This window comes from Phoca vitulina, unplaced genomic scaffold (assembly GCF_004348235.1).
Source record: "Phoca vitulina isolate PV1807 unplaced genomic scaffold, GSC_HSeal_1.0 scaffold22, whole genome shotgun sequence".
NCBI classification, from domain to species: Eukaryota; Metazoa; Chordata; class Mammalia; order Carnivora; family Phocidae; genus Phoca; species Phoca vitulina.
Genome location: NW_022589725.1, coordinates 6813565 through 6885653, shown reverse-complemented (window position 1 = coordinate 6885653; position 72089 = coordinate 6813565).

Here is a 72089-nt window from a genome sequence, read left to right as displayed (position 1 = left end):
GACTGGGGAGAGCTAAGGTGCTTGGGGGCAGTCGTCAGTGCCCACATCTGTGCTGGGAAGAGCTGGGGCAAGTTACAGTGAGCGATTTTTCCAGCTGCATCTTTGCTGGCCCATGAGAATACGCAAGGCAGCACAGCCTAGAAGAGGAGGCACGGCCTCTTTGCCAGCCCAGTTTCGAGCTGAGCCTGAAGCTAATGCTCTGGGCGCACAGCTACTGACCTTGATGGCCACAGCTTCCCTGAGTCAGGGACCCTCAAATGCTTCAATCGACACTCCACACTTCAGGCTGTTTACTTATCTGATGGAGCTGTTCTTTTGGAAAGCTGGGTTAGTCCTGTAATGCAAAGTGACAGAGAAAATAAAAACACCCTGCTGAGAAAAAGCCACAATGTTAATGTGAAATACAAACTTTCTGTTCATCTGAATCTTAGTTTATTTTAAAACAGAACTGTAACAGCTCGGATCCTGGGGACCGGGAGGGGCTGTGGCTACAGCTACCCGGCTCTCAGATCCTTCCCTGACTTGCCTTTTGGTCTTAACTCTTTGCACTTTTCCCAGGAGTCAAAGTGGTGTGATGTGGGTTTGCCCTCCCTGAATATGACTCCAAGACCAAGGAAGAGCGAATTCTGGAGTTTACAGTAGATGCGGCTGAAACTAATATCACTTCGTTCTGCCCCCTAACACTGCCGTCTCTCTGACTGAATAAAAGCTTGGCCCCAGGTCCCCAGGAGCTTTGTTCTGGAGGAATCTGGCTTTTGTGTTTCTTCTGAGCCAAGTTTGGGGTCTGATCCCAAACTCTTACAGCTGGCACTCAGCAACATCTGGTTGGCATCTTCTCTACCCCATTTCCTGGTGTTTGCCTGAATTTTTTGGAATTAGCTCAGTTTTCTTAATTTTTTTTTTTTGTTTGTTTCTGAATGTTTTCTGAACAGTATTATCCATATAAGAATGTTAGCCATATAAAAGCCCTGGGGAGAATCTTGCTATGTAGTCTGCTTCCTGTCCTCACTCCACCTCCAAACTGGAAAAACAGGAGCCCATGGTGGAAAATGAAGAGAAGCAGTCCAAGTTTAGAAGAAAAGCAGGAAATTATCCCAGAGGAGAGGCTTTCAATGAGGCAAAGGGAGGCAAAGGATGTCAAATTGCACCTAAGAAGACAGATCAGAAAAGTGGCCACTGGGTGAAGGGTTGGTGGTGTCCTTATGTCGGGCCATGATGGTCAAAACCAGAATGCAATAAATCAGGAGGGACAGAGGAGTGAAGAAAAAGGGAAAATTGCTTCTTCCAGAGATTTCTCTTGAGTACCAGCTCTCCACTTGGGGTGCACATGAGAATCCCCTGGAGAGCATTTAAAAAAATACTGATGCCTGGGCTCCATCCCAGAGGTTCCGATGTAACTGGTTTTTTGAGGGGATTGTTTGGCTTATTTTATTCTATTTTTAAGATGAAAACCAATAGAATTGTTTGTAACCCGACCATAAGTAGTCAGTAGAGAGGGAAGAGATTAAAAGTACAAGGCAGGTGGTGGATGGATGATGTCATGAGATTGCCCAAGCTGGGATCAGAGCCCAGGTGGATCAGAGCCCAGGTGGTTGACCTTCAACCTGGGCAGGTGAGCTCAGAGCACAGGGTGGCTTCCTTTGCCAATGTGTGTTCTTGCTTGATGGTTTCCAGTCCCTGACAGGGGATGCTGGGTTATCTTCTGAGATTTTTTTTTTTTTTTTTTTTACCAAAACAGAGTGTCTGATGAGGTTTTGGCTTGGCTTACTGACACTACTGTCCCTGAGGAGACATAATAAATGATAGGGGGAAACTCCTTCCTTGTGCTTAAGTCTAATCATAAATGCATTTGCAGTAGAGGAGGAAATGATAGAAACTGGGGGTGGGGAAAGGATGGACAATCAAAACTTACTAAGAGTGAATAATGACTTGGGAAGGGAAGAGTGGCCATATTTAGACCCCTACCTGAGCCCCTCTATGACAGCTTCTGAACTGCAGGGACAAGTCATTCCAAATCCACTTGGCTTCATCTGAAGGTGTTTCACTCGAGGGAGCCCAAGTTCAAGCTGGTGGTTTGTCACCATGAGTCAGTCTTCATGTGTTGTGCTAGAAAGAAGGAGATGAATTCAGACTAGAACAAACCCATGAGCCAGGGAGACTGAGACTCAGGCAAGTGCTGACATCCCAGGTGAAAAGGTGTGAAGACATCATGGCAAGGCAGGCAGACAAGGTCAGGAGGAAGAACAAGGCTGCTGGTGAGGAGGTGGCTGAGCAACGGGGTGGGGGCATCCCAGATGATGCTTACAGGTGCTTTTCCTGGGCTCTGTCATTTCCTTGGCTATGGCCTGTGGCCTGGACCCTAAAAGGACTGGTAGGAATACCTATCACCAAGCTCTATAATTCTTGGTTCACATTTATCAAACTTGGTAGAAGGTGTATTTAAAAAAAAAATTGTTTTTGTATAAAGATCAGATGTCCGACACACACACACACACACACACACACACAAATCAAGTGATCTAAGTATACAATAAAAAGGCAGAATATCTCTCCATCTCTCTTACCCTGTAAATCCTGCTCTCCAGAGGCAACCATCATTAATATTTTCTGGGTATGAATTCTTAAATGGGCACTTTTTAAATACCATTTTTAAGGGTAAAACTAGATAATTGTATAATACTGTGATAAATAAAAAGAAGAGGAAGTGTTGTAAATCTCCAGCACGGCTGCACAGGGAACGCTCTCTGACAGGCTCAAGTTTTTGAATGATGTCTACCAATGGTGAGGAAAATAGGCTCATTTTATCGGAGTGATTTTCGAGGAACGGTGTATAAAAGGAAAGAATGTAGGCAGACAAAGACGGTCACATTCTGTAAAGGTGTATAAAGAGGGATTATCAAATTTTGCTGTAGTATCTTTACTGGCTCCGAGGCACCACTGGAGAATGGATGGCTGAAGAGGGTATTTGTGCACGTTTAGACAGCGATGTTATGCTCCCCGGGAGTCAGTACGCACTTGCTAAAATAAATCAGGAATTAGGTTAAACCACCATTCACTCTTTTAAAAATAAGGTCTTTAGGTTGGTAATTCAAGGAGAAAGAAAAGAGATCGTGTGCCTGAAGTTAATCAGGGACCTAAAATGTGATTTCCTGATATCCCTGGGGGCAAAGCAGAGGTACATGTTCCTGATAGTGTTGAAATTGGGCCGGTTTTTAGCTAACGATAGCCAAAGGATGCTATAAACTAATCAACCTGAACTGAAAAATGGAAGGAGCTGTATCGTCACTCCTGTCTTATTTTATGTTTTATTTTCACTGCCTTTCGTGAAAACGTATATATAGTATCTTGGTACATGGCAGGTGTACACTAAGTATTTGCAGGAGATGAGATGTGAGAATGAATGCATGAACAAATGAATGAACGATTGCATGCATCTGAGAGGGACAAATAACTCATGATCTGAAGACAGTAGGAAGGAGCCTCCGGCCCCTTGGCCTCTGGGTGCATTTCAGTCGTTCAGTCTCCTCCTTTGCCCTCCTCAAGCACACAAATGAGATTTCCCTTCGCTATGTTTTAGAGGTCTTTACATCGGAATCTGGACTTTCATAGTTGGTTCAGCTTGTCCTTCAAAGGAACATCAGAATTGTGAGCATGCTACTCTGGTCTGGCTCACCACCCCAACCTTCATTTCGGGGGACAAAGAAGGAATGTCTCCTTCTCCCCTTTTCCCAGCCCTACATTATCCTCCCACATATTTCTCCCCTTCAATGACAAATAGGCCTTTTATGTTTATGTGTTTATGTATTTATTGGTTTATATTTAAATACTTTATTTATTTGACAGAGGGAGAGAGAGAGAGCACAAGAGGTGAGAAGCAGAGGGAGAGAGAGAGAAGGAGGCTCCTTGCTCAGCTAGATCCCAGGACCCTTGAATCATGACCTGAGCCAAAGGCAGACGCTTAAGCGACTGGAGCCACCCAGGCGCCCCCAAATAGGCCTTTTAATGAGAGCTTTTAAGATCCAATCTCTTAGCGACTTTCGCATAGACAATACAGAATAATTAACCACAGTCCCCATGCTGTACATGACATCCCCAGGACTGACTGACTTTATAACTGGAAATTTGTACCTTTGGACCACCTAACCCCTTTTTGCTCACCCCAACCCCACCTCTGGCAACTACCAATCTATCAATTATATCTCAGTTAAGAAAAGCAGGAATTTGCACTTTGTGCCCTGGTGGACCCGGAGGGAAACTCCCTCCCCAGGAGGCCAAGTCGGGACTGGCTCTCGAGGTCATCGTGTTGTTGAGAGCACGGTCTCTATCTGACTCATCCCATGCCCTTACATTCTTGTTCCTTAAAGGGTGGTCCAAATCGCCTGGGGGTGTGTTGGAAATGCAGAATTTCAGGCTCAGCCCTCGACCTGCTGAATCTGATTCTGCAGTTTAACAAGATCGCCGGTGATTCATGGGCACATGAATGTTTGGAAGCACCGCTCCGTGTCCCCCAAGACAGGATGGGGAGGAAGCAGTCAGCTAACATTTGCTGTGTGACTAGGCAGGGAGTAAGGGGAAGGGAGAGGAGGGGAGAGAAGGGGAGGGGAAGGAATGGAGAGAAGATGAAATCATACGAATCAATAGGATGTGAAAACAGACTGAATTTGGGGCAAGTATGACATAGAATATCGGACCTAAGTGCATGTGGTAACACAGAGCAATTGCTACTCATTTTTCCCACTTTAATAAGAAAAATAAATATCACGTACCCTAGGAGGAATCACTTGCCTATTCACATTACACTTCCTGTCTTGGAAGAATGTTTCTAAGGAGGTTAAATATGCCCATGCTTCTTTGGGTCAATATTTTAGAAAATCTCATATAAGGGAATTTCTCCCTGGATGAGGAGAAAGTTGGGGAAACCACTGAATGGCCCCATTCCTGCAGTTGGCATGGCTTCAGTAATGTACCAATGGTGTCAGGGAGCTCAAAGTCTAGTGTGGGGAGAGACAAGCCTATAAACACTCCTACATGAACAGCATAATCCATGTACTCCATCATGTGCTATTATACCCAAGTGCTCAGAACTTCACAGGAGCTCATGGAAAGGAAACTGGTCTTCGCTGGGAGTGGGGAAGGGGTCAGAGGGGCTACCCCAGAGGGTACGGTGTTTGAGATGAACCTTGAAGACTAGAATTGCGTTCACCAGATATTCTAGAACAAGATGGTCATGTGCACTGAGGTGGTAAAGAGGAAGGCATGTGCTGGGGATGGAGGTAGGGTGGTGTGGCTGACATGCAGGATGTGGGGGAGTGGGAGGCCAGGGGACAGGAGGTTGGTGAGGTAGGAGGGGCCAGATCAAAAGGGCTTTGAACACCAGTCTAAGCAAGGGAAGGTGTGAGTCAATATTTTCACTTTAGAAAGATAATCTGAAAGGCAGTGTGGGTGATAAACAGATAGGGGTGGGGTGGGAGGAGAGAGGTAGGGGACAAAAGCCAGAGCAAGAGATCATCCTGGACTGAGGGGACCAGTGAACAGGGCAACTGCGTGGTTAAACCAAGACCAGATGGTCCTGAGAGAGGGACTTCAGGTTGTGATTGCCATGGAGGCAGAAGGACTCAGGAGCGTTTCAGAGAAATTCAGGAAAGACGTGGATGTTGTTGTACCGTGACTGCTTTATTTATGGACGAATCATCCGTAGCAGTCACAAACCTGGCTACTGAGATTTCAAGGCTGGCTGTGGGAAGGACAAGAACATTTACAAGTCCAGGAGCTGTTTTCTATCATTATCATGTTTTGATTTACTTTTTTAAGTAACTCTTGCCATTTTGTGAAGCTCTGGAGAAAACCCCAAGTGTCTTTTACAACCAGGATAGATGTTTCCCCAGTTAGTAACTCACAGTTGTGAAGAATCTAAAGTGAACTTCCAGTCACCCTCTTCCTATGGGTCCATGGAGCTCCTCTAAAGGCACATCAGTATGGTGCAGGGCATGGAAAAAGAAATATGGGTAAGAAGGTGGGAAGGGGGGTTTCTCAACTACTTTAAAGAGTTGACAAGAGCCCAAAAGTCTACTCTGCTAAATCCAAATATTTAAACTCGGAAACAAATGTCACTTGACTTTCTGGGAAGCCTGGGCCTGGGCTGGGGTGGGGGTGGGACACTGTTGTAAACTCTTCTATTTGAATGTCTCTGACCTTTTCACCACCCAGACTTCTTACAGCCAAGAATGGCCCCTCTTCATCCTCCCCATATTCTAGAGTTTCTTAACTGAGGCTCTGTGGTTCTCTAGAGTCTTGGAATATCCTGACATCAAATGCAGACTTGATGTGTACACATGTAACTTTTTGATGTTTTCCTGACATGGAGTCTATAGCATTACATGAGATTTTCAAAAGATTCATGACCTAGAAGAGGGAAAGAATCGTAGCTCTGCACATCCCCACCCTGAGTGGGGACACCATCTCCCTTTCTGCGAGCGTGAATCCCCAAACACTCTCCCCAGTTGCCATCACTGTCCTGAACCCCCAACTGCTGTCTCTATTGCTTGTCTGGCTGCGTAGAAGACACACAGCAATGAGTACACCCCAAACCTGACCTTATTCTCTTCTCTTCAAACTTGTGCCCCTTCCTTCGTGTGTGACAAAATGCCTCATACTACTTTCTTACCACCTGCAGCCAACCTGTCCTAACTCCTGATAATATAACCTCTGTGTTTGAAAATTTCCTTTCCCTTTTAGTTTTCTGTTACTTAGAGAACAGAATCCAAACTTATAAACAGGCTGTAGGAGCCCTTGAATGAGTGATCCTGCCTCATCTCCCAACATCAAGTGGGTCCCTCTTCCTGGAATACGCTTTCTCCATTTGGGTGCCTGACAATCATGACTGCAAGACTCAACTCAACTCAACCATGTCTTCTCTCCAATGTCTTCCTAATTACCAAGCTACCTCCTTTGATGTATATACAATGTCTTTGGAAGAGCACTTAATCCATTTCTCCACTTCTGGGCCCATCTCCCCAGTTGGGCCTTGTGTTTCTTGAGGACAGTTCCAGTGATTAATCTACAGCTGAGTCTATAGTGCTTAGAGCAAGAGGGCTCGGCACTCTGTGGGTGTCAAACAAGCAGGTGCTTTGAATTGTATGAATTCAACATTCTACATAATCATCCTTTACACCCATCTGACTGATAGAAGATGAGGCTCCTGAGCCGAAGACCCAACAGGATCTTTGTTTGGAAAGCAGCGTTTACTTGAGTAGAATCTTGTGTAGAATATTTTTCAACAAGAGTTCTTCTTGGGTCAAATATCACCAATAAGTAGGGGTCATCTTGGATTTACGTATTGATTATCTCTTATTAGAAACTGGTAGTTATCTAGCAGAGTCACCGTAATTTATTAAGCTAGTACTAGGCACCAGTGTCTGCTGAATACTGTAGGTACAGTCATAAACAGAATAATTATGTGCCCTGCCCTTATGAGTTTACATTATAGTTGTGGCTCTCTTGTCTTTATTTTACCATTTGCTTCCGGGTTTTAATCATAAGATTTCATTTCTGCCTGAACAAAAATATTTAGCTTTTTTTTTTTTTTTGAGGCATGTCCTACATCTATACCTACATCTAGGTGTCCATTTATAGTTAAAATCAGAGTGGTCTTAAATTATCATAATAGGAACAATTATGATGATTGTGAAGAGCTGTTCAGTAGTAAACTTCCTACCATCTCTGAGGTTCAGTCTTATTTAAAGGACAATAAGGATTAAATGAGATAATGCATATAGAGTGGAACATCGTAAGCAACTGATAAATATTTGTGATTAATATTACCATTATAATTATTAGGTATTTTCATGTAGTTCCTTCTACTCTAAACCAGACTGCACTCAAAAATAATACTAAATGACACAAAATGCAGAGTTGCCCAGGGTCATGAGTGACAAATGTCCACTCCAAAACACAACTAATTAAAATGGCTGTAATTTCCAGAGTTCCCTCATGCCTCCTGTTCCTTTGCTATGTTAATGAGTTGTAATAACCCTTTAAAAGAAAACCTTTTAACATATTTTCTGTTTATCTTAAATATTTCCTTCCTTTGTCCTCAAGGTTGGGCAGTAATTAGACAAAAAAAAAAAAAATTCTATTTTCCTTTCTTTCTCAGATCCCTCTCAAGTTGAGCAGACCCTGGCTCCTTGCCCACCCACCTTTATTCCAGATGTTACCCTGGCGAACCTCTCAGGCTGTAACCAGGCAACCACTGGGAAGAGGGCCCTCCTGGCTCAGGGCCTAGAAACAGAAGAAAAATAAATAGGAGGATGTCTTGAGTCTTCTACTTACTTTGGTTTTCCAATCTCATTTCCCTCAAACTTTTATTATTTTTGTAATGGAAACTGGGGGTTGGTATCTGAGCTGTCTGCTCACACACCAAATGTCCGGTCTGTTCTGGAGCAGGGTTAGATCTGGGCTCTGGTTGGACTTGATCCTATTGGTCCTGATCTGGGACTATGACAGCCAAGGAAAACATTCCTACACATCGTCTCACCATACTGGAAAGGAAAGCATTGACCATGTGGCTTTGTAGTGATGAAATTTGGGGCCCAGCAGAGAAAGGGCTCTCAGGCAACCCAATAACTTTGTACAGATAAGCTAGGCATCCAAAATAGAATTTCTCTGCCTAGTTTTAAATCCAAAAACATCTCTTCCAAGAACAGCACTCTTGCCCTCTGTGCCTCCTGCCTGGACTATGAGTTAGTTCGCTCTGTGGCCTCCCTTTCTGTGCATGGCTTGGAACCCCAAGTCTCCCTTCCTGATTCTGCTGGAGAGATCATTTTAGATACAAAAGTAATGATACGATGACCTTATTTAAACCTATCCAGGGGCTCTCCAGAGTCTACAGCCTCATTTCTTGAAGTCTGGAACCCTGTCTTTGAGGATTCATTCATTCATTCATTCATTCATTCAACATTTATTTTCCAAATACCTATCTTATGCCAGGCATTGCCACTCCTCCAGGTTCTTTGGATGTACCTTGTAAACAAGACAGAGATGGACTCTTGCCCTCATGGCACTTACATTCATGTGGTGGAGGGAGACAATACATTAGCAGGTAAAAAACATGATATGTCAGATGGTGTGGAGTGCCATGAAAAATAAAGCAAGGCTAGCAGACAGGGGTGCAAGAGTGGAGGCAGTCTGTGAGAGGTTCACTGAAAAACTGACAGCTGGGAAGAGATAAGTAATTGGTGGCAGATCCAGCCAAGATGGAGATATCAGGAGGGAGGACATTCCAGGCAGAAGGAAGAGCAGGTGCAAAGGCCCTGAGGCATTCCTGAGGTATTTGAGTTATAACAAGGTGGCCAATGTGGTTGGAGTGGAATGAGGTAGGGAGAGAGTAACAAGAGATGAGTTCAGAGAGATAGCCATAAGGGGGGCCATATTTTCCATATTCTTTAGAACATTATATGGACTGTGTTTTTCACAGGAGGTGAGACAAGAGTTCATAAGAGGGTTTTGAGCAGAGTAGTGACATGATCTGATTTACTCTTAGGAGGGTCATTCAGGCTCTTTTAGATTTCTTTTTCTTTTTTCTTTTTTCTGAAAGGCAAGGCCAAAGCAGGGAGATTTGCTGGGAGACTCTTGCAACAATCTGGTAAGAAATCTTGGGGGTGGCATGGAGTCAGGGCAGCAGTGGTTTTGCTCATGCCTCTTGTTTGATGATTCTTGCCAAACAGACATCCACTTTCTGGTTGAATTCCTCTAGCCACAGAGAACTCACTTTCTACTCAGACTACCTGGACTGCTCTGAGGATGCTTAGAGTTTTAGCTATTCCTTTTAATGAGCTGTAGTCTATCTTCTATAGGTTCATCATTTTGGTCCTATCCCTTGAGTTCCTTAAAGCCAAACCTTGCTCCTTTCCTTTGTGACCGTGTCTTCTTAGGCCTCCTCTTCTCCAGAATCAATACCCCAGCTCTTGATTCCTTCATCATGTGCATTGCTTCAGCCGTGCCTCCCCATCCTAGGTACCTTCCTATGAAGGTTCTTTAGTTGGGAGAGCTATATCTTCACCATCCTGGCAATCCGGGGCCACAAGGAAGCAAAGACTGTGAACTGAGTCTTTGCCCTCCTGCAACATTTCACCACTGATATTTCCATGCCTTAGCTGATCTTTATCTATCTACCTATCATCTATCTATCTATCTATCTATCTATCTATCTATCTATCTATCTATCTATCTTACCGTGTAGACTAATTCATTTCCATCATCTTCCTTTGGGGGCCTGATAAGAGTTAACTTCTAAACAAACTCACACCACTTTGCAGATGACAGCAAACACCTAGTATAAAATTATCCTTATAAAACATATCTTTCCATAATGTGGTCCAAAGCATAGAGAATATTTTTACTAAATCTAGCATTTCCTGCCATTAACTTTTTACTTCTGCAATCTCCAGATAGTGTTATGAGATAGTTTTGTGTTCTAAAAAGCTACATAAACACTCTCACCTCATAATCCATTGTAATGGCATTAGTTAGACACCACAGGCCTTTCTGTCTTTTCTGCCTTTGCTCCTAAGTGTAACAACAGTAAAGTGTTATACCTTTCAGAGCTGGTTGAGATAATGTCTCTTAAGAATGAGCTGTGAGAGGTAGAGAGCATTACACTGATGCTCTGAGAACAAAATGAGTGTATAAAGCTTGGCAAAATTCCTATTCCAGTTGGTAGACAACAAGCCATCACATGTGCATTTCTGTTGGAATTATTTTGTTAAAATAAAAGCATATCCCAAAATAATGGTAGAAGAGGTGAATTTGGGAGTAGCAAAGACAAAAACAATTTCTTTTCTATAAATTGTCATGGAGGAGTTGGAGCATGTGCCGGACAAAGAGGGACAAATGCTTTTTAGATCTATAGTCATTTATCAATTATCAAATGCCTGTCAAAACAATGGACTGGGCTCTGTACTTGGCTGTAAGGATAACCATATGAGTTGAGTCCTTGGTGGACTTTAAGTGGGGATGAAAGAAATGTGTTCAAATATTTGCAATGTTAAAAGGAGATGCAAAGCAAAGATGTGGTATAAAGAAGGCAGTGATTAACACCCTGAAAATTGTTTAGCAGTTCTCTAAGGATACAAGTATAAAACATACCAGAGAGCTCTAATGATACAGAAGCAGCATGAGCTTAGCATAAAACAGGCCTGATTCTGGAATCTGCCCCTTGGCAGAAACTTCTATGTCCCACTCAAGATCCATTTTCTCTTCTTCCTTAGAAACAAACAAACAAACAAACAGATCCCAATTTTACTTAGGATGACAGTGCCCAACTAGAAGTAGACATTTTCCAATTGCCTTACATCTTGTGTGGTCATGTGACTAATCACTGCCTAAAGAGAACAAGCCAAAAGATGATGTGGTGGCTTCTTAAAGAGAGCTAACACAGCTGGAAAGTGCCTCCCTGTGCTTTGTTCCTGTTGTCTGGAATGCAGATGGTGATAGCTAAAGCCCCAGCAGCCATTTTGGGGACTAGAAGCTGCATGCTAAGATAGTAGAGGCTAAAGATAGAAGTTGTCTGGGGTCTCTGATGAGTCTGGGTAGTAGTACACCTGTCCTGGATTGCCTACCTATGAACTCCTTTACTGAAAGAGACATGATCTTTAATCTTGCATATAGTGTCTTTACTTCCAGTCCTTGTCACTAGCAGTGAACAAACCTAACTCACATATTCTACTTAATGTTAAATGGAACATGGAAACTAACACATAGAAGGCATCCAGTAAGCATATTTTGTCTTTGATCTACCCACCACACCTCCTTATAGGAAAACTCTTAATTTGGAACCTAAGAAAACTTAGCGACAGTGATTAAGGAGATATCATTTTAAGGTAAGAGAGACGACATTCAAAAGGGAGCTCTCAGGAGGACAATTACCTTTTTGTGTGTGTGAAACATTTGTTTCAAGTAAGAACTGAAGAATGAAATTTTGAGCAGTTTAGAGAAGATGTGAAGCACTCCATATTGCTTCTTCCTGGTCTAGTCACTTGTGGTGCCACTGAGGTCACATGGAAAGGTTTTATAAGGGTCCCAATCAGTACATTTTTAAGACTTAACCAGGCTTGGGTAATGGGTAATAGAAGTGGCCTGACTTGGGGGCTTGGCACAGGAAACTAGACAGAGGGTCAATGAATGACAGAGTTGTTCAGATGTCAACCATTAGAGTGAGGCTGCTTATAGAGGTCAGTTGGACCAGGAGGGTCTGATATCCTGGAAGAGTAATAGGGCATTGCAACACTAGAGTTCAGGTAAGGGCAACAACGAGCTTCGTAAGAGGGTGGCCAGAGAATAGACTCTGGGTTCCAGTTAAGAATGATGCCTATTTCCTAAAAGTGGACTTGCATCCAGGTAGCTGCAACTATATGAGAAAGACTATTAAATCGAGCAGGATTGAAGATAGCCAAAGTTTCAGTGGAGTGTGTGTAAAAAAGGATTTGAGAAAGACCAGCACTCACCAGCAACTCATTGAGCCAGCTCTAGCCAGTAGTGGAGGCTGACAAGGGGCTGTTTCCAGCTGTCCTATTCACTTATTTAACAATGTTATCAGCAACACATGCCCCTCCAGGGCTAAAGACACAATGCAGGGGAACCAAGACTGCTTTTGAAAGAGGGTTGTGCTGCCTATAGGGCTCCTGAGGATGCTCAAGCAGACAGCCTAATCAGGAAGGAAAGTATCACGTCATCTTCAAAAGGTGAGGATCTCTAGGTCCTAAAACAAATGTATACAAGAATTTTTATAATAGCGTCCCCATAGTGGCCCAAAGCATAATAGCTGAGGTGTCCATCAGTAGAAGACTTGATAAACAATTGGTGGTAGATTCATACAAGGAGTCTTACTCAGCAACCAAAAGGATAGAAGCACTGGCACATTCTCCAAGCAGGAGTCTCAAAAGCTATGCTCGGTGAAGGAAGCCGCACCCTCGTTCCTTCCCAGCCAGCTCCCACCTCTGCACCACTAATGGCAACCTCCATTCTGATTTGTTTTTCTACCACAGATTAGCTTTGCCTGTTCTAGAGCTTCGTACAAATGGAACACACAATATGTACTCTTCGGGCTAAGGCTTCTTTCACTCAGCTTGTTTTTGAGATTCAGCCATGCTGATACTACATGCATCAGTAGTTCATTTATTATTACCATTTTTCCTGAGTGGTGCTCCTTTGGCACTCCATCTTCCAATAATCCATGGGTTGTTCATTACTCTTCTGTTGATGGACACCTGGGCTCTTTCCAATATGTTTTTTTTTTAAACAATTATGAGTACAGCTGCAATGAACACAGTGTGCAAGTCTTCTTGTAGACATACATTTCATTTATCGTGCATAAAGAAATAGGATAGGTGATATTTAACTTTATAAGACAGTAGTAGTCATTTTCCAATGGTTGTACCATTTTATACCTTCACCAGCAACATAGGAGATTTCTGATCACTCCGCATAGTTGTTAACATTTGGGGTTGTCAATCTTTTTAATTTTTGCCATTTTGGTGTGTGTGTAGTGGTATCTCATTGTGGAGAATACTGTTGTTAGAAATATGAAGTAAAAATACATAGATTTATAAGTAAAAACATTTATCTTGAAAAAGATGAAAATGTTAAAATATTTGAAATACAGTTCTGTGTGTTCTTCCTTATTCATATTAAATAATAATACCTAGCATGAGATCAAATAACTATCATTTTGAGGCCATAGGAGAATACATAAGATGTTAAGACAGCTGTGATAACTACACTGATATGAACTATCCTTGATATCTATTGGTGATTAAGTTCAAGATATGACAAATACAACTATAATTATTGCTTACAGTCATAATAGAAGGAAAATGAAGGTGTAATATTTTCCACTGAAGTTTACAGACCCCAGGTGAAAAAGCTCTGGTATGGAGGCTATAAAAACATTCCGGTTGAGAGGATGGTTAAGATTAGGGAATCTCCTGGGTACTATCTAATTCTGAGATTCTAGCTGTTATGACACAACCAACTCTAAGGTTAAAGCATCAAGTGAACTGGATAAAAATGAGAGCTTGGGAGCAATTATCAAGGAGGAAGGTTGGTGCCCAGAACAGCAGGTGGATGGCAAGTCAAGAAGAAGCAGGGCAAAAGGGAAGGGGGCTGAAGCAGTTGTGGGGACTACATGAAAGGGGACAAATCTGCTCTCACTCAGTGGCTCATAACCATGCCTACTCTTCAGAATCATCTATGGTGGTTTGAAAAATAAAAATAAAGTGTCTTGGTTCTAGCCCTGAAAATTTTGATTTCATTTTGGGTGGGGCCTAGAAATCAGTATTTAAAAAAAAAAAAAGAGCCATTGGTGGGTTAAATGAACACTGATGGTTGTGAACTATAATTCTAAATAGGAGGTTTGTGTTGTGGTATAACTGACATGTCTGGGGACACGAAGGAATGGGATGGATGGAACAGTAGGGCATCGGGTTCAAGGCTGAGAAGAAGCCAGGCAGCACATGGGTGATTGTGGAGGGGCAGGTAAAAGGCTGAGAGATAAGTTAGGATGGGAGAAGACTGTGGGCTTGTTAGGAGGGTTCCTTATAGTCTTGGCTGGGCATTCATCTGGCTAGGCATTCAAGACCAGGATTAGCATCACTGTGGGTTATTTATGTGGAAGTGGGTATGAGCTTGTATCAGTCAGCATTCTCCAGAGAAACAGGACCAATAGCATATATATATATATATATATATATATATATATATATATATATATATGACATCTAGGAATTGGCTCACGTGTTTATGAAAGCCAAGAAGTCCCATGATCTGCTGTCTGTAAGCTGGAGAACCAGAAATGCTGATAGTGAGTAATTCAGTCCAAGTCCAAAGGCCTTAAAATCAGGACCCTGATGGTGTTAAGTCCGGATCTGAGTCTGAAAACCTAAGAACCAGGTGTGCCGATGTTCAAGGGCAGGAGAAGATGGAGGCTGTCTCAGCTCAAGCAGAGAGTGAATTCCCCCTTCTTCTGCCTTTTTGTTTTTTGCTCCCTCAAGGGAGTGGACGATGCTCACCACATTGGAGAGAGCCATCTGCTTTACTCAGTTCACCAATTCAAATGCTACTCTCTTCCTGAAACACCCTCACAGACACCCCCATAAGTAATGTTTTACCAGCTATTCTGGCATTCCGTAGCCCAGTCAAGTTGACACAGAAAATTAACCATCACACAGCTTTACAGCTGATAGAGATTTAAAAACAGCTTTTATTCCTTGCTTACCTCACTTATGCTCAGTGTCAAGTGTTAAAAATCTCCAGTGTTCAGAAGCACCCAATTACCAATAATGGTATTTAGATTTTTGTCTTTGTGTTCTGAGTCTCAGTTTTTGTTTGTTTGTTTGTTTGTTTTTGTTTTTTGGAAGGTTTGGGTGGGAATCAAAGGCATCTGTGCTAACTGAATTCAATGGAAACATACACCAACGATGCCAGATTGACCTCTGAACATTGAAGTAGATTAGACTACACATTTCACCACACCCTCTTAACCAGTGTAAGGATAACAGCACATGTAGAGGTCCAGTTCACCCTATCTTCTATAATGTTAAACATATTTCAATAAAATTTGGTTTGTATAGAGAAGCTTTAGAGATAGATGAAAAGAATATAAAATAATGATAGAGTTGTTTGCAATAAATATATAGAACATATATATGAGAACATTATCCTCAAAACAATCACCTTGAGAGAATAATTGTATTAGACTTCCATTGTTCAACACATTCCTAAGGCTCCTTTCTATGAACTAACTCCAGAGCCATTTCTATGATCACAAATTGTGATTAGGACCTGATAGATGTGCTTTCCCAAATTCACTTGGCCTGCCCTGCCTGCTGAGCTCTATTCCATTTGCTGGATGGGAAGCTCCACTTGCCACTCTCATTCCTGGCACTGTCATTGGCCTTGGCCTCCCTGACGATGGTGGCTGGATTTTTGAGATGGCTTCCCCTGAGTCTTCCATGGTGAGAGCCCAGGACCAATAGAGCCAGCACCACCTACCTAGCTAAGATGCAGTTCCCCATCTGTGAGCACAGGAGTTCATTTTTCTCTATGCCCAGAGGGGCTGGATCATACAACTCTGAAGCGTGAGCTGTTGGTATCCTGTGGGGAAAACTTAACTAAGGAGAAGTAGGAGATAGGAGGGAATGGCAGATAAATGGCAGCCCCCTTCTTTCTCTGATGGGCTATTCCAAGGTGTGGCAGTTTATGGCCTATCCAGGGGCACTCTGTATGAACCAGCCACCAGATGTGTTTTCTCATAATGCTGTGAACTGTGTATATTACCCCACCATTCTGGCACTGCATCTCCTAGCAGAGCATTAGCACATAAGCTCTGTGTCAGGCTGTTTTCTAGGGTACATGGCCTAACACCACACATGACTCATCTGTCTTTTTCATAAGACTCATCCAAACTCAGCGAGCACAGTCTCCCTGGCATTTAGCAGAGTAAGAAGAATATTCCCAGTATGCTGAAAGAAAAGTCCGATAGAGTAGTTTCACAGTAGAAACAGTAATGAAAACAAGGTTTGGCCATCCCATGGGTTGGGAATACGACCACAGTTTAAAAAAAAATGGAAGTATAGTTAACATACAGTGCTATATTAGTTTCAAGTGTACAATATAATGATTCAATAATTCTATACATTACTCAGTGCTCATCAAGATAAATGTGCCCTTAATCCCCTTTATCTCTTTCACAGCTCCCCTCACCCACCTCTCCTCCAGCAACCACCCGTTTGTTCTCTGTATTCAAGTCTGGTTTTTTTGTTTGTCTCTTCTGTTCTGTGTTTGTTCATTTGTTTTATTTCTTGAATTCCACATATCAGTGAAATCATATGCTATTTGTCTTTCTCTGCTTGACTTATTTCACTGAGCATAATAACCTCTAGGTCCACTCATGTTGCGCATGCCAAGATCTCATTCTTTTTATGCCTGAGTAATATTCCATTATATATAAAGACACACACACACACACACCACATCTTTTTTATCCATTCATTTATCACTGGACACTTGAGTTGCTTCTGTATCTTGGCTATTGTAAATAATGCAATAAGCATAGGGGTGCATATATCTTTTTGAATTAGTGTTTTCATTTTTTTGGGGGGGTAAATGCCCATTGTAAATTGCTGGATCATATGGTAATTCTATTTTTAATTTTTTTGAGAAAACTCTATACTGTTTTCCTCAGTGGCTACACCTATTTGCATTCCCACCAACAGTGCCTGACGTCTTCACCAACATTTGTTATTTTTTGTGTTTTCATTTTTATGTCCAAAATATATAAAGAACTTATACAACTCAACACCAAAAAACCACACATAATTTGATTAAAAGTGGGCAGAGGACCTGAATAGATATTTTTCCAAAGAAGACATGCAGAGGGCCAACAGACACATGAAAAGATGCTCATCATCACTCATCATCAGGGAAATGCAAATCAAAACCACAATTGGATATCATGACCTTATACCTGTCAGAGTGGCTAAAATGTAAGACCACATGTCTTTGGAGTTACGTATGTACTCTGATATGTTTGTTTAAAACAAACAAAGACACAAATAACCTGAAATTTTTTATTTAGAACAATCTGCCATTCTCTTACTCTGTTTGTTCTACTTTCCTTCATAGATTTTATGAGTATCTGAAATTATATTATTCCCTCCTTTTTTTCTCTCTCCTTAGCTTACTGAAATGAAAACTCCACAGGAGTCTTATCAGTCATGTTTATGGCTAAATTCCTACCACTTTGAATAGAGGAGCTAGAATCCTTTTATTGCATGGTCAGAAGAAACCTAAGGTATTCTTAAGCATTCATTTATTCATTGATTTATTGATTTATGGATTTAAGAGACATTGATGCAAACAGATCTGTTTTTTCAATTATCTCCCTTAAAAATGTCTTAATATTTTTCTCATGAACATTTCTTGTGACTGAGAGCCACCAGCCTTAAAGAACCATGTATTGGTTTCAAGCAGACCTGATATTCAGCTGATATGAACTTACTGAAATGCACCAGTTGGTAAAATCATGAAATACTTTCATTTTAGTTAATAAGTATATAATAGTAACTGTGAGAAACTATATGATTAATTTATATTATTTCTAATATGCACTCATTAGTTCAAGTTAATTATCATAGGATGTCCCAATGATCATAGTTAAATAGGTTTTCTGACACAGAATGATTTAAATGATTATAAAGATGTTGAATAAGAGAATATCTCAGATAGTTTTATAAGAATTAGAAAACTTTGAGTATAATTAGTAATTCAACAAACGCTGGAAGAGGCTTCTACACCATGTATAACATCATTCTGGTAAAGATAAGTTTCTATTTAATGATTCTGAAAGTATCTAATGATGCCATGACAGCAGTGGCCATGAAACCAGGGCCTGAGGACAGGTGGGCATGGATGCTGGAGAAACCCACTGGGCTGGGTCCATTGAGTGGACCAGTATAACAGCAGCCTAGGGATGTGTGATCCTCATCCACTGCTCTAGATCGACCCAGATTGGCATTAGCATTGCATGCAGTCAAAGGCCAGACACTGTGGGTCTGGGGCACATGGAAAGTGCTGACATCCAGGGCTGGGTCCTACTCAGCTGCCCTCTGGATGCATTGAAGTGCTAGACATCAATAACCTAATGACTCTCACCTACATGGAGGAGTCAGTGGACACTTTCTATACCATTTTTTTAAATGTCAAATCATGACTCAGACAGGGACATCATTAGCTGGAGACCCATATCCAACAAAAGATCATGGAAGAAATTTCTCAAAGTCTACATATGACTTGGAAATTATCATAATGCTTTAATGAATGTTTGTACCATGCCTTCTTTTTTTTTAATTTAATTTTATTATGTTATGTTAGTCACCATACATCATTAGTTTTTGATGTGGTGATCCACGATTCATTGTTTTTGTATAACACCCAGTGCTCCATGCAGTACGTGCCCTCCTTAATACCCATCACTGGGCTAACCCATCCCCCTGCCTTCCTCCCCTCTAAAACCCTCAGTTTGTTTCTCATAGTCCATAGTCTCTCATGGTTCATCTCTCCCTCCGATTTTCCCCCCTTCATTTTTCCCTTCCTTCTCCTAATGTCCTCCATGCTATTCCTTACGTTCCACAAATAAGTGAAACCATATGATAATTGACTTTCTCTGCTTGACTTATTTCACTTAGCATAATCTCCTCCAGTCCCATCCATGTTGATTTAAAAGTTGGGTATTCATCCTTTCTGATGGCTGAGTAATATTCCATTGTATATATGGACCACATCTTCTTTATCCATTCATCTATTGAAGGGCATCTTGGCTCTTTCCACAGTTTGGCTATTGTGGACCATTGCTTCTATGAACATTGGGGTGCATATGGCCCTTCTTTTCACTACATCTGTGTCTTTGGGGTAAATACCCAGGAGTGCAATTGCTGGGTCATAGGGTAGCTCTATATTTAATTTTTTGAGTCAACTCCACACTGTTTTCCAAAGTGGCTGTACCATGCCTTCTATGAATGATGATGACGCCTAGTCAGTAGAGTATTTAAACTTCTCTGTTTGTTGTTGCTGCTGTTGTAATTGCCGTTTCTCACTGGGAAAATCATTTTTAAAGTAGTTTAAGACTCATGAGAAGCTGCAAGAACAGTGCAGCATTCCTGTGTACCCTGCACCCAGCTTCCCCCAATAATAATAATGTACACAACCACAGTACAGTGTCCAAATCAAGAAACTCCCATGACCTAATACCATTAACTTGAGTTGAGAACTATTCAGATTTCACCAGGTTTTACACGCACTTGTGTGTGTGTGTGTGTGTGTGTGTGTGTGTGTGTGTGTTGGGGGTGAGGGGTTGCCTCTACTTTTTTTTTTAAGATTTTATTTATTTGACAGAGAGACACAGCGAGAGAGGGAACACAAGCAGGGGGAGTGGGAGAGGGAGAAGCAGGCTTCCCGCTGAGCAGGGAGCCCGATGCGGGCCTCCATCCCAGGACCCTGGGATCATGACCTAAGCCGAAGGCAGATGCCCAACAACTGAGCAACCAGTTGCCTCTATTTTTAAAGAGTCTTTCCTTAGGTTCTCTGTGCCAAGATCTTGGAGTTTTAGCCATCACTCCATGGAGGTGGAGGTAGAGCCATACATGAGTGCACCCCCACAAACTCACATTCCTTTCTCTTAAGAATATTCATCCCATATGGAGAAATAGACCATGTTTATTAATCATTCCAGAAAGTATGTAATTTCATTAGATTGAGCTCTGTCTCTGGGCTTTGAGTCATAGGAGGGAACGGCTCCCCAGCGACCCAGAGCTCCTACGACACGCTCTGTGGAGACTGCACTTTGGGGCCAGCTGCTCGAATGCACTGCTGGAATCCCAGGCAGAAATGTGTAATGGCACGCCAAGGGCTGCTGAGCTGTCATGGCCCAGGCAGGGTTATTTGTGGCTTCCAAAGAGGGGCTGTAACCTTTTATGTTATCCACAAATCTCAGCCTTCAAGAGTCAGGAAGAAAATGCAACTATGCTGTTTGACCTAGCTGGTGCTTTCCCCACCTTGTTCCCCTCCCCCTCCCACTGCCATTCCACTCCCAGCCCTGAGAAGCCTGCATAGCTGTACCAGAAAAAAAGGGACATTACCTTTACATTGCACCAGGCCCACCTGAAATGGCCAGATATCCCTTCTGATTAGATGAAGGAAGGTCCAAGATAGTCAGTGACAAATGCAAACTTTTTAATTTGAGGCCCCGAACATTCTGTGGTATTTGCCAACAAGACAGAAAAATCAAACTTCTTGACTGGGACACTTTGAATGGCAGCTGTGCACTAGGGACAGTCACATCCATCTGCACTGCTGTATCATCCATCAGACCAATCAGGATGTTGCAGCTCAAGAGCATTTCCTGTGCTTTGCAGGGCACCAGGAAAGAGTTTTCTGTTGTCACTTGACCTAAAAGCAGGACTTTAATTACTTTTCATCTAGCAAATTCTTTGATCTACCTGTATATTTATTCACTTACTTCATTTGCCAAGGAGTCAAATCAGTGAAATGCTTACGAGTGTGGGCTCTGGAATCAGACAGTCCTGGGTTTCAATCTTACCTCTAATGCTTACTGGCTGTATGGCCTTGAGATTGGGCTGGTATCATGGTTGAACTGTGTTCCTTCAAAATTCATCTGTTGAAATCCTAGCCCTCAGTACTTAAGAATATGACTTTATTTGGAGATAGAGTCTTTATATATGTAATCAAGTGAATAGGAAGTCATTAGGGTAGGCCCTAATCCAATATGACTGGTGTTCTTTATAGAAAGGGGAAATGTGGACATAGACATGCAGAGAAGGAGGACACCAGGTGGATGTCAAGGCATAGATCGGGGTGACGGTTCTACAAGCCAAGGAACACCACAGACTGTCCACAATCCACCAGAAGCCAGGGGAGACACCTGGAAGAAACCCTTTCCTCACAGCTCTCAGAAGGGATCAACCCTACTGATACCTTGATCTTGGACTTCTAGTCTCCAGAATTATGACACAATAGATCTCTGTTGTGTAGGCCACTCAGTCTATGATACTTTGTTACAGATGTCTTGGAAAACCAGTACAGCTAGTTATTCAACAATTTGAGATTTAATTTTCTTATCTCTAAAATGCAAATGGTAACTTTAGCAACGATACTCAGTGTGGTCCCTGGACTAGCAACATCAGCATCACCTGGTAAGTTTTTAGGAATGTAAATTCTTAGGTCCCCACTCCAGATTTACTAAATCAGAAATTTTGTACATGGGACTCCTAGTTCTGTGTTTTAACAAGCCTTCCGTGTGATTCTAATGCATGCTTAATTGTGAGACTGCATAGTATTATAGTAAGGACTATGTCAGAATAATGTATTTAAAGTTCTTGGCATAATGCCTGACATATAGTAAATACCTAATATATGATTAACCACAATCAGGTTTTCTCAAACATTTATAGAACACATAAGGTGTTCTAGTTAGTAATGGTGTAAAGATATATAAAATATTGCTGTTCAATAAACTGGTAGAATTCACAACCAAGGGAAAGGCATATATGCAATGATTAACAATAGTGCTGTTAGGTGTTTTAATATTATTGTTTAAAATTTGCGTTAGTAACATAATAGATGCACTGGGACAGTGGAAAATCAAGGCGGATGTTGATAGATAGGTGATGATAGATAGATAGATGGATAGATAGATAGATGTCATCAAGTAGAGGAGGCATCTCCAAAGTGTGATTTATTATTATTAAAATGATGTTCTGTCTTTAGATAAGTTTATCTAAATTCTTAGAACAGACCTGTGGTATAAGATACTATTAGAAAAATATTAATAGTACCTAACTATTAAGGGCATAATAGTAATGCCTAACGTGTTATTTCTGGGAAGATTAAATTATATCATACATGCCATGTTCTTAGAGCAGGGCTAGACACATAAGTAGTTCTCACTAAATTTTGTTATCATTATTATTATTATTATTGTACATTGTTTTCATTGTTAATAAAGAACTGAGGCTCAGAACAGCAAAATAACTTGCTACAAAGGACACATATAACTTGCTATAAAGACACAACCAAAGAGCCTCATTTCAAGCCCTCTGCAGATGGTCCCCATCCGTGCCATCCTCACTATGTCATGCAGTCTCTTGTATGAGACAGGTAGGTTTCTCTCAGCCCTTGCTACAATTCCCATGACTGCCCCACTAGAATGTCTGCTCCTGTAACTTGTGTCCCCCATTCAAATGACTATAATAAGGCATCTCACTTCAGTGCCCAGTGGCTGCGTGTTCTGATGTTTCCGAGAGAATAAAATGTCAAGTCCTGGGATTATGGTTTTTGGGTGGATCATCAGAATGGTGGACATTTGGAGTGAAGAAGATTATGTCAGGCTACAAGACTGTCCAGACACTCAAGAAACCATTTTGCTGTTTCCCTTTTAGTTTGGGGCTGACCATCAGGCCAGACTTGCTGTGAAGGTCCCATTGTAGTATCTGAGGTCCATGAAGGAGAGCAGAGAACTTTCTGACCATAAGAGATCTGGAGAACATGAACTCTGAAACACAGCCTAGAAGCACTTGGCTTGTGAAGTAGGACAACTTTATTCTCCATGAACCTGTAATTTGAAATATTTGCCCTCTCACTCAAAGCCCTCTGACCTCTGGCCCTGGCAACATTATCTCCTGCCATGTTTTTGCAGACTCCTGCAGTTCCAGCCAGACTACATATTCACCAACCTACTTCCCTGAGCACCATCACACCACATATCTGGTGGGCACTGGGGCAGCTGTGTTTGGCAAGGGAAGAGGCCTCTTAAGCTGTTGTTACAAAGTTTCTGTGGCCACCTCTGCATCTTGCCCTAGACCATACTGATGGAGCTTGTGGGGATGTATAGACTTAATGAATTTAGATAAACTTATTTTCATTTTTTCTTTTCCCTGTCTCTCTACTTCTCTAATTTATTTTTTCCAACTTTCTGCCCTCATTCCTCAGTGCCCTTCATGTCCCTCCTCCCCCACTGCTCTTGACCACATGAGTGGTGTTCTGGGGAAATGATGGGCATTGAATGATGCCCCACCCTTACTGCAGCATCTGTTCTGTGGCAGGGCTTGCAGATACATTGTGAGCACGCCAGCATGGGAATAAAGAAGGGAATGGTGATGTTGCTTTGTGTCTTAGGAGTGGATGTCAATGTCCTTCCAGCCACATGAGACTCAGACCCAACCAATTGGAGCCAATTCTCCCCCAACATATCCATATATCCCCATATGCAAACAAGTATTTCACCCAACATGTATTTATTGAGTACTTCTACTATTGTTGCACATAGCCAAATCCTTGTGTATGTGACTGTAAGCAAACAAAACAGATTTAATTCCTACCTTATTAATGCTGACCATGAGGAAAGCCATCCTTAAGAATTCCTTGAAATTCCTTAAGGATTTTTGTTAAGCTGACATGCCCATCTCTCTGATGGCCAGTAGCTTTTCTTCTGGCTTTTCTTTGAAACAATAGGGAGGTAGGAAGTAAAATGACAAGAATGCAGGAATCAGAAGACTTGACTAGGAACCCAAGCTCCTCCCAAACTAATTAGGTGATCTTGGTCAAGTGTAACCTTTTATCTATGGGGTAAATGCCTAGATTGAGGGATTGGACATTTTAGGGACCTGGTCATGGTTGAAGAGCATGCTGAACTCTGAAGACATAAAGAAACTTAGCATTCATTCTTACCTTTTTTGGGTCTTTGACCTGATAGTTATAGATAATGCTGGCCACCAGTTACAACTGATAAACACTCAGTAGTTTATCAAGATACATGTGCATTTCTTATACTGAAAGATCAAGTTCAGTTGGTGAAGGAGCTGAAGCCAGTTACTCAGCATCCCAACCTGCCAGGGAATTTTTTTATCTTTAAGATGTCAATACCAAGAGTGCCCTGCAATATGGACATTCACTCACAAGATGAGGGAATAGAGAGAATGGAAAAATTCATATAAGTGTTAGAGGTGAGGCTGAAAGAGGTATGCATCCCATGCCCAAATTCCATTGAATAGAAATCAATCTCATGGCTGCACCCAACCGCAAGGAAGACTAGAGATTTAACTACCTGTGTGCCTAAAAAGAGAGAGAAATAGATTTGCTAAATGCTTGGCAACCTCTGCCATAGCCTCCTTAAGGAAGTAAAGACAAATTTGGACCTTATATCCAAAAAATAATATACAAGCACTCAAACACATGAAAAGAAAATGGTAATTCTTTCTAGAGTTTAACACAATCTCCGAAGCCACAATCCTTAGGATCAAAACCACTGATATTCTAGCTCCTTAGACGAAGGGGTCAGATAATAAGTGATGGGTATTTGCCAGCATCATTTGGGGGACTCCCGAGTAATAAACAGACCTTGGTCGAAGCCTTTGAGAATTCATCTTTCGGAAAGCGAAACAGGGAATTGCTGTTGACATCTGTGCCATGGTTGTTACCTGCTTGGCTTCCCCAGATCTGGCCCAAGGGAGGCAATTTTCCAAGAACATTTTTGCCCCATTTTCTTTACAGGCCAGTCAGCAGAACAACCTACAAAGCGAAGAAGGAAACCAAATGGGAAAGAGCAGGAGAGAAAGTATTTTATTTCTTCTATCCCACTTGATGTCTCCCTATCCCAATGCTGAGCCACTGAATGGAGGGGTTACCATAGGACCTGGTAGTCATAGAAGGAATCCCAGAGCAGCTACATACTCTCAAGGTTCTGACTGTAATGGCACGTCAAGTATCTCCATATTATGGGTCGGTCAAGAGAAGAGGAGCTTAAGACTGATCAAGTGAGAAGTTGGGAATATGGGATGTAGTCAGGGCCCTGCCAGTAAATGATAAAATGCAATGAACTCCTTAAAGCAGACCCAAAGTCTTCCTACAAAAGAACATGATGTAGTATATAAGGCATGAACTTTGCAGCAAGAGGAATTAAATATAGGTTCTAACTCTGTTACTTCAACTTTAAAGGCTGTGTTTAGCATCTGTTAAAATGGGAGAAACATTTACTCCTGAGTTGCTGTGAAGATTAAATCAGATAATTTTCCTAAAGCACACAACACAATGCCTGATCCACAGTGGGCACATGATAAGTGTTAAAGGTGAAGAGAGAAAAAAAAAAAGACACAAAGCAATTCCTGCAGTGAGTACATAGGCAAAACAATATAAACTCAAGGGCATACTGGTAACCAATAGAAACCTTTGGGCAATATTATTATTATATTTCTGGAACCCATTGTCGTAAACAGGGTTGAGTTTGAATTTAGTCTAGAATAGTTTTTATTCATATACATCTTTAAATTATCAAAAAACAAGATCAAGCTGGGATGAAAGCCCTGTCACTCTCCCTCACCCTCCACTATAGGAATATGAAGACTGGGGCTGGGGGGCTGTTGAATCCATAAATCTCATCAGCTACCCAGTATGAGTCCTAGGAATTCCCCAGCTTTGGGGAAAGAGGACAAATTCCTTTTGGGAGAAAACATATCAAGACAGGAACCGAATCCCAGGACTACTCTGTCCAGAGGAAATCTTGATTCCTCAGATCAAGTGGAATTTATGGAATATTTCACAAACCCCTTAATTAATGTGTCCTGAAGACATTAACTTGCACCTTCTTAACCCAGTCCCCCCATTCTGGAAGCAGAGAAAGAAAGTAGGGGACTTTCACCTCAGGTTCTTTATTCCTATCTTTGTCATTCAGTGCATAACATGTATATTCACACTGATTGTCAAGGGCGATTCTCATCAAGGCAAAAACAAACGAAAACAACTAAGGGGTTCTCTTTGGGATGGTACAATTTATAGGTATTCTGATTCTCATTTTACAGAAGGAGAGGAGTGACATCTACCTGGAATTCTAAGAAGATTTATAGAAGCATATTTAATTGGGGGATAAGAGAGAAGAGTGAGCTCCTTAAACAAAAATAAGGATCTTATATTATCAGATTATGAACTAACCATCTATCTCTTCCTGCCATTGGATGAGCTGGGCAGAGCTTGATTCTTAGTCTAGGAATTTCAGGGCCTTACCATTTCATCTCATAGACAGTTACCAAGTCTTTTGGAATGGACTGCTCAAATACCACAGAATAGAGAGTGGCATCTGGAGTTCTATGGGAAATTTGGACAGACCAAGGAAGAAAAATAATCTCCCTGCAGCCAATCAGAGGAGCCTCAAAGAATAGGTTAGAAGGCAGATGCGTATCTTAATTTAGGTTCTTCCAAGATCCTGAGGCAAAAGCTTGGGTGCAAATAGTTCGTTTGGAAGATGGTTCTAGAAGCCATAGGTATGGCCATGGAGAAAGGAAAACAAAGAAGGTAGAAAAGTCCATAATCTGTTTAAGATCTTCTGAAAAACTGTGTAGAATATATCTTGGAATTATCCCACTCCAGATGAGTGCCTCCCATCTGCCATGAGTTGAAGCTTGCCCTGGGGTGTTAATTCTCCCACCTCACCACACACTTCTGCATGAAGGCTGAGTGTGGCAGAGCAAGCTCCTGTGGCCTGCACATGGACCTCAGACAGAGGAGATGAAAGACGTAGGCACTTTATGTGTAAAGCAGGGAACTCTGGTGGCCTGAGGGAACATGGGGGTTGAGCATCAACAGCATCTACTAAAACAGAATTAAAATGCAAAGGGTTTACCTTCCCCAAATCTTCACAGCTAGTAAAAGGTGGAACTAACTTTGGAAAATAGGTCCCTTGGGCTCCAAATTATTAGGAGCCCAGAAGAAACTTGAGCTTGAAATAAAATTTAAATTTAACACATGACATTCTGGATTACAGTAGTGTGCTATGACTCATTCCCTAAGATAGAAATTGAGATATCACTTCTAGCAAGCAAGAAGAGATTGAGGGAAAACAGGGGAAGAGAACGAAAATTGTATGAAACAATTAAAATAATCACTGGAAGCATTAACAAGTAGAATTGACAGCGTGGAAAATTGAATTAGCTAAGCAGAAGCTAAACCCAAGAAATAAATCAAGAACACAGAGATTAATACTAACAGAGAAATGAAGGGAATGTTAGAAAATTTGACATTGAGCACGGTGTGTCAATATGCATATAATAGAATCTCTTATAGATGATATGGGGAAGTGAATGATCAATACCATGGCAATAGAGAGACATGATCAGATCTTCAAATATAATAACCATGTTCATAATAAAAACATAGATCATCAACTCACTAAGCTAAATCACTAAAGGCTTGTTTGAAAGATTTTGAAGCAGAAAAGAGCTGTAAGGAAGACTGAAAACCAAATCTGGTATCTGTAAAGAAGAATATTAGTTATGAACAACTAATATAGTTATAAATTTTTTTTTGTATAGCATAGAACTGTACACATAAAAATATGTGCCTAATTCTGTTGTGCATACCATCTACTATAGATTTTAAGTTGGAAACTTGTAGAATTTCAGATATTTACTTGTCCTTATAATCAAATCCATTGTGAAACTATTCTTCCCAAATGTGTATTCATTACTCCTATTCCTTTCAAAGTTTTAGAACTGAGAACCATCCTTGCTGAGGATAAGGGACAAGCTTAGGAAAGGCATTCCCGGTCAACATCCTCCCCACCTTTATTGCCTCCCTAACTCTTACACCACAAATCTGCGCCTCTCGGAAGGTGTAACGCTTCAACATGATAATCCACACACATATATCTTGGTATTTGTTTTTTTAAAGTATTTTTCAATTCGGATACAATCCACATGCAGTAAAACTCATCTTTTATAGTGCAAACCACCATGTAACCACCACCACAATCAAGATACAGAGCAATTTCATCACGCTGAGCAAATCCTCATGTTCCTGGCAGTCAACGCCTTCCACTGCCTTATGCTCATGACAACCACAAATCTGTTTTCTGTCCCTTTAGTTTTGAAATATCTAGACATTTTTGTAGTTTTTGAATCTGGCTTCTTTTGTTTAGTACGATGTGTTTGAACTATATTAGCATTGCTGCATGTATCATGATTCATTTTATTGCTGAATAGTGTTCCATTTTATATATGTGCTATAGCTTGTTTTCCATTTACCCATTGAAGGATTTTGGGGGTAATTATGAATAAAGCCACTATATACATTTTCCTTTTAGGGTTTTGTGTAAAATTATGCTTTCATTTCACTTGTGTAGTCCGGATGGAGATTGCTGAGCAGTAAGGTAAGCATGTCATTCATTGAATTTTACAAGAAAATGTCCAACTGTTTTCCAGAGTGGGTGTGCCATTTTGAATTCCTATCACCAAAATTAAAGTTCTAGTAACAGTGTTATTAGAATTTGGTATTGTCTCCCCTTCCCCAATCCCAATCTAGTACGCATGGTATCTCATTGTGGTTTTAATTTGCATTTCCCTAATAACTAATCATAGTGAGCATCATTGTGTGTTCTTATTTGCCATTGGTATATCTTTTGTGAAATATCTGTTCAAATCATTTTGCCCTTTTTAAAAAATTATCTTATCATTGAGTTTTGAGAGCTCTTTATTTATTCTAGATACAATTTATTGTATTAGATAAGCGTTTATTAGATAAGCATTTTGCAAGTATTTTCTTCAGTATGTGACTTGTTTTTTCATCATCTGAACAAAGTCTTTTGCCCCCTTAAGTCTTTTCATTCATGGGGGCGTGTTTGGGGTTGAATTATGTCCTCCCAAAAATTCATATATTGAAGTCCTAACCTCCAGTACCTCGGAATGTGACCTTATTTTGAAATAGGATATTTACAGAAGTAATCCAGTTAAAATGAGGTCATTAGGGTTGGTTTTAATCCAATATGTCCTTATAAAAGGAGGAAATTTGGATGCAGACACACACAGAGGGAAGATGGTGTGAAGGCAGAGGGAGGAAGCGACCATCTGCAAGCCAAGCAGAAAGACCTGAACAGATCCTTTTCTCGCCAACCCCGATGACATCTCGATCTTGGCCTCCAGAGCTATGAGAAAAAAATTTGTATTGTGAAGCTACCCCATCTGTGGCCCTTTGTTATGGCAGCCCTGGGAAAGCAATACACGTGAAAGATCTGTGTAGGGTTTCTTTTCTTTCTGACAGCAGTATCTCCTTCCTTCCCCAGCCCTGTAACATGAAGGAGGCTTTCTCCAGATCCCTAGCTGCCCTTCTTCTTTCTCATCCACATCCAGTGAGGCTAAGGAAGAGATCCTGTGAGGGAGTGCAAACCACCCTGGTGCACACTGCCCGTGTGTATTGGATGTCTACATTCTCGGGTCAGTTGTCTCTCAGCCTTGAGCACTTTATCAAAAGTTGAGCTTCCTACCTTCTTGTCATGGCAGCCCTATTTTCCTCCCATGTGCTGCTCCAGGCAAACCCGTGCGTGTCTTTTCTTGGAGGTCCCTGTCTTTACTGAACTTTCAGATTTGTTGATTTCTCTGTGACCCCAGATCTTTTGTGGATTCGAGAAAAAAAATATGAGTTCCTAGAGTATCCAGCTTTTTCTGGTTTGTCAAGTGGGAGCAATCCTCTTTTTGGTTTTTGACATCCTAAGCAGAAGCCAGAAATCTCTTTGCATTTCAAAATCTGGTACACAGTTTGTTTTTTCAAGAATGCCTTTCTCCCGATCTGTTTATTGGGAAACTCCAACTCATATGTCAAGACTCATCTATTTTGTTGTTTCCTCCATGAAGGCTTCCCTTACTCCCGTGGATAGAGTCAGTTGATGAAAATCTGTGTATTCTCACAGCACACTGTGTACATCTCTACTCTTATACTTGTATTACAAGTATTTCTTTTTTTAAAAAATATTTTATTTATTAATTTGACAGAGAGAGAGAGCACATAACAGGGGGAGTGGCAGAGTGAGAGGGAGAAGCAGGCTCCCTGCTGAGTGGGGAGCCCAGTGCGGTGCTTGATCCCAGGACCCTGGAATCATGACCTGAGCCGAAGGCAGACACTTAACCCACTGAGCCACCCAGATGCCCCTTACAAGTATTTCTTAATACTCCCACTAGACTGTGAGCCCTCTGAAGGCAGACCCTAGGTCTTTTTGGTTTATCTTGCCTCAGGCTTTAGCATAATCTCCACTATGCCATAAGCACTCAGAACACATCTAGTTCAACAAAAGGTCTCTTGAGGAAAAGAGTTGAAAGGTTGGTCCTCCATTCCAATGGGCCGAAGTAACACTATAGAATTTCACATGGAGGAGAGAGAGACTTCCTGGCCTCTTGCTTTTTAGATAACCCAGTTGTTTGTTTGTTTGTTTGTTTGTTTGTTTGTTTGTTTCTTTCTTTCTTTTTCTTCCTTCCTTCCTTCCTTCCTTCCTTCCTTCCTTCCTTCCTTCCTTTCTTTCTTTTTTTTTACAATATGTACCTGCCAGGTACACCCATGACCAAGAGGAGAAATGCATTGAGCCATAATGGGTGGTAAGACATTGTGGCTAAGAGCATGGGTTCTGAAGTCAGGCTGCCTTAGCATTTGAATCTTGGCCACAATACTCATCAGCTGGAAGATTTTCTGCAACTAAACAGCACAAAACTCTTTCTTCATCTGTATAAGAATAGCCACTTCAGAGGGATTGTTGTGATGATTCTGTGTGCAACTTGATGTAAGGTACTCAGCACGTGGTAGATGCTTCAGCAACACCTCACAATCTGAGCGTTCTCGTCTACCATCCCATGTCATCTCCCCCACATGCCTGGGCCTGGGCCATGATTTCTTCTAGTGCAGTCCTTTACCTGTAGATCAATGACATCTTTTCCAGAAATCTGTATGACGGTCTTCAAAAGTTACAACCATGTAGTTCACCCTAGTAGAGCTTTTGGGAAGTGTGACAGTTTGATTGATTGATTGATTGATTTTTAAAAATTTAAATTCAATTAATGAACATATATGGTTGGTTTCAGAGGCAGAGTTCAGTGATCCCTCAGTCTTATATAACACCCAGTGCTCATGACATCACGTGCCCTCCTTAATGTCCATCACCCAGTTACTCCATCTGCCAAGCCCCCTCCCCTCCAGCAACCCTCAGTTTGTTTCCTATGATTAAGAGTCTCTTATGACGGTTTAATTTTACCTGTCACCGTGACTGGGCTAAGGGATGCCTAAATAGCTGGTAACACATTCTTTCTGGGTGTGTCTGGGAGGGTGTTTCTGGAAGAGATTAGCCTTTGAATAGGTAGACAGAGTAAAGAAGACTGCCTTCCAGGTGGGTCGGTCTCATCTGATCGGTTAAGGGCTGAATAGAACAAAAAGGTAGAGGAAGAGCAAATTCATTCTCTGCTTGACCTGGGACATCCATCTTCTCCTGCCCTTGGATGTTGGTGCAGCTAGTTCTTGGGCCTTTGGACTCAGACCAGGACTTATACCATTAGATACTGTGGCTCTCAGGCTTTTGGATTTGGACTGGAAGTTACACCATCAGTTCTCCTGGGCCTCCAGCTTGCAGACAACAGACCATCAGACTTCTGAGCCTCTGTAATTATGTGAGTCAATCCCTCAGAATAAATCTCTTTTTACATATCTCTGTATATCCTATTGGTTCTGTTTTTCTGGAGAACCCTGACTAATATAAGAAGACACATTCATTGGTCACATCTTAGGAGGGAGCAAACACACTGAGTATTACTCTGATATGTGCCAAGTGCCCAAACCCACCCTAACTGGTACAGGGTGATGGTTTGAAGCACAAGCTACAGTGTTGGGCAGACTTGATTAGTTTTGAGCCCCAGCCCTGCCACTTACAAATCAATGTGACCTTAGACAAATCACATCACCCTGTACACTTTGTCTCTTCATTTTCTAACACTGTGCTGATCGTGATAGTACCAGGCCCTCATGCCAGGTTCATGGCTCATGATCCAGAACAGTTAGCTACTTACTTAGTCAAGATTATCCTAAAAGGTTGGCACTTTGCTGCCCACTTGGCATTTCCTGCAGCATGTGGAGCTGCCAGGCCTCTGGCTTCATCCTTACTCCCTTTCCCAGGCCGGATGGAGCTGGTTTTCCTTTCTGGCACAACACTCTACAGAGGGACTTGGGAAAGGAACAAAGCCTGAAGAACAAACCAGTCACTTTTTCCACTTTTTTTAAAAGTAGCTCTGTCCAAAGATTGCCTAGGGAGGAGTTTGCAGCCATTGGCTAAAGTGGGGGCTCTCTTTCCTGTCAGTGGACACCCATGGATCCTACCCTCCACGACAGCTCTGGGGCAGGGCAGACCGGGGATGTGGATGCCTCCCTCCCTGGTCTGTCCCTGGTGTCAGCGCGCTTCACCCACTGAGCGCATTCCCCGTTCCATGTTCCATGTTCTTCTAGAAAACTCTGGGGCTGGCATGGGGCAAAGCCAGCAGGTAGCTGGCAGCCCGTCTGGCACACAGAGAGGCGTCCTGCAGTTGCAGCTGCTGAGCGAGGGCTTGGGTCTGACAGGACAGATGAAGCCCTTTGTTCCTGCAAATGGGCCTTTCCTGGCAGTGATGGAGCTGCCTGCCGTCCTGCCCGGTTCCTCCTCTGCAGCTGTGGCCATTATCCTAAAGTGGTTCTATTGATCTGCTGACTCTCCGTCTCCTGCTGACTCTCCCTCTCCTCCTCGCTCCCCCCCCACCCCGCCACCCCATGCTTGGGCTCCGAAATACTCTCCAGCTAGCCTCACACATGCGAGGCTTTTTCTTCAGGGGACAGTGGTAATTTCGAAGTTAGACTGGACAGCGGCACCTGTCTCCCACGAAAGCTGATATTCCCTCGAGGAAAGCGTTTGCAGACGGGCGAAGGACATGTCCCCATGGACCCACCATACCTTCCCCTGGATTTGTTTTTGTTGCTTCGAGTTTTTGTATAAACTAGGAATGTGGGCAAGATGAAAGTCTGGTTTCCAAGTTTGCACTTTGGCAAACCGTAGTACCTTTTGCAACAGCACCGGAACGTCTCATTTTAAACAATTAGCCGTCCTATTCGTGTTAATACAGTTTACATGCGCTCAGTATCATTAAAAGTCATTCAGCATTTTTGCGTAAGACGTAGTTATAAGGTCCTTAAATGTAGTATTCTTATTTTATTCTTACCGATCTTGTAAGATAACTATTTTTATCCCCATTTTCAGGTGAGAAAAAAGAAATGCCTTGTAATTCATAAATCTAGCAGAAACACAGACAGGACTCAAAGCTAGACCATCTGACACAAAAACCTTCTTTTCCATATGAAAGCCTGCATTTATGAGGACACCTGAGATTTTAGGCATGCATCTAATGAAGCCATGCCCCATTGCAGGTGCGCTGTATTTGATACTGCTTTTGAAACTCTGGCTGTCTTAGTCTGGGGTGGGGGGGTGACCTGGGTGTTAATCACCTGAGTGCTGGCCCACCTCGAGTTTTAACTGAAATGTCCTCATCGAGTTCTACTTTGGCTTTTACAATTCCGTTAAATATTTTAAGGGAATGTAGAACTGCTGTCCCTCAAAGAAAACGTGAAACCTGGGTGGCGATTTAAGCCTCGACCCAGAGTCCATGAAGAAAGCCTGTTGAGAGTCTTTTTTTTTTTTTTTCTTTTTCCTGCTGAGCTAAGAACCGGAACACAGGACACAGGCATGGAAGCCCGCAGGCTCTTATCCTTGGATGCGCCCAGCTTCGAGGTAGCTCGCTAGGAACAATAGGAATGAGGAGGACCAGAGGCCAGGATGCTGTCGTGACCTTTAATTAAACTTATGATCACCTTACGTGCCAGTGCGGAAGGCCCATTTAGCAGAGATGTATGTACTTTCCATGGGCCGAGAATGAATTACTGCCTTGTTAGAGTAAGAGTGAAGGGTGGTCTTTGGAAGAACCAGATTCTGATTATTAGTGAAGGCAGGGGAATGGAGCATCAGGGAGACAATCCCTGTACATAATTATTATTTATTACTATTGAACAATACTATCTGCTCCGCACCAGTCCGGTCTGCTGCCATATATAACATTGACACGCTCTTGGCCCTGCCAAATCAATACCTTCTATTGCAGACTATAGCGATGACTTTTGTCCTTTATCTGCCCCCGCTCCCCATTTTCAAAGTGGGGGATGTTTAGAGTGGGATATAATTTTCAGCTTTTTCATTTTAAGATTAGCTCCTACAGATAGATGTTCTTTGCTTTACAGCAAAGTTTGGCTGTATTTTTTTTTTCCTGTTGATTCACATAACATCGGCAATGTGTTTTTACTAGAAAAAAATAACAGCATATTTAGTAGAAATACGGAATGGAAAAGGTGCAGGACTGGGAATTGGGATGCCTGGAATCCAGTGTTAAACCTGTCACTTTATGACTAGGAGATGGGGCTCTTGTCAGGATTTCACTCCTATGAGAGTTGGGACAGGTTATTTAGCAATCTTAGAGCCTCGGTTTTCACATTTGTACAAGGACAGGTTTGGACTAACTCAGAGATGGCAAATATTTAGCATGCACATCATCACTCACAATTTCTATGCCCGTAGCAGACATTACTACTCGGTAGCACTTCTCTTCTGATCAAGCCAAAATATAGTCTCAGCACACCCATAATAAATGAGGATTATGTACCAACCAGAGTTAAAACCTAAAATGCTTGAATTATAGGCTCTTCCAGGTTTTTTCCAGTACAGACATCCCAGGATCCTGAAATAGTGGCCACCTTCTTGCAGTTTGCAGCCAGGAGCCTTCCATATAGTAAGCATATCCTTTCCATAACTCTCTCAAGTCATTTCAGAGAGTGAAGGCAGGAGAAAAATGTAATAACAAAGAAGACTATTAATGTAATACAAAATATTTTTGTTAAAAGACTGTATTGCTTACTCTATAGCATTTTGGTCAAAACGACTCTTGTTCTACATCTATTTTTTTTAAATATATTTATTTATTTTAGAGACAGAGGGACAGAGAGAGATAGGGCAGGAGGGAGAGGGACAGAGGGAGAGGGAAAGAGACTCCATACTGAGAATGGAGCTGGACACAGGGCTCAATCTCACAACTCTGAGATTACAACTCAAGCTGAAACCAAAAGTGAGGTGCTTAACTGACTGAGCCACCTGGGCGCCCCTCTAGATCTATTCTAATTTGGTCTCCCTTCTTCCTCCTTGCCTTGAACAGCTCTCACATTCTGGTTCTCCCTGTCATTTAAAAAAGTGATTCTTAATAAAAATTCATCATTGTGGCAACAGCCATGTCCTTATCACTTTGGGAGCTGATTTTCTGCAGGCATTGTATGGATAATGTCTACCATTTATTGCTTCAGAAGAAAAGACCTTATACATGTGTAGCCACACAAATGCAAAGTGAAAAAAAGACACAGTTATAATGATGGCAAACGTTAATTCTATCACTGTATTATTCTGGAAGTGGACACCGAATGACTGTCTCCAAGCCATGTTGGTTCTACCACGCATTTACGTCCTTCTGTTACTGCGAAAAAAATTAATTAAGTATATGTGAATAAATCATTCTTTTATGATGCCATTTCGAAAAAAAAATTCATTTTATTTTATTTTAAAGATTTTATTTATTTATTTGACAGAGAGAGACACAGCGAGATAGGGAACACAAGTAGGGGGAGTGGGAGAGGGAGAAGCAGGCTTCCCGCTGAGCAGGGAGCCTGATGCAGGGCTTGATCCCAGGACCCTGGGACCATGACCTGAGCCAAAGGCAGATGCTTAACCGACTGAGCCACCCAGGCGCCCTGAAAAAAACATGCACTTTAAATGACATTGGCCTGTTATTTCTGGTGTGAAAGTTATAACCCTCAGCTCTCAATTTTAAGTAATATCTTTGTTCCACATTACATTTGTTCAGTTACCTAAAAAGAGGGATGTTGGTATCAGGGGCTGAGTTTTGAGTAAAGATTGCATAGAAACTTCAGCTGAAAGCATGAAGTTTTCATGTTATAAAATATATGCACCCTTCCCCCCTATGACACACGTTTGTTCTTACAGCCATTTGAGATCAGGTTATCCTACGATGAACATGTCACATAAGAGATTCATTGCTTTGCAGCGAGGGTGGGGCCTCTGAAGGAGGAATGTTTATGCCAAATGGAAAGATGAATGAATGAATGTTTGAATAAATGAACACACAAACCTCTGACTGTGAAGGAGAGACAGCACAATAAATACAAGGAATCCAAGATGTGTGCTAATGCAAGGTTGTTTTCACAATGCCAATTGCCCCTTACTTGTGACCCAGAAGGATAAGACAGAGGGGGTATTTCTTTTCCTGTGGCTACACCTCTGGCCATACCCTCCTTACAAACTCTCCCCGTAAGTATTGAAGAGCCGAGAATTTGATTCACGGGACCACGAGATTTATGAATGGGAAAAGTGACTCTGAGTTCTAAGTCAGAACTCTCCAAAACCTTTGATTTGCTCCCAGGTAGTAAGCTCCTGCTGTGGCAGGTCCTTCCTGCCCTTGGGATTCTACTTAACAATAGGGCAGGGATTACCCTCAGGGGATGACTGGTTTAGGTATCTTTTAGAATTGGGGAGATCAAGAAAGCCTTATTTCAACCTTCAGTACAATCCTCATTCTGTAAAGCCCAGATTCCACCAGAGAAACTTGCATTTTGCGTGTCTGCAGGAGAGGGTGGTGATCGCATGCTTGCCTGGGTATTGATCAAACAGAAGCCTTTGCCTTAGACAGGGTCTGGCCCCAGTGAGCAGGTGGTTCTCCTCAGGTACCATTCTGATGTCCCACCTCTGGGGAGAATAACTGCCCTCCTGCTGGAGGAGCGAAGCCATGAAGACTTCACAGACTGGGGCAAAGTCCTCGAGGGGATGCATGCCCTCTGACTTTCTAACCCATTCTCATGTCTCCAGAGACAACCCTATAAATTTGAGAACACTACGGGACTCTGAATTTCTTGCGCTGCGTTCCTGAAATGCACTGCCAGTTTTTGGAATAAGGGATTGTTTGAAAGCCACCAAAGCTCTCTTTCAATTTTGCCAAAATGTGCTGTATTTGGCAGATATAATAACTGGGGTTTGCAGTGTAAATTTTGGGTTTTATCTCTGTGCAGGTTTTTATAAATGTGCACTTACACCACCGTATAGCTAAAATGTCTTTTTTTTAAATGTTTACTGAGAATAAATACATCAGTTCTCAAAAACATTCTCCTATTGTGCTTTTAATACTTGAATTTTAAACACGTCCCATCATTCACATGGAGAAGTGGATAAATTACTCATAATTCTTAATTAGATTTGATCATCTTTAGCAACATTTCCTAACGCTGTTAAGGGGGATTTAATGGCATTGATAATGAGTTACACACTCTGACACAGAGAGGTGACCAGAAGAGGAAACTTCATCTAATGTCAGTTTGCATAGATTTTTTCCTATTAATCATCATTAATTAGAAATGATAAGGGACGATGACTAGAAGGTAAAGAAGAAAACACTTCATTTAAGAAAAAGAATAGACTGAAGGCAATCAGCTTTCCAAGACTTTGCCACCAAAGTCACAGTGAAGCTGTGGGATTTGAGGTTCTTAAAGGCTGTATCTAGAACATGCTTCTCTCTCTCCATCAGGATGGTGTGACTTGCAAGGAGCGGAATGAGCGATCACTAGCCTATGTGCTGCTGATGCGTGGTCTTGGATCCTCTGTGACCAACAAGAAGAGGACTGAGAAGCAGTGCAGAGCAGACACGGGGAGGCCTTGAATTTTTATAATCGGTGCTCTCCATATACTCAAAACCATACTGTATATTTTCTCATGATGAGTCCCTAGGGTAAAAACCAAGAACGACTTAAATGTAACTACATTAACCACGGGGTATGATGCTTTCCCCAGGAGAATTTAGAAGCCAGAGGTTTCGAAAGGCCTTCCATACACTCAAGGTTGTGCCTTGCCACCCTCTCAGGCTTAGTTTTGGTTTCCAGGGGACCTTGCACTTTTTATCCTGGCAAAACCAGGAGAAACTCTGGGGTGCCCTTTGACTTATTCTAGGAGGCTGAGGACTTTATCAGGCTCCAGTCAGTAGGCTTTTTGATAACAGAGATTTGAAATGTCCCTGTGACAGGAAATTCTCACTGTTACATTTGTGCCTTCCTGCTGGACCAAGTGGATTTTGTTTTCATATTATTATTTAATTTACAGACAGGAAAATCATTTGGATCTGGAGGCCTCTTGATAACACTGTTAATGAAATTGCCGGGACTTCCCTGAGTGCACTGTCCAAGCCTGGGGACCCTGAAGGGCTGTCCTTTCAAAGTTCCAGGTGTTGGTGTCTACGGCGATCACATGACATCCCATAATCACATTTATGAAAGAACTAATTAAAAATACAGATGTCTTCAGCTCACAATACCCAGACAGCTGAAATACTGATTAGGTGTTCTGTTTTAATGTTAAAACTATATCCTCACCTCTCTCCAATAGAAAAAACTAATAATAGACACCAAAGCCCAAACAGGAGGGCCGGCTGTCTTCCTTCTCCCCATAAATGGCATGCTTTGTTGAGAGAGAAAACATCTATACTTCTGCAAATTGGTATTTTACAAAAATGCCCTTTTAGATGACTTTGTTGTTTATTTCAGGATGACTCAGATGCACAGTGTTGTTGGAATAGGGGCAAGCAGGCTTTGAAAGGCTTGGAGCACAAGGCTTCTAACAAAGAGCTGATGGTCATACGAAAGATGGTCTGTGTCCAAGAACAGAACTGTGAAGGGTCATTCAGTCTGAAGAAGAGGATTCCTTATGCTGCAAATGTCAAGTTGTTTCTAACTCCTGGGAGGCAGAATAAACAGAACTGCTATCATATTTAAAAATGTCTCAGAGATGTGTGGATCTAAAAATGTTGCCCTGATGAGTGAAAAACCCTTTATAGACATGCTGGGTTTGCACATGTGAACCAGGGTTCATTCATTTCCCCTCTCTGGAAGACAAATACTTTCGATATGAATGTATAGTTAAAATAATGTCAAAAATACCAAATTTAGGTTCTACCAAAATAATGCCCTGTTAAGGTACAAAAGTATCTTGAAAATGCTGATATGACCTTTTGATAATTCCCTCCCTCCCTCCCTCCCTCCCACCCTCCTTCTTTCCTTCCTTCCTACCTTCCTTTCTTCCTTCCTTCCTTCCTTCCCTCCTTCCTTCCTTCCATTATACATAACGCTATTTTTGGAGAGTTTGCTAGGTAAGAGGCACCGTGCTGGGCACTGAGGTAATTCACAGGGATGAACAAAACTTTCCCTAGAGGAAGTCCTATGCCGACAAGAATTATACTCTGTGGTCAGTTTGGAGAGTGGACTGGAGAGAGTATAACTAGAGATCAGAAGGTTGGAGAAATGATCCAGATTTTTGCATAACCCCTTCCTGCAGTCGCAGGGAAGATGATGAAACATCTTTTGGCAGGAAGGCTATAAACATTGTCATTGTCCCAGCCCCTTGGAATGAGAGTCAAGACAAGGCACAGCTGGGGGGTGGTGGCACTAAGGCTTCCCCTCAGGTGGGATTTTCCTTTCTGACCTTGCACTTCTGTATTCAAGCTCTTGGGAAAATTTCATGTGTGTTTTCTGTCTGTTCTCCTCTTTTTTATTTCATTCATTCCACCAATATTTTTTTGAGTATCTCTAAGGTATAGGCACTTTACTAGGCATTGGGAATTTGCCAGTGGGTAAGACAGATTTGGCATCCATTCTCATGGGATTTATAAACCCCAAGAAATCGCATGGTCTTACCCTAGACTTCTAATGTCAATGGCAAGTATTGGCTTTGGGAAAACAGAAAGGAATTTCTAATTATGATGCTACTTCCTAGTCTTCATTTTCTCTAAAACTTTTATCCTATAACACTTTTTCAAGTGTTAAAATATCACTAGCCTTTCAAGTAGAATCCACCACAGTGGAATCACTTCCTATTAACTTTCTTTTTCTTTCTTTCTTTTTTTTTTTTTGTCATTTGAACTCTGTTTCATGTTCACCATGAACTTAAGTGTGAATGATGTCAGTTAAATCAGTTGTTCTCACAATATTCAGTAGCTACAAGTGGACAATGATTTCTCGCTCAATATCCATTTACTAATCTGACCGTTCACCTCATATCCCTCTAATTTGGGGTTGTACTTGTTAAGTCTCTATCCGTGATGTCTAATTCAGTGGCCACGCATGGCTGTTGAACACTTGAAATGTGGCCAAACTAAGAGGTGCTGTGAATGTAAAGTACACACCAGATTTCAAGGATTTAGTATAAAGAATGCAAAGTATTATATTAATGTCTTTATATTGATTACCTGGTTGATAGATTATGTTCTGTAAAATATGTTACTAAAATTAGTTCCACCTGTTTCTTTTTTACTTTTAAAATGGAGCTGCCAGAAAACTTTGAATCACATAGCAGCTTCACTGCATTTTTACAGAACAGCACTGTACTTCTTCCTTGCCATGCCCCATGTTGATTCATACATGAAATGTTACTGTTAGCCCTTGGCTGATCATTTGCTCCCCTCCTCCCCCCAACCCCACACCCAGACACATATAGCACACATTATTGGATGTTTACCAGGTCCCATGCATTGTGGTGGTTGCTAAGTATACAATTGTGAAGAAGAAAGAAAAGAAATGTCTTCTGTTCTCACAGGGCTTCTGTGTTATAGGAATCCCCAGTGGCATTAGGGTAATCACCCCTGCCTGCACACTTAGCTTCAGCAGTCATTAGACTAAAGCATTTAAAGAAAAGTGCAATGTGTTCAAATGTGAGCAACCTTGTTAGTGGTCCACAGTTCATCGTATGTCTCTCATGATCTTAGTCTCGATAGCATCACCAGCATACTGCTTCTCAAAATTGTGCAGAAGATGTTTGGAAAATTGCTTTGGAAATTGATAATTGATAACAAATAGAAAACACATCCATGGTCAAAGGTGTTTGGGGAACTCGCAGTTAAAAGAAACACATGTCTCTTTACTGCAAAATTTATCCAAGGACTTGTTCTTCCAAAGCATCTTTATGAATTCTAAACAGGAGGATACCATGAAGATTCCCTAAATGGATTTAACAAGGATCTTTTTCTGGTGGATTTTTTTTTCCTGGAGATAAAAGTGTGCACAATAAACTTCTGAAGATGATGTTCATGTCTTCATCATCCTTCATTTTTATGTATGTCCCCATGCTGGCCATTAAGCTACTGCCTCTCAGGGGTTCCACCCCACCCTTGGATTCTTTGTACCTTGTGTTGCTGGAGCTCAGTAACCACTTTTCTGCTTTACCACCTGACTCCCTGCTAGCCTCTGCCAGTAGGGGGAGCTAGAGAGAGGCCGGAAAACCGAAGAAGGGACAGGTGCTTCTGGTCTCTTCTTCCTGTTTCTCTCAGTTATGCTGTTAGCAATGTTTCTTCACCCTCATAGCTGTTCTTCCCGTCTGAGCAGCTGAATCCAGTTAGCAGTATTTTTTTTATGATGCTTGTAGAATTAGTGTCATAACCCCTTCTATGGATTGAATATGCCCCCCTCCCCCCACAAATTCATGCACTAAAGCCCCAACTCCCAGTGTGACTGTATTTGGAGATAGGGCCTGTGAGGGGGTGATAAAAGTTACATGAGGTCTCAAGGGTGGGGCCATACCCCAATAGGGCTGGCGCCTCTACAAGAAGAAGTATAGACCAGACCATACTTTCTGTCCCTGCTATGTGAGGACACAGCGAGAAGGCAGCTGTCTGCAAGCCAGGAAGAGAGCTCTTCCCAGGAACAAATCCCTGCTGGAACCTTGATCTTAGACTTCCCAGCCTCCAGAAATGAGAGAAAATAAATTTCTGTTTAAGCCATTCAGTCTGTGGTGTTCTGTCATGACAGAGTGACTAAGACAACCTCCCTTCCCCAGTCAGCACTGGCTGACTGGAACCCCTCCCCACTTGCCTGTTTCAGTTTCAGGCTTCCCTTCTCTCAGTTTCTACATTTGCATAACTCAAATCTCTTTTCTCTGTTCCTACAGCCCTAGACGGGGTAGCTATTTCCTGTACTTGCTACTTTTGGACACCCTAGGGTGTTCTCTTTGTCTTCCCAGTTCTTCACCAGGTAGTTCATTATATTAAATTTTCTATTAAAATCACCTGTGTGGTTTCTAACTCCTGACTGGACCTAATTTTACCTCTGTCCTCTCTCCCACTTCTTAGGCCAACAAGCTGAGGGATGAGCCAAAAAGTTATTTTAATGAGACCACACCAAACTGTTCTAATGTCAGCCCAGCCAGTGTCTCCGGGTGAGCTCTCCTCACTCCCAGGAAGTTAGGGCCTAAGAAGAGGAACTTGCATGGAAACAAACCTACTACCAGGAGCCTACCCCTGCTGGCCTTTCCTGGTGTGCTCGGGCATGAACAGATAGACTTGAATCTGCCCTATTTGGTCTTCTCCCTTGAAACCCTGATCTATAAGCTTTGACAAAATTGAAAAGATAGTTTTTGGCCACACTTCTATTTTCTGATCGTCCTCCTGGAAATTCAGAGTTGTGGCTTTCCCTGGCTGGCTGCTAGAGTAGCTAAACCTATCTGAAGAGTTGAAGCCTTCTAACTCAAGGAGTGTTTCGTTCTCAGCACCTGATTGTGGCTCTTCATGCATGTTTGCCTGCCTTGTGCATATGTGCACGTCCATGTGTTGTGGGTCCATCCGTGTCTATGTATGCACATTTGAATATGCATGAGCATATGTTGTGAAGGTGTGTGGATGTGTGCATGGATGTGCTTCAGATACATGGGACTGGCTTTTTTTTAACCACTGTATCTCCAATGCCTATTACAGAGTTCATGCTAATGAATGTCCAAACATATTTGTTGAATAAATGAATGAATGGATGAAAGAATGTGTGTTAATATTAGCTAACGCAAAAGAGAATGAAATATGTCCATTGCTTTGTTTAAGGTAGATCCAACTAGATGAGCTCTACTAAAAATATCATGAAAGCCACACACATAATTTAAAATTTTCTAGTAGCCACCTTGAATAAAATGAAGAGAAATAGGAGAGGGCGCCTGGGTGGCTCAGTTGGTTAAGCGACTGCCTTCGGCTCAGGTCATGATCCTGGAGTCCCGGGATCGAGTCCCACATCGGGCTCCCTGCTCGGCAGGGAGTCTGCTTCTCCCTCTGACCCTCTCATGCTCTCTCTATCTCATTCTCTCTCTCAAATAAATAAATAAAATCTTAAAAAAAAAATATTAAAAAAAAAAGAAATAGGAGAAATTAATTTTTTAAATATTTCAAAATTAGCCAATATACCCAAAATACCAATACTTTAATATAATCAATATAAAATAATTATTAATGTAACTGATAGAAAATAAAAGATTAGTGAAATACTTATGTTTTCTCAGTTTTTGAAATCCAGAGTATATTTTACACTTACAGCACATCTCAATTAAGAGTAGCCATATTTCAAAAGCTCAGTATCCCCGTGTGGCTCATGGTTACAGTATTAGTGAAGCCCTTGATACTATCCTGTGGGTGGTAAAGAGTAGTATGGGACACTTTCTATTTTCTATATGGGAAAGTTTGAGATTAGGAGTCTTGGGAAGTAGGGGTGATCTCCTGGATTTGGAAAATATTGGTTGGGAATATGTATCTCTGACATCCTTCAAGTTGTAGCAAGGTTTACACAGTTCAGCCCACACCACCTTCCCTACCCTCCCACACCAGCACTGTGGGGTGAAACACAAACTAGGACCTTGTGAAGCCCCATGAGCCTTTCCCAAAACCCCTTTCCCATTACCCTTTCTTTGCTGGAAACCCATCTCCCACTCTGGAATTTGATCCCCTATTCTAGAAATCTAGACATATCTTTCCCTAGAACAGTCTCTAACCAATCTCTTTCCTAATTCATGCTTCAAGTTCAACCATAAAGAAATAAAAAAAAAGAAATAGAAAACAGAAACATGCATGCACATGTATATGCATACACACACATGCACACACCAGGAAGCATGATTGGCCCTCTTCTCCTCTCTCATATTCTGCATCCTCTATCTTTCCTCATCACATCTGATATGAGCCATTTTATATTTTATATTTTTCTCCCCACTTTTGTCTTGAGCTAGAGATCTCCTAGGTTCACAATCTCTTCACCCACCCCTATCGATACCCCATTTTATGGTTGTGACATTGATAGAAATCCACATGGCCTTGGTGAAAAGCCCCATGTCTTCTCTTCCCCTTTTCTCATTGTCTCTGTTATTAGATAAGACAGAATCTCAGAGATGGCTCCATTGGCTTCAGACCATCCACCCATTACAGTCAGTGTCTTTTTAAATTCTCTAAACTAGAGTCATTTACAGCACACAGGCAGTTAAAAACAACAACAACAAAAAACAAAACCAAAAAAAAAACCCCACACAAACTACGTATTTTTCATTAACGTATACTGTTAACTATGCCAGTAAATTATGGATAATTTAATTTAATTTAGACTTAAGGCAACATTTTCCTCACTAATGAAATGGTTATTTGTTATTAGGAAAATATTTATTGAAGTGGAATTGTGTGATCTCTCACATCACTATTAAACCTTGTTAAACCATTTTTAATTTCAATTTGGGTTTAATTAAGATTCATTAAGCATTTTATTAAATCTAAATTAAATTGAAATGGAAATGGGGTTTGCCAAGGAAAGATGGTGGTGCCCTTCCTTCGTTCTCAGTTCTTTCAAAGTGACACAGTTACAGAAGTACTTGGGAGGAAGTGGGATTCCTTCATTATTGGTAGAACAGAAAGAGCACAGACTTAGTCACAGACTGATCAGGGTTCAAACTGAGGAAATGCTGCTGGCTCACCATGAAACCTTGAATGAGTTATATCATTTTTCTGATAATCAGCTTACTACTTTATAAGATGAGAATTGGGATATTAGAGTAGGCGTGGGGATGGACAGGAAAGGATAGGTACCAAATGGATATTTACATCTCCTTTTCCTGTCTTAGGCAACTGTAATTCCTTAGGAAATGGAATGAAATAAATAGGTTATTTGAAGAAGAAGATGAAGAAGAAAGAGAGAGAGATGGAAGAAGGAATGAAGGAAGGAAGGAAGGAAAGAAAGAAAAAGAAAGGAAGGAAGGAAGGAAGGAAGGAAGGAAGGAAGGAAGGAAGGAAATTGTGACTTTAAAATGTGGCAACATGCATGGTGTTGTCCATCAGAAGCCTAGATTCAAAAGAGGATGTTGGTGGAGGAAAGGCAGAGGAACTAATTAAAGCTTGATGACTTGGGCCTTGGAAAAGGCTGGACCAAGAATACAAGAGCTGGGCTATGCAGTCTTGTCCACCAACACTCATGAGAGAGAGGGTTTCCCCTTGGGTATGAAAGTAAGTTCATGGCCTTGACTTAGTGGAGGAGTTGGTTAAAATGAAACCTGAATGGCATGGATAGCTCTTTACTGGCCCAATCCAGTGAAACTCAGAGCTACACTCTAGTCCCATGTAAAGTCCTCAAAATGGACAAATACCAGTGTTCATTTGTCCAACAGACTACTGCTGTGGACTTCCTGGGTGCCACGCCACATGTTAGGAATATAATAGTCAATAAGACCTTCATGACCTAATGATAGAAAGAGACATGCCAACAACACACTCCAAAGTGCCATATTGTGGACATGGATAATGTGCTGTGTTAAAGAGGCTGTGTAATGTACCAACTGTTAAAGACCTACTCTATGTGACATCAATCTGATGTCCCTTTCAGAGTCTCTGAGCTCCATTTTAAATCTCTACTGAGCTGTTGACTCAATCAAATCCTTGATTTCATTTTCACTTGAAGCTCCTAGAAAAAGCCCCTTTCCTTAATGCCCCATCATTTGTATGAATCTCTATTCCCACCTGTTCAGGTGGTTGGGATGTACCTATTCAAATGGAAACATTCACCCTTGATTTGACTTTTCCTTCTCCTGGAGTGAGTTCTTTAGAAGCAAGAACAGGTCTTTCCTTTTGACATATATCATCCTTTGATTGAAACTTTTGCCACCTCAATATCTAAAGATAATTTCAACACATATGATCCCAGTGGAGACTCCCACTTCAGTACTCTGCCCTGCTCTTCAAACACTAAGTAGTCAGAATTAGAGGAAATCAAGATCCTCAGTAATCTATACAGGCCGAACAGAGCAAGGGGTAGCCCTTGAATGACTCTTCCCTTAGAGAAAACCCAGATACTTGCTTTAATCAGCCTAGCACACACTCATGTATATGTGTGCATGTATATATGGGCACAGAGGTACATGAACCTGCATGTTCCTTCTGCTGAATAACTTCCATTTTCCCCCCAGATTCATTTTCCACCCATTCCCACCCTGGTCTATTATCCAAAAGTCTGATCAATATTGACAACCCCAGTGGGCTCTCTTGACTTCTGGGGAGTCTCAGCAGGAAAGTTCAGAGTGGCAGGGAGTGGGATAGAAACTTGCAATCTTTCATCTCCTTTCCTGTGAGTACTAAGGCTGGCTGCATCCATGGGCCAAGATGGCAGGTCCTCCTCCAGGGTCCTTTCTCTCCAGAGGGCTGCTCCCCGCCCTTATCCTTTCAGGAGGATGGTGATAACAGAACCCTGCTGTTGCTATCCCTAGGACATTACTCTGTCCTTTGTGGTTTCTCTGCAGCCTGCCTACACCTTTGTAAATTGTTCTCTTATTAAAACTCTTTTTAAGTTTCCCAATTTGAGTGTGCCAAATGCTTTCTGCCATGGCCCTGACTGATAGGCACACACAGAAGCACTCAGCTCAAAGGTCCCACTCAGGGTATAACTAGATTGCCTTTATGGAAACCGGGAACATTGATTGTCCTCGTGGCCAGTCAAGGTGTCTCCAGCTGTGTGACTAGTCAATCTGAGATATAATAAAAGTGCTGGAAAGATCGGCAGGTGGATTTAGTCCTTTGCCAGGCCTTTCTGCTCCAGGGGGCAAGCCAGGCTCTCTGAGTTTCCAATACCTCCCTTTGTCTTCATTCCAGAAACGAGTGAACCAAGCGGCCCAGATGGAAAGCAGAAATGCAGACAGAGGGCTATGGAAGAGGAAACTTAAAATAACTGAGCAACTTAAAGAAAACAAGCAGGGATTTATTGGAAACAACTGCCTCAAAAGGGAGAAAAAAATATTCCCGGCTTAAGAAGAAAGAAGATGAGAAGACATAAAAACAAGCCAGATGAAAGTCCCTGCAAGGAAAACAAGAAAGAAGGAAAAAAGGGCACCATCCTGCAGAAAATTGGTCAAGAGAATAGAGGTCCAGGGCAGCCCAGTCTCTGTCTTCCTGGTACCCAGGGACAGGGTGTTTCTGCTTTTTCGGAAAACTGCTGCCCTGAATTCCCTCTTGCAAGGTCCTCACCTGGAAAGTATTCCTCCCTCAAAGCCCTGCCCTGTGTCCTGTATGGGCAGGGATGATCAGGGCCCTGGCTATCATCCCACTGATTACAATCCTAATCCTTTCTGGGAGGGACCCGCTAGGAAGAGGGACTAACCTCCCTCTAGGCTTTTCTACTCCTCCTGGAGTTCTGGGATGGTCTCTTGAGTTTTCTCTGTTATGCTGTTTTCTCTTACTTTTCTATTTTTTCTTAAGGATTTTATTTATTTATTTGACAGAGAGAGAGCACACAAGCAGGAGGAGCAGTAGGCAGAGGGAGAAGGAGAAGCAGGCTCCCTGCAGAGCAGGGAGCCGATGCTGGACTTGATCCCAGGACCCTGGGATCATCACCTGAGCCGAGGGCAGCCGCTTAACTAACTGAGCCACCCAGGCACCCCTTTCTCTTTTCAACCAAATCCATTAGCAGTAGACCAAACAGAAGAAAAAAAAAGTCAAAGGTAATACCTCCCAAAGATACAGTTTATTTATTTTTTTAAAAGATTTTTTTATTTATCTGAGAGAGAGAGAGAGAAGAGAGAGAGAGTGGGGGAGGGGCAGAAGGAGAGAATCTTCAAGCCGACTCCCCGCTGAGCACAGAGCCCAACATGGGGCTGGATCTCATGACCCTGAGATCACCACCTGAGCCGAAACCAAGAGTCAGATGCTCAACTGACTGTGCCACCCAGGCGCGCCCAAAAGAGATAGTTTAATTTAGTTTTGTGTTTGTTGGTAGTGGGTGTTCTTGCTAATCAGTCTGTCCATGTCTAGAGCTCAGGTTGCATTTCATTGCCGGCATGACTATTGATAATAAAGACTCTTTTCAGGGCAGGGAATCTGAGACAGCACCCCCCCTCTAGCTGAGTGGGTCAGGCATCGGATGTAGAGGCCATGGAAAGGCCTCCTTCTGCTGACTTGGACACACTCTTTCTTTTTCCAGCCCAGCTGAGCCCTCTCATCTCTCCGCTCTGATGATAAGCCTTGTTAAGGCTCAAGCTTTCATCTGCCTGGGTGGTATCAAGATTTGGGGGACATGTGGCCTCAGTGCTTGCGTTTGGGTGGCATGTGGCTGGGAGCCTCTGATGAAGCAAACAGGTTTTATGAATAGACAAGGATGACAGTAAAGATAAAAAACATAAAAACTAGTCGTGTAGGGCATCTCCTCTGCCGTCTGTGGCGCAGGGACTCTGGAGAAATGATGTCTGATTCTCACAACAACCACAGGAGTTAGGAACCGTTAGTCCATTTCTTAGATAAGGAAAGAGGCCCAAAGAGCTGGTATCTTCCCCAAAGTCATATACCCTATAGCTAGTGAGAAAAAGAACTGAGATTTCCTTTACATTTTGTATGCGTGCTCTCTCTCTCTTTGTGTGTATGTGTTCTCTCTCTTGATTAAAATATTTTGGGTGGCATTTTTCCCTTTGCCATGCATTAAGCACCTGCCAAGTCCACCAAAAGAAGGAAGAGAAGAGGCAAAGACAGAGGTTAAGCAGGGGTACACTGGTCTTGTTGGGACTACCCACTCTAGGAGAAATGTTCTCACACATTCTAAACGTGAGATCAGGGTACGATATTATTGAGATAACTCTGCACTCCTCCATCAAAGCAGTTTTCCCATCCATTCATTCAACAAATATTCATTGAGTGATGAAGTGATTAAAAGTCCAGGCTCTGGAATCAGATTAGCTGAATATATATCCTAGCCCTGCCACTTTATAAACTATGTAAACCTTAAGTAAGATACTAAAGCTCTTTAGACTTCATTTACTCTTTCTGTAAAATGGGGTTAACAACGGTTAAGTGCTGTTAGGATTAAATGTGTGTTAGGCACTTAGCACAATTGGTCAGTACATATTTAGTGAAATCAGAGATGTTTTGACCTCCAAAAGAGGTGTATGTGGATCTATGTCTGTGTGTATGTATCTGAGGGAAGCAGGGAGAATCTAGAATTTTTACGTGGTTCCACCTCTATCTAGTCATCTACTGTATCTATTTATATGGCTGTGGGCAAGTCCCTAGGCTCCCTGACCCTCAGCTTCCTCATTTCCTAGGATGAGACTTCAGTAAGAATGTAAAACACTCAAAACCATTCTGGAATCAGTGTAATTGCTTAGTGAAATGCTGTTTTCCCCTCTTTACCTCTTGTTTTGCTAACCCATTAGGGCTGCAGATCCAGGGACCTGTCTCAGGGTTTTCAAGAAGCCATTATGAATTCTCTCAACTACAGCCAGGAACGTTGTCCAATGGGGACAATGTGTCAGGGGGACGGGAGACAGAGTCATAAGACATTCATTGACTTTTCTGAGAAAAATGAGCTCAGGAAAACCAAATGTTGGCCACTTTTCCCTTCTGACACCTCATCTTTCTCTCAAATTAAGCTAAGCTGGTAACCAGGTTCTGGCGTGGAGCAGGCCTGTCCTCTGCCACAGCCAGATCTAGAAAAATGAGAAAAACAGCCAGGATGAGGCCACAGGAGTGACTCCCATGCTGGCTTCACCGAGGGAGAAGGGACCCAGTCCCTCCATCCCCTCCAGGTGTCACCTGGGAAGCAGAAATTAAAGACACGATTTTAAGTCTAAGTAAGTCCACTGTGGAAAATTCTCCAAAGGCCGAAGGAATCTATTTGATTTTTTTTTAAATAAACTTTTTGATGTTAGAATAACTTTAAATTTACAAAAATGTCTCAAAGCTAATTTAGAGAATTCCTGTGTATCTTTCACCCAGCTTATTCTAATGTTAACATCTAATATTCTGGGTTCCAGAATAAAACATTTGTTAAATGGTAGGACCAGGATTTCAAAGACAAATTTACTTTCTCTCATGTTTCCATCTTAAGGCCTCTGCTTTGTGAACCTCTGCCCTAGAATTCCTAGTTTCTCTCCTGCATATCTAGTGGAATGGTTAACATGGCTAATGAATGGTACCCTTAGTGAGAATTCACTCAGGATTAAATGCTTCAGAGCCTCAAGAAGAAGATGTCAGGGCTCTAGCTGATGAATCTAAAATAGCTAGCAAATCCTGAAGTGATCCAGAATGTGAGTGTAAGAGCTTATCCACCTGATGCCCCTCCCTCCACATATATGCCCTTATAAAAGCCTGGCGTTTTACCTCCTCAGTGCCCAGAGTCTTACGCACACATTCCCCCTCGTGCTGGGAGGTGTTTCTTTGGGAAGAGAAGAACCACACACAGTCTGCCAAGGGAAGATCAGAATCAAGGTGTGGGAAATCTGAGGTGAGTACTGAGGACTCACACTGAGTGTAAGACAGGGGCATTCAAGGGGATTGTGCAGTTAGGCTGGAGACTCATTTAATCAATTTTGGGTACAGGGTGTGTGTGTGTGTGTGTGTGTGTGTGTGTGTGTGTGTGTGTGTGTGTAGCCATGTGCAAATCCAGTTCAAAGACACAGAGGTAGGACAGATACATACAAACGTAGATTTTTAGATGCCTGTAGGAGCAAATCAATTCAATTCTTTATTCACTCATCCATTCATAGAATAAACATTTATTAAGTAATTTTGTTGTGCCAGGGCCTGTGCCAACACAGATTTTTGGTCTTGGTCTGCATTTCAAGACTTCAGTGAAATCTTCCATGGGTGCAGCTACACGTGAGGCTCAAGAAGCTCACCTTTCTGGAAAAATAACACCCCTCTTTTTGCGTTTGTCAAAGGAAAAAGAGAAGCTAGTTTATAAGGGATACAAAGTGTCAGAGAAATCCATTCAGAGCACTTTGCAGGATATCCATCCTTAATAGCAGAAAGAAAACATGGCCGTTTGGCCCTTAGTGATCAAGAATTCCACAGGGTAGAGCAAATGTGGGGACTCTGGGGCTACCTCCGGTTTTTGGGACTGCATCCTCTCTCTTTTCCTTCCTGTGTGTGTCAGTAATTAGGTTGAAAATGAGAAATGCACAGCTAAGCGTCAGGATGAAGTAAAGTGTCTGGAGAGGATGCATGTGGTGTCTGCTGGGAGAGCCCATGGTGAACACTGTCTGGGAGATAGAGAGCAGGTGTGTTCTCATATGCACGGATAATCACCACTAAATGGACAGTGCTAGTGCACCCAAAGGATTGAACTATGGGATCATCGACAAGGAGGGCACATACTCTCTTGGAAAATACCCACTGTAGTGGTCAAGAAAGGAGTGAAGTCACCCGAGAAAGCAAGAGGGGGGAGGAGCAGGCAGAACACACCACTGTGTTCCTTTATATCCACACCGTTCCTTTACATCCCCCAGAAACGAAAGATGTGCCAACAATTCTGTTGACGTGTGAATTGTGCCCAGAGATGCATGCTGCCTGGGAAGGCTGGTTGGGGAGGGTGCAAAGGTTGATAATCTTTTCTTTACCTGGACGTCAGGTATGGCATGAAGGAAGGTGAGAAGAAGAAATGAAGAGGGCAAAGAAGGAGAGGGAAAGCTGGGAAGGGAGCATCTGCCATGAGTCTGCTTTGGGTTCAGTAGGATGTTCCAGCAAGGCCCACTCTGGGAAAGTTTAGATGCATTGGGGGTTTTCTGCTTGTACTAAGGAGAGACTGTTCAGCAGGATGTCAACAAATACTTCCCTCCTAGGAAGATAAATTTGAGCAGGGGCTGGTATTCACAAGAAGTGTTTTATGTCCCATAATTTGTGTAAAAAAAATCAAAACAGGCTGGGAGGCACATGCGAGGGGTAAGCTGTATTTGGTTTTTGTCTGCTGGGTTGTGGAAGCCTGGGAGGAGCCAACATGGATTCGTCTGGGCTCTGGGTTCAGGGGATTGGACTGAGTGATTGGTGATGCCAGGGTCAGTGACCCCAGTGCCTTTCTTGATCAGGAATTTACAAGAAAATTGACCTAATATGGCTTTTGTTTCTTGATGATCCTGGCTATCCCTTGATTAAAATCTCTGTGACGAGTCTGGGCCTTGCTGGATTCTGTGCTGGAATCTGACCAGTAATCTGGTCAACAGACAAAACTGGCCAGAAAGCATAGCAAAAGCCAGCATCACAGAGGTTCATGATACATATTTTTCCCCCACTCCAGAAACCATGCTAGACTTCACTGACCCATCATGGCACTCCTACTGAGCTCAGGTATAATCTCACATTCCTTATTAAGACCAAGTTCTGAAAGCCACGGCATATTATTCATAATATGCCCTAAAGATGAAACCTGTTAGCCATCCTGGAGGTAGAGGTCGTGAGGGACAATGGGACACTGCCAAGCAATAGGGGGCATTCATTCATTCATCTCTGTACTGATTAGTTCAGAAAATATTTACTAAGAATCTATGATATATTGAGCTTCCTGCTAGACACTGGGGACTATAGAGATAAACAAAGCTTCATCTCTATTGTACATAATCCACTATTGTGGAAAGAGAGAGGGAAAGAAAACATGAATTTTTCCAATAGGATTTCAAACATGTTGCAGGAACAGAGGAAGCTGTGGCCACCACTACATGGGGGATTGCAGGTTTCACAGAGATGGTGACATTTGAGCTTGGTCATGAAGGAGTCAAAGAATGAATAAGAATATGGATAAATAGTACAATTTGTGGAGTTGGCAGTCTAGAGGAGAAATATTTGAACATATTACTCTTCTTAAACATTTCATAGGATATGTTTGGTCAAATAAAATTATTTTTTCATTCTTTTTTTTAAGATTTTATTTATTTATTTGAGAGAAAGGGAGAGTGAGAGAGAGCATGAGCAGAGCAGAGGGAGAGGGAGAAACAGACTTCCTGCTGAGCAAGGAGCCCAACGTGAGGCTCGATCCCAGGACCCTGGGATCATGACCTGAGCTGAAGGCAGACACTTAACTGACTGAGCCCACCTAGGTGCCCCAATATTTTCATTCTGAAAGTAGTCAGACTAACTTATAAACACAAATGACAATATGATAATATAGATGGAGAGAAAGATCCAGGAAAAGAGAAGAGAGGAAGAGAGTTACTTTTATGAGAGCCTCCTAAAATGATCAAGAGAAGAGTTAATTCAAAGTTGCCCTACATGGAAAAAATAGGAAGGGAGGAATATTATTTTCTATGATAGGAAGAGCCGTTGAGAAGGACATGTGTTGACTTTTTCTTCCCATTGTCTATTTGCTCTTCTTATAGAAATCCTACCTAAATTGCCTTCTGGGGAACCATATCCTCCACTCAAAGCCCATATGTTTTGGGGGCTCCAGCTCTGACCTGAGGATGCAAGATGTGACCTGGGCCTCAGTTAATCAGACCATTGGGTTCCATTATGACTTATTTTTATATCCAGTATGACAATCTGAGCCTTTTAATTGGGTTACACAAATCATTTACATTTAGAGTGTTTATTAATATGGTTCAGTTTAAATCTACAATCTTGCTCTATGTTTTCTGTCTTATCTCATTGTTCTATTTTTATTTTTCCTGCTTTCTTTTGTGATAATTGAGTACTCTTTCTGATTTTATTCTGTTTTCTTTAGGTATTAACTATAAATCCCTTTTTATTATTTTATTTTAGTAGTTGCTTTAGGGTTTATAGTATGCATCCTTAACTCATCATAATCCACCTTCAAGTAATATTATACATTTCATGTATAAGAACCTTAAAATAGTATACTTACATTTCATCCATTTGGGCCTTTGGGCCATTGTTATAATACATTTCACTTTTATGTAAGTGATAAATCATGTACTGCATGGTCATTATTTTAACAGTCAATTGTATTTTAAGGGTTTAAATAATAAGAACAAAATTTTATATGTCTACCCATATAGTTGTTTCTTGTGCTATTTATTTCCTTGTTTAAATCATGTGTGGTAGGCAGAATAGTGGCTCCCTGAAATGTCCATGTCCTAATTTTCAGAACCTGTGAATATGTTTTCTTACATGGCAAAAAGGACTTAGTAGATGTGATTAAGGTTAAGAATGTTGTGATGAGAACATTATCCTAGATTATTCAAATGGACCCATCCAAATCACATGATTCCCTATAAGTTAAGAACCTTTCCTGGCTGAATTCAGAGGCTCAGGTCAGAGGGAGATATCTCTTTAAAAGTATGGTCAGAGAGTTGTAATATCATTGACTTGAAAATGAAGGAGGGAGTCATGAGCCAAGGACCCTCTAGGTCCTTCATGGGGTCAAGGGTGATCTCTAGAAGCTGGAAAAGACAAGGAAACAGATTCTTCTCTTGAGGCTCCAGAAAGGAACATACACATTTCAGACTTCTGACCTACATACACCACTGTAGGTTAACAAATTTGTGTTGCCTTAAGCCACTGTTTGTGATATCCTTTTTTTTTAACAACAGCAATAGAAAAGTGATACATCATGTATTATCAGTGGCATTATCACCCCCACATGGGTGAAATTAGTTCTTGGAGGGTAAAAGTATCACTTTTAATGTAGAAAGCATGGATAATATATGTCATACATAAGCAGATATATAGTGTATCTGTGATATTAAAATTTTATGAGGTGGCAATTAGGGAAAAAGTCTAAAAAAATTCCTTAGGGGGATGATAATAAAAAACAGTTGAGAAACAAGATGCATATTTCCATCTGGTGTCACTTTTCTTCTGCCTGAAGTGTTTTCTTTTATCATCTCTTGTGTAATTTCACCATCTTCAGGTGATACATTCTTTCAGTGTCTTTATGTCTGAAAAAAATCTTTGTTTTGGGGGCACCTGGGTGGCTCAGTTGTTAAGTGTCTGCCTTCGGCTCAGGTCATGATCCCAGGGTCCTGGGATCAAGCCCCGCATCGGGCTCCTGCTCGGCAGGAAGCCTGCTTCTTCCTCTCCCACTCCCCCTGCTTGTGTTCCCTCTCTCGCTGTGTCTCTCTCTGTCAAATAAATAAAATCTTAAAAAAAAAAAAAATCTTTGTTTTGCCTTCATGTTTGAAAGGTATATTTGCTGGGTATAGAATTCTACATGGACAATTATTTTTTCCCTCTTAGTACTTCAAAAATCTTTGTTTTGCCTTCATGTTTGAAAGACATTTTTGCTGGGTATAGAATTTTACATGGACAATTATTTTTTTCTCTCAGTACTTCAAAAATGTTGTTCTACTGCCTTTTCTATGTGTTTCTGGTATGAAATCTTCTGTACTCTTTATGTTTGCCCCTTTGTGTTTAACATGTCCTTTTCTTTGGCTAGTTTACAATTTTCTCTTAGTCATTGGCTTTGAGAAATTTGATTAGGCTGTTCTGTGGTGTACTTTTCATTTCTATGTTTTAGAGCTTCTCAGATCTGTGTATTTATAATTTTAATCAAGGTTGCCATTTTTCCCGCAAATATTTTTTTTTTTCTGTACCCTCCTTTCTCCTCTGTCGGGCACTCTGCTTTTGTGTATATTAGATCACTTGAAATTGTTCTGCAGATCACAAATGCCCTTTTCATTTTGTAATTTTAATTCCAGTATAGTTAACGTACAGTGTTATATTAGTTTCAGATTTACAGTATATGATCCAACAATTCTGTACATTACTTGGTGCTCATCATGATAACTATACTCTTAATCCCCTTCACCTATTTCACCCATTCCCCCACCCACCTCCCCTCTGGTAATCATCAGCTTGTTCTCTATAGTTAAGAGTCTGTTTCTTGGTTTGCCTCCTTCCTTTGTTTGTTTTGTTTCTTAAATTCCACAGATGAGTGAGATCATATGGTATTTGTCTTTCTCTGACTGACTTATTTTTGTTAGCATTATACACTCTAGATTCATCCATGTTGTTGCAAATGGCAATATTTCATTCTTTTTTTGTGGCTGAATAATATTCCAGTGTATGTGTGTATCACATCTTCTTTATTCATCTATCTATGGACACCTGGGCTGCTTCCATAATTTGGCTATTATAAATAATGCTGCAATAAACATAGGAGCACATATATCTTTTCGAATCTGTGTTTTTGTTCTTTTTGGGTGAATACCCAGTCGTGGATCACATGGTAATTCTATTTTTAGTTTCTTGAGGAATCTCCATTCTGTTTTTCATGGTGGCTGTACCATTTGCATTTCCACCGACAGTGCATGAGGGTTCCTTTTTCTCCATATCCTTGCCAACACTGGTTGTTCCTTGTGATTTTTGATTTTAGCCATTCTGACAGGTATGAGTTAGTATCCCTCATTATGGTTTTTGATTTGCATGACCCTGATGATGAGTGATGTTGAGCATTTTTTCATGTGTCTGCTGGCCATCTGTATGTCTTCTTTGGAGAAATGTCTGTTCATGTCGTTCTTTTCTTTTTTTAAGACTTTTAATATGTCCATTTTTTTGCATCATTTCTATTTCAGTGTCTGTAAGTTTACTAATTTTTTTGTTTATGTCTAATCTACAGACATTATAAATTTTTCCTTAAAACATTTTAGACTAGAAATTTGATTTGGTTAATATTTATATCTTACCTGTCTCTATTTAATTTTTTAAATGTATGAACTAGAGTTATAATAACTTTTAATGTCCTCGTCTGCTAACTCTAACATCTGCATCAATTCTATAAAATTTCAGTTGATTGATTTTTCTCATGTTCTTATTTTTTGTTTGCATGCCTGATAATTCTTAGTTGAATGGCAGACATTATGATGTTTACTATGTTAAGGGTTTGATATGTGTGTATTCAGACAGATAGATGGATAGCTAGATCTTTTGAATCTTGCTTTTGAGATCTGTTTAGGTGAGACCAGAGTAGTGTTTATTTTACGATTAATCTTCTCTCATTATTGAGGCAAGACCTTGTGTTGAGAAGAAAACTGAAGACCTCTTTGAGTTCAACAAGAGTGTTGTAATTTATCAGCTATGTTTACACTGGGTAGAAGATGGGAGTGACAGGACACATACTCATTATTTGTAACCCATATTATATAAAGTAATGTGACAAAGAACAAAGAATATAGTATTAGACAACTACAGATACCTTTAAATTTTCCCAAGAAGTTGGGATACTCCCACTAGGAGAATAGGGAAGATGACTTAGATTATTATCCACATTTAGAAGAAAGTAAGATTCAATGAAGTTAAATGATTTACTTAAGGCCCATCAGATTTAAATGCAAGAACCAGGATTTGAATCACATTTAGACTGATATTAGCATCATATTTTAAATTGCCAACTTAGTAGGAGAGATGGCAGCAAAATGACAGACAACTAATGGGATATTTGGGGCCTTACAGGACTTTGTCACTGTTCCCCCAACTACATTATGTGGGTTGCTGCTTCATCTACTTATTCTTGGATAGGACTGGATCTGGAAAAGCGACCCATTAGGACCTGATCTGAAAAGGGAGACTGAGAAAGTATGGGGTTGGCAATGTGTGGCTCTCACGGCTGTTGCCAGAACTTATGAAAATAAATAGAGAAATACAGAAGATGCACAGGTACTTTTTAAAGGCACATCTGGCCTCAAAGGGAAAGAATGCTATCAATGATTATCAGTATTTCCTTTGAGCATGGCCAAAGACTTTATTTAAATAAAGGCTATTATGCCAACAACTTTGCCCTTTTTTCCAAATATCATGAATAAGATCTTGGTGGGATAAAATCATACTTGGGTATATTTTTTCTTTTGATTGTATGTTTTTATTCTAGAATCTTCTGTGTTAAATCATTCTTTCCTCTTTTTGAGTTTCTTAGTGGAACTGCCAGGATTAGCCTCCCATGCCCTTGCAGTTGTTATTAACTCCATGGGATGGGCGTATCATCACAGAACCAACCAGAATCCTTGCTGGAGTGAATATACAGATGCAGAGACATAGCGGACCACCTCCTTTTAAATCTAAGGTCAAAACCCAAAGTAGGACATGGAGTCCTCCAGCAAGAATGGAGCATTTCCACATCCAAACTATAAATATCATCTCACTTTTTAGAGGGGTCTTTCTAAGAGCTCCCAAATTTGAAAGTCAACTGGGGAAATGTGACTGTAGACCACATTCCCCACCCCCTTCCCCCAGACCTTGCCAACACCACAGCCTCCATCAGAGCATGCCAGATCAGAGACAATTTAGTGCAGCCATTAAGAGTAGGGGACACACTGTTTAAAATCTTTGTGATCTTTGATAAGTTTGCTTTTCGAAAAAACAAAAAACAAAAAACAAAAAAACCTGTTTTGAAGCATCTACTATATTCCTGCATCTGTTTCAACACTTGTAATAAAATGATGACTAGGGCAGACAGTCCCAGCCTTCATGGAATTTTTATTTTGGTTAGACAGGCAGAAGACAACAAATAAGTTAATCCAACAGTTATATAATGTTTCTGTGCCTTAGTTTCTTTCCTCATTTGTGAAATGGAGGTGGTGACAACACTCACCTTGTGTTGTAAGAGTTAGGTAACCTCGGATGGAATCAGTGGAAAAGATCCCGGCCCTTTTATCATTGTTTATCACCATTCCTTGTGTATCTTCTCTTTGTGAAAGGCTGGATTCTAGAGGTCTAGCTCAGTGAGGCCCTGGATCTTAACATGCCCAAGTCAAAAGAATTCTGCAAAGGGCTGGCACAGGATAGGACACCCTTCTTATGTTCTGAACATAGACCCCAAGCCAATTGTGTCCGGTCACGGTCTTCCAGGATGCACAGGAAGTCCTCATTCATTTTTGACTTGCATATGGGAGAAGGTGAGGGAGGCCCTGGGCCTCTTACCCACTCACCTTTGCTAGCACTGCCCTCCCAGGTCCCTTACCCCCAGGGCCTAGGAGCACTGTCTTTGGTGCCCAGTGGTGTCTAGCTGTGCTTCCAGGTTCAGACATTACTATCCTTGCTTTTTCTGGTTTTCATTTCCTTTTCTTGTCTGCTAGGCTTTTGAAATGCATCTTGCAGCCACTTGTTGCCCTGTTTTCTAAGCTGCCTTGAACTGCTGCCAGGGGTTGTTGCCAGAGGAGCTAATGACTAAGTCACTCTCCTTTCTGCCTCTGGCAGGACTGGGAATTCACTTGAGGATGGGGGTGGGTAGCCAAGGCCCAGCCATCCTGAACCAATCATGAAACCACAATAAAAGTGCTGACCAGGGAGTAAGTCACTCACTCTCAAAGCCCAGCGCTGAGCTCAGCTTGGAGGTGACGACCAGGCAGAGGGTGCTCTGGTTTGCTCTTGCTGAACCACATCAGAGGCAGAGACTTGGGCAGAAAGGCAGGCCCATCAGATCAGCCTTGGGGGGATCGCAGGGTCAGCAGGGAAGAGATATTCACTGTGTTTCCGAGCCAGGAAAAATCATAAAAGAGCAGAGAATCACAGGATGTGAGCCAGCGCAGGTCAGGTGACATATATTACAAATGATCATAATAAACTAGCTAACACCTACAGAAAACTCACTTTGTGTTGGGCCTTGTCCTAAGTACTTGTAAAGCACTATGTCATTCAGTCTTTCCAGTATCCCTATCTGGTAGGCTTTATTATTATTCCCACTTTCTGAAGATGAAACTGGGGCATAAAGAGATTTTAGTTGGTGGTCGGTGGCCTGATGTTTCCCCACTCGTCCTCTTATCTGGACAATGACAACATCCCCCTCATTGGTTGTCCTGCTTTCTAAATGCTTTGCCCAGATGGTCCATTGGTTCAGATGTATCCAGAACTTACACTGAGTTTTATTATCAATTCCATGAGGTTAGACATGGATCCTTCCCTGCTTCAGCCTCCAGAGGAGATCTCAATCCTAGCTGACACTTCTGATTGCAATCTGAAATGCCATGAAGCCAAGGCCCAGATTCCTGACCTTCAGAAACTGTGAGATGATAAATGTATATGGTTTTAAGCCATGAAGTTTATGGTAATTTGTTATGCAACAATAGATAATTAATACAGGGAGGTTTAGCAGACAGTGTCATGTTGGAAGGATTGAAAGGTACAACTAAGAGAAAGAAGGGACTAAGGAGGGACATTCCAGGTGGTAAATGGGTTAGCAATGGTTATATTGGAAGGCTCATAAAAGAGCTCTAGACAAACCTGGAGAGGTTGACAAGGAGCTAATGAGGGAAGGCCTTAGAGGAGTTCATCTGTATTACAAAGCAAGAAGAAGGGAAAATGGTGAAGTATGCAGAAGAATTATAAGAAAGTGAGGGAAATGTATCTCCATCAATATTTAGGAGAACAAGGGAAGATGCTGCACTTATAGTAAATGGCTTTGATCTTTTTGCCAAAGCAAGTGCTCAGGTTATCTGCTGAAAGTGAGACAGGAAGAGAGGGCTCCCAGAGTAGCAATACTATTGATGATAATAAGCCATCAATAGCTTCACACAGATCACCTCGCTAAGGATTCACAACCTCCTCGTGAGAGGCTTTATTTTTATCTATGTTTTACAGATAAGGATTAAAATATTCAGAGAGATTAGGTAACTTGTTGATTGTCACCCTGTTCAGAAGTGGCAGAATTGGAAAATGAACCCAGGTCCTAGTGTCCTGGTGTCACACTGATGTTCTGGAAGTTCTTTTGGCAGATGCCATGCGGAATGTGTGCTCTCTGCCAGAAGTTGTTTTGCTGCTCTGTATCATCGTGCTTTGGAGACTGTTGCAGAAGACATGGTGGCTTTAGCCTCAGAGGAGGAGGGCAGGAGTGGAGGCAGATGCGGACAGAAGGCTCTTTTGTTGCAAGGACAGGAAGTGAACTGGTGTAGTCAAGGGTAATCTCACAGGAGGTGGGAAACATCCGATGTGCCAAGGTCATAGCTCCTGGAGCATCTGCACACAGGAAATTGTGGACTTCCCAGGAATTTCAAAGCAGACAGCTCTGTAGACAGAGTGGTAATGACCGGGGATGAAGGATTATCCCCATTTATAAGGCAGATGGTAGAGTAAGATGGTGAATGGGGAGATGTGGGCAAGGGATATGGGAAGCCTGCCCAGTTCACTCCAACAAACATAATGCAAATGTTCATAGATTCATTGAATCTCTGTGACTTCTGGACAAGATGCTGCCAGCCCCGAAAAAAGAACTTCCATTTGTGTTTCCATCTTCATAAGCCAAGTGGCTGATACCAAGTTTTCAGGAAGAATTCAGGCTTTGAGTTCACAGTTACTCCTGCTGGTTCAACGCAAATATCCCAAGGCAAAGAGGCACAATGGAATAATGGTTCTGAGTTTGCAGAACTGACGAGGGGGGCTACCAGAAAGGATGCAGGAGTTTCCTAACTTTGAGCTAAAGAGTGATGGCATGCTCATCTTGCCTTTTCCAGGCCTGGAGAGGTGGGCCGTGGTCCTGGGGGACTGAGAACCAGCCCTTGCGCGATACTGAGAGAGCCGCTAGGAAGGCAGTAACTACGCCTCATCCATTTTTCCCTTCTCAGTGCCTAGCTGTGTGTTCAACAACTAACAGGTGCCTTATGAAAGGATGTTGAATGAATGAATGAGTATGGGCATGATCGTGCATGTTCCTCGGCTCCATCTCCTTGCAGTCTGTTTTAGATAAACAAACATTCTAAAGACTACCCCAAAGACTGCGCATACGCACGTCAGAGACGGAGGGTCTGAGAAGTCCCAACTCCACACACACTCCCTCCTGCCTCCCAGCTTCACTCCTTTTTCACAGAGGAAACCAACCTCCACTCCTTCTCCCCCTTCACAGAAGAGGGAGGCCAGCTCTAACGGCCTTGGCCCCAGTTTGCTTGTATAATTAATGTGGGATTTTTCCTCCTCTAGTAAAAAATGACCTTGTCAAACCAGAGACGACAAAACCCTGGTTACTGAGCGATTGTGGGCTCCCTGCTGGGATGGCATCCCGGGCCCTGCAAAGAGAAATCTAATAAAATTGGTGTCAGGGGCTCCCTGGGTGCCAGGTCCCCTGCTGCCTGACCCCACGATCCCAATTTATTAGCCAAACCCAAGGAAGCAGACAAACCTCACTGGCTCCAGACAGCAGACTTCCAAGCGGGAGCTAATGTAGGGGCTGGGGCTGGGTTGCAGCACAAATGACAAGGGAAATGACAGGAGGTGCCAGCTCGACCAGGGAGTCTGGGGAAGCCCTATTCAGAGTATCTCGCTGCCTTGATAGGGCCGATTTTAACTTGGTGGAGGAATGTGTTAGAATGGCCCACGGGGAAAGGAAGATGGTTTTTTCCCTCCGCACTGTTATTAGCCGGACCATGGGCCGCATGCCTCGTAGTAGCCATGTTCCTGGGAGTCAGCAGGCGTCAGTAGAGGAATAGCCAAAGAATAATATTTGCACGGGGAGTTTCCATTTTGTAAGTTGAGCACTTCTGCATGTGCCCGGAAGTTTTAAATGTACTCTTACTATTTACCCTTTCCCACAACCAAAACCCCCTGTGATGGGAAATACTGCTTAGCATCATACACTAGCTTCGCCCCTTATTAGCTGAATGATCCTGGGCCAGGTACTTAACTTCCCCACCAATGAAACAGCATAAGAGCCACTCTCATAAGTTTGCTTGTGAGGATTACAGTAGGAGAAAGCAGAATCGACCCACAAAAACTATGGCATTTTTCTATACCAGCAAAAATCAACTAGACGGGAAAAAAAGGGAAAAAGAGTCTGTTCCAAATAGTCATGAGAACTCTGAAGTGTCTAGGAATTAGCTGACGAAAGAACATACAAGTCCTATGGAGAAAATGCTAAAATTCTATTAAAGGATATGTAAGATGGGGGGGGGGCTGGCTGGCTCAGTTGGTAGAGCATGAGACTCTTGATCTCAGGGATCTGGGTTTCAGCCCCATGGTGAGTGTGGAGATTATTTAAAAATAAAATCTTAAGAAAAAGGTAATACAAGATGGTCTGATGATTTGAGGAATATTACATACTTGTGAATGAAATGTCACAATATTGTAAAGCTATAGTTATCTTCAAATTAAACTATGAACTCAATGCAGTCATAAGAAAAATTCCAGCTGGATGTGTTTAAGGATCTAGAGACTAGAGAAACACACACAAATGTATATGGAAATATAAAGGTCCATGTATAGCTAAGTTCATTTTGGAAAAGAAGAGCAAAGAGGAGAAAGCTGCTGCACCAAATATTAAAATATATTACAAAGCCACAGAAATAAAAACAATATAGTAGTGGCACCCCCCCACCAAATGATAAACACAACCATGGAACAGAAGTGTGGATACATGCATATCTGAGTGGTAGATACATAATGAAGATGACAAGAGAATCAGTGGATAAAGTTTCATCCACCAGCTTTGACCGATGGTGCTGGAAAACCTGGTTCACTATTCAGATTTCAATGGAAATTTCTTCACTATAAATAAAAAGGACTCCAGATGGATTCAAGGCCAAAATGTAAAAGGTAAAACTCTAAGGTTAATCACAGAAAATACTATTCTTGTGGCCTAGGAGTGTGGATAGATTTCTTAAACTAATCTCGTAAAGAACAAGTCACATGTCATCAACATTAAGAATTCCTGATTATAAAATGCCACACACATGGTTAATAGACAGTCAACAGACCTGGGAGAAATAATTTGAAAGTTATTTGCAAGTTGTAAAACTGAAAAAGGACTAATCTGTAGACTATATAACAAATTCCCATCAGTCATCAAGAAATAGAGAATAAGGCAAAAGGCATGAGCAGGCAGTCCACAGAAGAGGTGGTGCTCTTCTGTGGTGTTCTTTTGTGACCAGTAACTACAGGAAGGGACACTGAAATGCACTAGTCAACAGAGAAATAAAAATAAAAAAAAGCAACGAGATGTTACTTTACCCCATCATCTGTACGAAAACTAAGATCGTTGGATAATGTTGGGAGAGACGTGGGTGGTTTGTATTGTTAGGCTGATCCATTCAGAACAAAAGCCCAGAAATTCTTAGTCTAATGATGTTTGAGTGTACTCTATGATCCCTCAGTTTCATTCTTGTCTATAGAGTATATTTGAGAGGAAGTGTGGCATAAGTCCGTAAGGGGACATGCAGAAGATGTTCATCATAGCCTTGTTCCCAGCAGGACTTGTCAAACTGTGGCCTGTGGGCCACATCTGGCCACACGCATTTATTTACATACTGCCTATGGATGTTTTATGCTAGGGGAGCAGAGCTGAGTCCTTGCAACTAAGACCTTAGGGCCCACAAATCCAAAATTATTTACTATCTGGATCTGTAGAGAAAAAGTTTGCAATCCCCAGTTTAAAGTATCAGAACTCCTATAGGTAACCTAGAGTCCCATTGCTGAGGGAAAGTTAAGTAAAATATAAGGGACATGTACTATGGACTACAACGTGGCTCTTATAAGCCATAAACTGTGTGAGGTGTATACTTACAAACATGGAAAGATCTTATAAAAAGGATGCTGAATGCAAGAAAGGAGGAAAAAGAACCAAGTTACAGTATTATAATTTATATACTTGTTCTTATTATAACGACAACACTATATAGTTTGCAAAGATATATACAAGACCAAGGTGTCATATCAAAGGCATAATGGTTGCTGAAATGAGGAGTGGGAACACGTGAAGAAAACACACCAGAAGACAGTCTTTGCATGATCTGATGATGGAAGTATGCTACAAAATGGGAAACATGATTTGCTCGTGCCCCGATGCCTAGGATAAAGAAAGTTAATGTGGAAATTGCTTAGTACAATGTCCAGCACATTGTGAATTTTCAAGAAGTATTCCTTGTTATCATCATCATCATCCTTTCATTGTTAATCTTTTAAAAGTGAAATACTAACCATAGAGCTAAAATTAATAAAGAGGAACATCCCTATGACAATCCTGTCTCATTGGTTACCCCCAAATAAGTGAACAGACAGTAACCCTCTTTAGAGGAACACTTTATGGGTCAAAAGGAATTAAATTTATGGCTAAACCCCCTGAATTGATGTGGAAGGACAGAGGGCTTATTCACTGTCATCGTCATCTTTTCTGCTCACCAACTATTTGCCTTCCTGATTCCATGTCATTGTCTTCCTTTCAGTTGGATGGAGTCATATGACGAGTTCTGGCTGAGTTGTTGTTAGTGTAAGTCAAATGTACCGCCTTAGGTCAGAGTATTAATTTTTCTTTCTAGACCCTCCAGAGTTCTCTTTCCTGCTGGCCTAGAGGCTAGCTGCATTTGAGAAGGTAGTTGCTCCATTAGTCCCTGGGGGACTACAATGGTTAGAGCCCCCTGCAGTCCCATGAGGGATATGACAATTAAAGCCACTGAGATTCTCAGGATTGTTTGTTACCCCAGCATAGCTTAGCCTACCTGACTGATACACCTTCCAAATCTTCAACATTTGAGTGGAGGCACTCACAAAAATCCAGACACATAGAATTGGAAAGACTCTCAGAGGCCATGTAATCCAACACCCCTGACGTGGACTGAATCAGGTGAATGTCTAGAACAAGGGACCCAATCCCAGTGAAGAAGACCCCATATCTCCCACAAAAGCTCCTCTCACCTTATCTTACCTCTTACCATCAGTGAAATTCTTTTGTTTGGAGCCATATTCTGCCTCCTTGCCATTTCCACCCATTTGTCTTAGATCTCCCCTTATCCCTCTCTCACATAATAATCCTCAGGTAGGGAAGTATGGCAGAATAATGGTTCTGCAAAGATGTCCCCACCCTCATCCCAGAAACCTGTGAATCTGCTCCCTTACATGACAAAAGGGATTTTGCAGACGTGATTTATGTTAAAGATCTTGGGATGGAAGATTATCCTGGATTATCTGAATGGGCCTAAGGGGCTCCTTGTAGTCACAAGGGTCCTTATGGGAGAGAGGCAGGAAGGTCAGAATCAGAGAAGGAGATGTGATGACAGAAGCAGAGGTTGCAGCAATGCAATTGCTGGAAGGGAGACTTGGTCCAAGGAACCCACTAGAAGCTGGAAAAGACAAGGGACAGATTCTGCCCTAGAGCTCAAGAAGGAATGCATCCCTGCCAACACTTTGGTTTCAGTCTGGTAAGACCTATTGCAGACTTCTAAACTCCAGAATTCTAAGATACAAATTTGTATTGTTTTAAGCCACTAAATGTGTGGCAACGTGTCACAACAGAAATAGGAATCCACTGAAGTCAGATTTAGGTACCATTATTTCTTTGAGTTTTCTGGTTCTAAACCAATTGCCTTTTGCTACACTTAGCTTCATTTTAAGCATAAAAAATTTGGCTTCACTATCCAGTTTGTTAATAAATGGGACTCCCAGAACTTTGGCTTCAGTTTTGTTCTTGTTGTGACCTGACAAAGGAAATGTACTGTAAAAATTCACCTTATCTAGAGCTAGTCCCTGTGCAGACCAAAGCAACACAGACTCTTCAAGCAGCTCATTGAATTTGGGGCCTACACAGACTCTAAATCCTGTCTATGGTTGATATTGGTGATATTTAGATCCATCTCCCCGATCCCACACTTGTTTAGTTGGTTTCTTTTTTGTTTTTTGGAATTAAATATAGGTTTTACCAATCTCTTCATATTACCAAGCATGAGTTTGTTAACACATAAGTAGTGTAATCTGGTCAAAACTAACTACATTTAACAGTCTATGTTGTGACTTTACTAAGAAATCATGAGTTTGACAGAACTGATCAGATATGAGAAATGGACATGACAGCCAAGTCATAAATATCTAATTTTTCTTTACTGATTGATATGTTCCAGGCCCTTTGTTAAAAACCAAGCAGTTATTGCCTTATTTGTTTCTCAAAACAGTCATATGAAAAAGTCATATGAATATTATTATTGCTGTTTCATAGTGGGGAAAATGGCTTTAAGGGATGGTTAAGCAACTTGCCCAATTTTCACAGCTAGTGGACAAGGGAACTGGGCTGAAACCCAGGCAGTCTGACTCTGCAGATGGTGCCTTAAGTCCATACTACAGCATCACCCTTGAAGACATCTGTATGGCCTTCACTTGCCTCTGACTTGGATTTGTCTGATTCCAGGTCCAGAGGCAGCCTGGAATGTGTGGACACTGTCCTTGGAAATGAAAGGACTTGACAGCTCATTTTTGATGGATCACATTTCTTAGAATAAGCACAAAATAAATATTTTCCATTTGCTGAGTGATTTTATCAAGCCTCTCTGGGTTGAGCTTTGGAGGGGAGAGAGGAAACAGGTTTCATGGTTAAAGCCTGAGAAATACCTCTCAGGCAGTCAAGGGTGAGGGGCTAGTAATGGGTGACTTCAGCCCCTAGTCATGCTCACCTGGCACAGGAAGCTCTGGGTGGTTTGGCCCAAACCCTTCACAATAAGCTCCTCATTTGTCCTCCTGAGTTGATGGTCTGGTGGAGAGTTTGTCTGTGGGAATTTGTTCCAGGAGAGACCCAGCTGCATCTGACAGGAAATGGAGAAAAGAGACAGAAGCATAAATCTCTGGCCTTCTGCCTCTTTCTTGGGAATCTGTTCTCTCCAGCCCAGAAGTGTGGAAATGAGTAACTAGTGAGTTTCAAAGCCTGGATGAGTGTCATACCACTGGGTAGACATGTGGGGCCCCCTGAAGAGAGAACTGTCCCTTTTGGGGGAAACATCCAGACTGAATATTAAAAACTTACATTAGCCATTAAGCACATGAAAAAATGCTCAGCCTCATTAGTCATCAGGGAAATGCAAATCAAAACCACAGTGAGATACTACCTCACACCCACTATAATCAAAAAGACAGACAATAATAAGTGTTGGTGAGAATGCAGAGAAATTGGAACCCTCATACTTTGCTGGTAGAGATGTAAAATGGTACAGCAGCTTTGGAAAACAGTCTGGGAGTTCCACAAAATGGTAAACATGGATTTACCACAAAACTCAGAAATTTTACTCTTAGGAATATACCCAAGAGAATTGAAAGGGTTTGGTGAGGTGTGGGAGGTCTCAACCATCTTGATAATCAGTGTCCCCCATAACCTCCAGCCCTACCCTGGTTTATTTTATGCCATATTCCCTAATGATAAAAGTCTGCCTAAGATGAACTACCAGATGCCCATCTCCCACCCCCTTCCCGCTCAGGCTCCCTCATCCAGTTATTGTCTGCTTGGCCCCTGAAGGCATTTAAATTCGTGATTGACTCCTCCAGCCAGAGACAAGCATTTTGTGGGACATCACAGAGGAAGAGGGGACATTGACTAAAGCAAACACATCTATAATTGGCAGCTACCAGAGATGTGGCATGGTCCACAAGAGAGAGTCAAAAGTCACAAGGAGAAATGGTGGGTGAAACATTGGGAAACAGATTTCAGGGAGCAATAGTGGAGGCAAAAGGAAAACAAATGTTTTCAGCATAAAAGAGAGAAGAGTCTAACCCCTTGGGCCTGATCAACAATGAAGCCTTGGTGGAAGAACAGCAGAGTATGAAGCCTCATACTCTTGGGTGTTGGAACCTGATCCCTGGGACTTCTGAAGGTTTTTGGTTCCTTGGAGGCCCTTAGGAAAAGCAGCAGTTCGCTTTAAAGGGGTTTCTCTGTTTGCAATTATTACCTTCAAGTAGAATGCTTATAGTCAGCTAAGAGTCAGTTCCAAGCAATTCCTCAGACATGTCTGCATGGGTCTGAACTTTACACACAGGCAGCACTAACATTCTGTCCCATGAGAGTGCTGGGTCCCATCTTCATGAACTTGAAAGTATCAATAAAGAGATGGTGAGTATCCTCTCACTCCACATGTTGACATATTTGCCTGATAGAATTCTTTCTAGTTGTTTTATTCCTCTAAGCTTTTGTTTTCTTTGATCAACCTCCTCTCAAAACCAAAGGCAATTAACATTCCACAATTGTTTATCCTCCCTGACTATTTAATAGTATTTCTAAGATTTTCTACATGCGTTGCTTATTTGTGTGTAGTGTATAAGTTTTAAATTTCTATCAATCAAATAGATTTGAACCTGTTTCTACTGTTTTCTATTTACCATGCATTTTCTCATTTCCTGTTTTATCTCAGAATGTTCTAGGTAGTTTCATGTTTTGTTTTGTTTTCCTCTTTTCTTTTCCTGGAAGTTACATATTGCCTATTATTTTAGTAGGTACCCTTAAAGTTGTTAAAATGCACAATTACCTTAACAACACCTCAAGGTAGGCAACCTGTCTCCTTTCTTAGAATTAAAAAAACAAAACAAAACAAAAACCTTTGAAATTCTTTGACTTGGGTCTTTCTGCCCTCCATCTTCTATGTTACTGGTTTCCAGTATTTAATTTCCCCCATTCTCAGCTATCCCCTAAATAAGACATTATCATTACAATTGTTATATTTTAAGGAATTTTTAAAAGATTTACCATTACGTTTATCACTTTCTTTCTTAACATTCCTTATTGTATTCCACTTCTTCCTTCCTGAATCAATTTCTTTTTTTCTGAATCATATGCTGGTAGAATAAAGAAACCATATATGATCTTTGCTAAGCACATAATATCCAACATCTCCTGTAATTATATCAACAATTCTGCAAAATACAGATTATTATTCCCATTTTACAGATGGGAAAAAAAAAAAAAAGGCATGGAGAGGAAAGTGGCATGTTTAACCCAAATCACAGAACTGGTACATTTCGGATGCAACCAGATGTTCTTTTCAAAGACATCAAGGGAGCAAATACTTATAGTCATATAGAAATACCTTGGGCTAATCAAGAAGAAATTAGGGGGTTATGGAGTGCTTGTAGGCAGGCCATGGTGCTTAAACTCAAGTGATTTGTATAAAAAACTTACTGACAAACCATCCATTATCCCTAAACAGCTACTTCAACGGACAGTTTTCCAAGCCTGAGGGTTAGAGTTGGCCAATAATTAATCTAGAGCAGGGAAGGGTGCTGTGATGGGAGGAAGGTAATAGAATCAAATTGCCAGTTTGGCTTTACTCTTCCTAAGCATCTGAATCTTACAGTTTAAGAGAAAATGTCTGGAGGTACCATTTAAAATTGCTAGCTACATAGTTTTTTTTAAGGCCTTTTTAAAGTTTTGGTTTTACAATAGAATTGAGAGGAAGGTACAGAGATTTCCCATATACCACCTGCCCCTACACATGCATAGGCTCCCTCATTATTGGTATCACTCAGCAGAATGATATATTTTTTACTAAGGAAGAACCTGCATTGACATATCATAATCACCCGAAGTTCACAGTTTATTTTAGGGTTCATTCTTGGTGTTGCACATTCTTCAGGTTTGGGCAAATATATAATGATATATACCCATCATTATAATATTAAACAGAGTATTTTCACTGTCCTAGAAGTCCTCTGTGCTCTGCCTATTCATTGCTATCCCCCCATTGCTAGATAGGTTTTTATTTTATGTTTTTAAAAACATCTGAGTCAGAGCCTGGGCAAAACACATTACATCAAAGCTCATTCAGGGTGGATGCATGATGGCTGGTAATGTTTATGAAGATAACATTATGATATTAGTAAAGAACTGAAAGGAGACTTTAGTAATTTGTTGTTGCCAGTTATTGCCTTTGGTGATGTTTGTGATTGTTTGTGACTTGAAGCCCTCTGGGGACTAATAATTAAAAAAAAAATAATAATAATTTTAAAAATTCACCCAAAGTCAATGTTAAACAAGCAATTCACAAAACAACACCAATTGTCGTACATGTAGCATTCAAGATAATATACCCAATCTGTCTATGGATTCTACACTTCTCACAAGCATGAGCTTCACTTTCACAACTAAAGCTAGATCATTAAAACTGCAGCCTGTTGGCGGTGACACATTTTGCAGCTCAAATCCTCCTTAAAACAAAACTTGCAGTCCTTAGAATGGTGACAATGTGCTGAAAACACCCACATGCACCCTCCCTTGGCGCCCTATCTTTTTTGGTTTGCTTGTACTTTAGCAACTTGACACCCTGGTGTTTTATGGGCAATTTTAGCAGACTGTTGACTCTGGGGACCACCCATCCTCAGGTGAGCTCAAGCAGAGAGTGTCTTCCCCAAACAAAACACATCTTACTTAAGTCAAGTGACTTTTGTATGCAACTTGAAACGTTCAGGGAACCTACTGCCCACAAGCCCTTAGATGGTGTGGAAGTATCAGAGTCAGGAGGATTGCCATCACTTAAATGCCAAACCACATTCTGGTTCTAACGCTGGCTAGCTGTAGGACCTTGTATACATGATTCACTCTTTCTCTATCTTGGTTTTTCCATCTGTAAAATGGAATTGTAATACCTACCCCATGAGAATGTTAAAACGGTTCAACGAAGGCAAGTGCAGTTCTTACTGAATGATCAGTAAATGTATCACCAGTTTATAGAAGCTGATTAGCTAGGGATTGAGATCAGCATAGGATAGGTCAAGGTCAAGGCAAGGTTAGGGCAAATGGTAGGTGTTTTCAATACTAGAGATCCTTTCACTTGAACTTTTATTAAATTATTTTTTTAAAGATTTTTTTTAAAATTTATTTATTTGCGGGGCGCCTGGGTGGCTCAGTCTTTAAGCATCTGC